At 35.5% G+C, this 72,089-nt stretch overlaps 1 protein-coding gene across 2 annotated transcripts; it reads right to left on the bottom strand.

Annotated features, from left to right (window-relative positions):
* Window positions 1-18,066: 18,066 nt before the first annotated feature.
* Window positions 18,067-49,306, bottom strand: PI15 (peptidase inhibitor 15). Of its 2 annotated transcripts, none has more exons than XM_038579564.1 (6): window positions 49,132-49,306; window positions 48,268-48,597; window positions 28,823-28,941; window positions 27,706-27,838; window positions 27,470-27,585; window positions 18,067-23,994 (listed from the first exon to the last, which is right to left on the bottom strand). In XM_038579564.1, exons 2-6 carry the CDS (start codon window positions 48,538-48,540, stop codon window positions 23,859-23,861), a joined length of 777 nt encoding a protein of 258 aa, XP_038435492.1. In that variant the 5' UTR covers window positions 48,541-48,597; window positions 49,132-49,306; the 3' UTR covers window positions 18,067-23,858. The 2 variants fall into 2 exon arrangements, with proteins under 2 accessions (XP_038435492.1, XP_038435493.1); XM_038579565.1 differs by having other exon boundaries at window positions 48,268-48,569.
* Window positions 49,307-72,089: the final 22,783 nt, after the last annotated feature.

Raw genomic sequence — 72,089 nt, 5'->3', positions numbered from 1 at the left:
ATGTTCTGTAGCTTTTAGGAAGGTAGTATGGAAATGAAATCAAACTTGCTTGGTTAGTAATGGGATGGACCAGAAGAGGATATGAAATGATGAAATAAAATCTACAAAGCAATCTCTCTCCCACACATTCCCCTTGCCTTCTCATTTTGCTCCAGGACAGAGAAGAAGAAAAAAAAAATCAAGCATCAGGCTTAGTCCATTAGTCCAAAGAATATAAATCTGAAAGGAATTCTAAAGCAGGAATAGCAATTAAAAGAGGAAAAGACATGTATACACACACTGTTAGTAAGTCATTTCATATTCTGGTGCCCCAAAGTTCATTTATCTAGCAGTGGTGGATTGAACCAAAAAGGCAGACAATCAAACTCAGGGTTTCAAGTTGTATGTGTTGTTTCATAGAATTTTTCTAATCGATAATAGTTATGTAATGAATGAGAAGATGAACTGGAGTTGAGAGATGGAACTTTATTCAGTGGGAGAATTAGAAGGACAAATTAGGAACCCAGTCAAAATTGAAAAGGGAGATCCTGGAGAAAAGATGAGTTCTAATACTAAAGAACTGGGATACCAAGACACTAGAACGACCAGTAGTATTATGGACGTTAACCTATTACTGATCTAAATTCCTTGATGGTCTTTCTGCTTAGGTAGAAGGTACCAGACCTTCAGTGTTAGTGTATGTGCCTCCTGATCCAGTCTGAGAGTCATGACACTTGAAGACGGAAGAGGCACTTGAGGTTACTGAGCAACAAAGCAGAGGCTATCCAGTCCACCCATCTGTTTTGAGACCCACCACATGCCCGCTAAAGGGCTGGTCCCTTTGTGGCTATCTCCCCTAGCAAGCCAGTGGAGAGACAAAGGCACCCTTGGACTCTCCTTGACTGCCTTCCCCAAGCTGGACCCTTACAAATAGGAGAATTAAGCACAGTAAATGCTATAATTAAAAATAAACTAAACAATCATGCACACAATGTGTACTTCTGCCAATTAGGTATTCTTGAATGGATCCCAGACAAAATTTTGGGAATACAGAGAAATAAAAGAAGCAAGCAGCCCAAGAGCATTAGAGACTGCTGGGGCAAGAGGATATTATGGTGTCTCACAATATCCTTCTCTTAACTCATCCCAACTCCCTTTCCAGAAATCTCCAGTCCACTCTTCCATTTCATTGCTCAGCTGTAGGTGTTAGATCTCTGTGGAATAAATGCAAAGTCTTTGACAACATAGCTTTTCCCAGCTATTCTCCTGGACAAAGTAAGTGTAGTAGACTCCACCAGAAAAATGTCTCCAGCTCTCTTCTTTATCTACAACTTCAAAGAGGTATTTTTTATGTTGCTATGAGCTGAGACAGCAGAAACTTCCCCCCAAAAGTCCCCACGACAGTTGTGTGTGCATAAAGACAGAATATTAAGACAAGGGTATTCTGGTGTGTGGAAGATTTCACGTACCTTAGAAACTGCCAGTACTCAACATACCAAAAAACAAAAGGCAGATGGGATAATTAAAACAATCCTGAGTGCCTGAGCAAGGCCTCAGCATCATGTATAAACTTAGAAACAGTACAAATCATTTAGTCACTGAAACACTTTTCCAATCACTGTTTCAATAAAGTAAATAGCTCCTTAAGAACACGAAGAGCTAATACAACTTTAGAGAACAAAGCCGGCCAGTTTTCCATTCAATGTGGTGGCTGGAGTGCAGAGAGGGGGACTAGTATATTAAAATCAGGTGAACCCATAGACGTGTCTGAAATTGGAAGGTTAAAGGCAAATCCACAGCTGTTTAAATCCTCAAAGAAATAATGGGCTAATATCCCAAATGCAGAGATGTGTTATATGTAGGTCAAAAAGAGTGTAAACTTTTTTCCCAAGGTTCCTCTAAGCCAGAAGCTGGTTTTCTACCTTTTGAAACATTATTGTGTACAAGCAGTCACTGAGATCTCTGCTCAAGAACCAGCCAAACTGCCGGCCGTGGTTAGTGGAAATGCTTATTTGTTCTGGGAAGCAAAACTAGTGGGAGAAAAAAAAAAAAGGCAACTTCTGAACAAAACACTAAAAAGAAACAGATCTGAGGAATCTGGTGAAATTGAAACTTTTAATCCAAGGAAGATAATAATGACTGAATGGAAAATAATCTTCGTACCCTCATATTTTCATTTCAAACATTGGAAATTATTTTATGGTCTAGAATTGCTGCCATCACAGTGGATAATTGTGCTCGATCGGCAGTTGCTTATTGGAGTTATTTCTTCACTTAACCTCAGTTAACTGATGGCAGCAAAAGAATTAGTTGGGGAAATTACTTTAAAGATAACTATTTCAAGTGAAAGCCTGACAACTGATCCTAGGCTCCTTTGGCTTCCACTGGAAGAGTGATCACATTGTAAATGAAGGGCGAGAGCTATACACAGTCATGGCTAGCTTCTAAGCTGAGTGGCTGAGCTATGCTCAGCAGGCTTGCTTCCAGAATTGCTTCCAGGTAGTCACATGATCTTACTAATGAACAAATTGGGTTACACTTTAGAGGAAATATCCATGTAGATATTTGTCCATTCATAGGCCATGTTGTTCTCCTTTTGGCAGATGCAGGTGGGGAAAAGACTGGTACCACTGGTACCACTGGGAAAATAGCTTTCCTACCTATTACTCATACTGAGCAAAGGGCTTCCTATGGTTTTAGTTTAATGGGTTCTTCTTCCCCTGTTGGATATAATTAGTTATTTATCTATTGTTAGCAGGAATTTTAATTGTCCTTTAATGTCTTCTCAATCCAATCCTCCAAGGAAACCCCGTATTAATTAATTAATTTTGTCTGTGTGAAGACTTGAAGTGGAAATGTGGTGAAAATTGTATCCACTTTTTTTAGTGAATTAATTTTTTATAACGTGAACTGATAGCAATAAAGATATCTTGTGTTCACTCCTTACCTTGTTTCTTAGATCATTTGATCTCTCAAAGTATTTGTGTGAATTATTCATCAATGTACAGTGTAGTGTCTTTAAGATCTCAGATTCAACTCTTTATGCAAGTAACTGTGAACTTGAGATAGACAGTAGAAAAGTTCTATTTCATGATGAAACAAACAGTAGTCGAGAAACAATGTGAATCTATCTGGCAGAGCAGGAGTTAACATTAGTTCCTTGTTATTATAAAAATGTTAACCTTGCATATTCTTTGACTTCTGTTTAATGAGCTTCAACTCTCAGTCTACCCTTTGTCCAATCCAGACATCCAATTAGTCTTCTGGAGTAACAATGTAGCACATAGTAAAAAATCTAGTCACCTAAATTTTATTGCATTGTGATTAAATTACATATTATTTCTATTCTTATATTCATGTTGGAATCTGGTTAGTTCTGGATTGGAAAACTATTCTTACTCTCTTGAAATTTAGAATGGAAAAAGGTATTCAAAACAACCAAAACCAAGTTTCAGTTAGGTGCTAAAGGTTTTTTAACTGTACATAAATGTGAATGCACTTTCATTATCATTAACATATTATATATTGGAATTGATTCTCAACAGTCTCTACATGAGAGTTCAAATTACTGAAACATATACTCTTTTAAGCTTGTAGGGAAAATCTCTGTTTGACAAGACTATTACAAATTTGAGGAGATCTCTAAAATTGAAAAATTTAAATATCAGAATACCTACCAATATTTCAGTGGATAATGTGGGCAAACTGGTAGTTTCATGCACATTTTATAAAATTAAAATTGCAAAAATGAAAGATTTGTTTTGATTTGGGAGGAGGAAAGTCAAAATGTAAAAAATGTTTTATTTTACAAATGATATGATTACACCAGAAGTTAAATTATGGAGAGCAAAACACCTAAATTCAGAAAAGGATCAAAAACACTAATGAAAAATTGATGATTTAGTGTCAAATAGTGGATCCAAAGGCTGGATCATTTCTCTTAATGTAATTATGGGTGAAAACGGCAACACATGAAGAATCTTTTTAAGACGTGGTTCCTTGTTTTTCTTCACTTTTATAATCACTTGAGTGTTATTACCTATGATAACAACAGTCATGATTTACAACCAGTTAACTAGAGGCAATGTCACTATTCAATATTTGTCAACTTTTCACTAATTCGCTACTCATTCTGTCAAGAAATCTACATATGAAATTGAATAAGGTTAACAACAGTCTGGACTTGAGTTGCTTGGGTTCAAATCCTGGCTCTAACACTTACTAGATGAAGACTCTCTTGCTTATATTATACAACTATTTTTTCAAGCCCTATTTGAAAAAGGAGGAATCCAAAGAATGTGATAACAAAAGAGGAAGGAGGTGGATAGTCTCATATGGGACAGTCATATAAAGCTGGTCCCCATCAGCCTGAGAGAAGATGAGAAATAAACCCACCACACAGGAGAGGACAGCTGGAAAATTTGCCTGACTTCATCTTGGCAGTAGGTGGTAAGAAAATAAAATCGTCCTTGAGAATTTGCAACCACAAGCTAGCCCTTACAGGACAAATGCTTTTAGTCCAACTCTGCTCTGTCTTTGTGGTCTGAAAAATCTGAATCAAGGAACTTAATTTAAAGTAGTTCCAGATTGGTAGCATCCCTATGAGACTAACTAAAGCAAAGGAAGCTCCTCTTAGAGGAACTTGGCTTTAACCCAGGCCTCATATAATCTACAGATAACATTCAAGTTGTGTGTGAGTAGAGAATAGAATTAGCAGATATAAAGCATAAAATAACTACATTTAATTTCTGCAAGAAATTAAAGAAGCCTATAAATATATAAAGGAAATAAGATGCTATAAATAATAGCCAAGAAATTTTCAGTTAAAGCCACTTGTACCATTGAAAATACAAAATCAAATGCTTTGTCATTTCTTAGAAATGTGTTTTTTTATATTGATTTTCTTAATAGTTTAGGATAAAAAACTTCTAGAAGTGCACTGTAGCCTGTTTCTCGCAGTTTGTGCTTTGCCTTTCCATTTTCTTGATGCCATCTTTTGATAAGCAGAAGGTATTAATTTTAATGAAGTTCAATTTATCAATCTATTCTTTTAGTTTTAATGTTTATTGTATCCTGTTTAAGAATGTTTGTCTACCCCAATGTTGTGAAGATAGTCTCCTAACCTTTCTTCTAAAAATGTGATTGTTTTACTTTTTGCTTATATGCCTATAAATCTATCTCAAGCTAAATTTTGTATGCAGTGTAAGGTAGGGCTCAATTTTTTTTTTGTGTATGCAGTGTAAGGTAGGGCTCAATTTTTTTTTTCTCAAACTTTCCCTAATGCACTGCAGTGGTGTCTATGTCATAAATCGGGAATTATATATGTATGTGCTTGTTTCTGGACACCCTATTCATTTTGATTTGTCTACTCTTGTGCTACCCTGACTTATCTACAGTAAGGTAAAAAGTAAGTTGTAAAAATAGTACTGAGAAACGGTGATGTACGTCCTCCAGTTTTACTCCTGCACTTCAAGATGTTCTAGGTTCCTCTAGGTTCTTTGCTTTTTCATATAAATTTTAGCTTCAAGTGATCAATTTTCATAAAAACACACTGGAACTTTAAGAGGGATTGAGTTGAATTTTTGGATTTATTTGGACCGTATTGTCATCTTAAAAATATTGAGTTTTCCAAAGCATTAAAAAGATATATACGTTGACAGTCTGTTACAATTTCCCTCAGACTTTTTCTGTACTTTTTAAATTGAAGTATAATTAACATACAGTGTTATATTAGTTTCACGGGTACAATGTAATGATTCAACAGTTCTATGCATTTCTCCGTGCTGATTAAGATAAGTGTACTCTTTTTTTTTAATAGATTTTATTTATTTATTCATGAGAGACACAGAGAAAGAGAGGCAGAGACACAGGCAGAGGGAGAAGCAGGCTCCACGCAGAGAGCCCGATGTGAGACTCGATCCCGGGACTCCAGGATCACGCCCTGGGCTGAAGGCGGTGCTAAACCCCTGAGCCACCCAGGCTGCCCCAAGATAAGTGTACTCTTAATCCCTTCTATCTATTTCGCTTATCTGCCCATTTTTTGTATTTTTTACTGGTAAAGCCTTTGCATATATTTCATTATATTTAAAACGAGGCATTTGGTATTTTGGTACTACTGTAATTGAATTTTTAAATTTTTATTTACTTTTGTTACTAATAAGAAATTCAAATAGACGTATATTCAGTGATATATTATTATTAATTTTAATTATTTGTAAGCTCCTTGGATTTTCTTTGCATGCAATTATATCTAGTGTTAATAATGACAGTCTTAATTTTTCTTTTGTATTCTTTGTATCTTTTATTTCCTTATCATTTTACCCAGGGTAAGACTTAAGTACAATGTTAAATAGATGTGATGGTAATGCACATCATTGTTTTATTCTTACCTCAGTAGAAAATTGTGCAATATTTAACCAGCTTACATATAATGGTAGCACAAAGACATTTGTCAGTAGCTTTTATCAAATTAAGGGAAGTTCCCCCCCAAAAAATAAAAATATAAAAAAAGGAAGTTCCCTTCTTTTCCAAAACAATGAGAAATGTTTTTTTATGATAGATAGTATGCTAATTTTTATCAAATGATTTTTCTGCTTCTATTCAGGTGATGTATGAATAATACATTTTATTCTTTAATTCTAATAATGATAAGAATTATATTGATTGATATCTGCATGGTAAATAAACTAGAGGTTGCAAAACCAAATTTCTATTGGTCATAAGATGCATAATATACTATCATATATATATATGATATATTATATTATTAGATTTGGATATTTTATTTAGGATTTTAGTATCTTGTTTCTCGAGAGGTATTGGCTAATAGGTATTCTTTCATGTAATGTCCTTGTCAGATTGATGTACCAAGGTTATACTGGCCGCACAAAACAAACAGGCAAGTGTCCCTTATTTTACAACTTTTTGAAAGAGTCTTTGGAATTTTCCTATTATTTCTTCCTCAAATGCTTAGCATAATTCACTTGAAAAATCATCTGGTCCTGAAGAGTTCTTTGAAAGAATATTTTTAATTACAAGCTATTCAACTTTTTCCTTTCTTCTTATGGTAGTTTTGATGACTTTTTCAAGTAATTTTCTATTTTATCAGAATATTCAAATGCATTGGCATAAAACCATTTATGTTTTATTATTATTTTTATTATTATTTATTATTTTCAATATTTGTGAGATCTATAATTGGTTCTAGTTTTTCATTCTTGGCATATCTTAAGGATGTATTACATTTATTAATCTTTACGAGGATTAATTTTTTGATTTATCCATGTTTTCTATCATACACCTGATTTCTCTCTTGAATTTACTTTTTTCCTTCTACAATCTTTGAGTTTACTTTGCTGTTTTTTGCTAGCTCTTTGCGATAGAAGTTTAAATCATTAAGGTTTCACTTTTCTTCTTTTCTGCTACATACATTGAGAGCTATACATTTAGAGTTAAAACACTACTTTTGTTGCAGCACCCAAGTGTTTATGTCATTGTTTCATTAATATTCATTTAAAAAAAATCTTAATGATTTCCATGTGATTTCATCTTTGACCCATTGACAAACTCTTTAATTTCCGAACATTAGGGATTATTTTCTTTATATTTATCTCTTTTGTTCCTAGTTTAGTTCCATTGGTATCAAAGAATATACTCTATTTCAGTCTTTCAAATTATATTTATCTCTTTTGTTCCTAGTTTAGTTCCATTGGTATCAAAGAATATACTCTATTTCAGTCTTTCAAAATTTGCTAAGTCTTGCTTTCTGGCCCAGCATATGGTCCCATTCAGTAAATGGTCCATTGTTAACACACAGAACATTTTTCTACAGTTGGATGAAATCCTCTATATGTATCAAATAAGTCATGTTGGCTGATCAGACCTTCTATGAGCTTCCTAATTTTTGTGTGTGCTGATTCTGTCACTGAGACATGTCTTAAACCCCCCCCCCTATGATTGTTGAATTGTCTACTTTTTCTCTTGATTCTATCATCTCTTGATATTGAAGCTATGTCATTTGGTACGTAAAATTTATAATTCTTATATCTTCCTGTAGAATCAAGGAATACTGAGTCTTTAATGTGATTAAAGACTGATATAGCTGGATTTTAAACTAACAGCCAGCTATTTATCTCCCATTTGTCCACCTCTTCTCTGTTTCTTAATTCTTCCTTTCTTGACTTATTTCAATTAATCAATTCCTTTTCATTTTCCTGTTCTATTAGACTCTTTTTCCTACATGTTTTATCATTCCTTAAATGACTGCTCTGGAGATTAAAATATGATTTCTTTATTTTAAAAAAAGATTTGTTTATTTATTTATTTATTTATTTATTTATTTATTTATTTGAGGGAGTGAGCATGCAAGGTGGGGATAGGGGCAAAAGGGGAGGGAGAAACTTCAGCTTACTCCAGACTCCACACTGAGTGCAGAGCCCAATGTGGGCTCAGTCTCAGGACCCTAAGATCAGGATCTGAGCTGAAACCTGAAACCAAGGATTGAACACTTCACCTGAGCCATCCAAGCATCCTAAGGTATGATTCCTTTTTTTTTTTTTTTAAGATTTATTTATTTATTTATGATAGACAGAGAGAGAGAGAGAGAGAGAGAGAGGCAGAGACACAGGCAGAGGGAGAAGCAGGCTCCATGCAGGGAGCCCGATGTGGGACTTGATTCCGGGTCTTCAGGATCACACCCTGGGCCGAAGCCCGCGCTAAACCACTGAGCCACCAGGGCTGCCCTAAGGTATGATTTCTTAAATCATTAAATTAATACTGCTACTATTCCTCATCAATGTAAGAAACAGTTTAATTCTATTTATCCCTGAAAGAGAGGAAGATATGCATATCCAAGTATATCGGCATATTGATTATTTTGAATTAAAGTTACTTGAGAAAAATCCAGGGCAAGAAGGACACTATGACCCTCCTTTTTCTTCCTGAAAGCAGTAAGTAAATCTCCCATGTAAAATGTATCTTCCCTCTACCAAGAGGAAGAGAGACACCCTTATAATTAGGGTAGGGAATTTAGGGCTAAGAAGGCTTTATAAACAAACCTTGTTACTTCTTCATTAACTTATTACCCTAAATCTCTTTGTCTTGTCAATTCTTCACAAATTTATTGTTTGTCCGAAAGGTATAAAAGCTGCCTGCTTTGGTCACTTTTTTGAGTTCCATATTTTTATGGACTCCCATATGTACAAAGTGAAATTTGTTTTTCTCTTGTCAATCTGTCTTATGTCAATTTAGTTATTAGACCAATCAAAGAACGTAGAATGAAAGAAAGGAAAACTTTTCCTTCCCTGGACTATTTGCATTATTGCATTATTGTTGCAGTATTTTTGCATGTGTATTATTGGATATTTTATAAACTGTAAGAAACATCATTATTATTGTTAAATAGCTAATATTCATTTATATTTAATCGTATATTCACCTTTCTGATGCTTTTCATTTCTTTCTATAGTTTTATTTTTCCAGCTAGGATCACTTTCTTGATCTGAATATATCCTATTAATATGAATTAATCCTATTAATATTTCTGACAACATAGGTACTTAGCAATAATTCTCTCAAATTAGTTTTCTTTTAATCTGCAGTTATGTTGATTTCGTCTTCATTTTTGTTTTTTTTTAATCTTATTTATTTATTCATGAGAGACATAGAGAGGCAGAGACAGAGGCAGAGATAGGAAAAGCAGGCTACATGCAAGGAGCCCAATGTGGGTCTTGATCCCGGGACTCTGGGATCATGCCTTGAGCCCAAGGCAGACGCTCAACCACTGAGCCACCCAGGCGTTCCTCATCTTCATTTTTGAAAGACTGTTTCTATTGGTATGGACTTCTAGGTTGGAGGTTTTCTACCTCTAATACAATACTTTAAAGACGTTATTCCTTTGCATTCCATCGTCTAGAATTTCTATTGAAAAGTCACCCATCAGTCATTGTTTTATTACTGACGCTGAGCTTTTAGTTCCTATTGCTTTTAAGATCTTTCTTTGACTTTTAGCAATTTGACTATGATGTACTTAGGGTAGTTTATTATATATATATATATATATATATATATATATATATATATATGATAATTGGGGTTATAGAACTTTTTAAATCCTTGGCAAATGTCTCACAACACTTGGAGGAAAATTTCAGTAAATCAGAGGAATGTAAAACTCGCACTATCATTATGGATCACGAAAAAGTGGCAAAGGGAGAGAGGACTTAGTTCAGATGGTAGATCCTTCAGAAAGTTTTTGAAGAGCCCATACCTATGCACAGACCCTAGGTTCTCCTAGGTGTCCTCTCCTAGAACATTGCATTATAGCACATTTAATGATATACTATAGCTGTTTATCTTTTTCACTAGTGGAATGAGTAGACCGCAAATAATATGGACTCTTTGTTCCCAATATGTGCAGATGTGTATATATGTGAAACATATGAAAAATAATTTTTATTAATTGTATGATCATATTAATAAAAATGACTTTATTATGTTATTATATATTTTTATTTTGTTTTTGCTCATTTAAAAATTAAGAAACTAGAAAATTGAATAAGTGCTTTAAAATTCTTTGAATAGTATTTGCTTCCTGCAGTCAATTAAGAAATAGTTATTTGAATTATAAAGTTATATTTTCCCCCAAATCAATAGATTTACTGAATAAAGGATCAACTCTTACATTGTAATTGATTCCTAAATTTTTATTAAATATAAAATACCTATAGTAGATTAACCTTTGAAAATACTTTTAATTAAGCATAAAGTATAACACTAAACAATTATTTAATATTTACAACCCTATATAAATTACTCAAACTCTTAAGTAGTCAATGTTTCTCTTCAACCACATTCTCAGATATCTTCAAGAAAATCACATCCACCTGCCTGTCTAACTAAAGGATGAATTATATTATTTTGTCAAAGGTTGGGGAACTTAAAATTATTTGCATATTCTTGACATAGATTTTGTTAACATGTATTGGTTATTGCTTCTATATTTAACATAAATAATGCAAAAGAAATACTAAATGTTCCTGTGATGAGATTGTTTTAAGTTCCTATGAGTTTTTTTAGCAGAAGCATGCTACTGCAGATAGTTACAAGAGTGGCATCTGTTGGTCACTCATGTATCTGCGAATACGTGACCATAGCACAAATAATGTGGTAGCTTGACCACATAGAAGCAATTATTTCAGCGGTGAAAGGCTATTCTGTAATAGCCTTTGTAATACAAAGATGACCCTGGCATAGACCTTGCAGCATAATGAAATAAGATTTTTGGAATATTTTTGAATATGCAATAAGGGAGGCTAAGAGGTAAATGCAATAATTTAGACACCGTTCAGTGTTATTGGTGCTTAAAGAAAAGCTTAAAGAACAAGCTTGAAGCCAAAGATTGCCAGAGGAGGTAAAATAAAGCCATGTGAAAAAGATGTACATTGAGGAGGACACACACATATGCATACACACATGTAAGCATCCGGACAATGTAAACTACACAAGAAGAGACAGAGATCTTGGGAAGTTTAGGTTAGTTCCTCTGCAGGAAATGTGTGTGAGGCATAGCCAGAAAAAGGCTATCAACAAAAACTCTTACCTCAGCATAGGGGAGGCTTAAATGTAAGGAAATGTTATTTGCACTTATTCTGTGCATACAAGAAGCAAAGGAAAGTATTTGAATAGGGAAGATACATGTCAGGGTTGGCCTCACAAAGACTGAATCAGGAGTGCCTTGGTGGCTCAGTTGGTCATGATCCTGGGGTCCTGGGATTGAGCCCCTTGGTCTGGCTCCATGCTCAGCAGGGAGTCTGCTTCTCTCTCTCTCTCTCTCTCTCTCTCTCTCCCTCTGTCTCTCTGCCTCTTTCCAGGCTTGTGTGCACTCTCTCTCAAATAAATAAATAAAATATTTTTTAAAAGAGACTAATTTAACAATTGGGTATACCATAAATAAAGTTTCACAATCATATTTAAGAACCCACTTGAACCACTGAAATGTCCCAGAGATAATAGACCTCAAGGAGAGTATAGAACCCAAGGAGAAGAATTAAAAACAAATGAACAAACAAAGCAGAATGAAGACTGCCTTGAAAGCAACAGAAAGACTGAAGAAAATAAGAAGTGCTACTAGTTTTCAGTAAATAGATCACAGAAATGCTCCCAGGCTGTTTCATTTGATGAAGAACAAACATCATTCTAGTATTTGCTCAAATTTCACCTCCTCAGTGAGCCCCTTTTTGACTACCACCATCGAAAGTACCCTTTATCCACTATCTCCTTTCCCTGCTTTATTTATTTATTTTTATAACAATTACCTCCCCTGGACATTTTTTTAGGTATTTATTTGTTTATTTCCTCCCTCTCCAGTGCAATGTAAGCTTCTGATAAGCAGTTACTTTGTCTAATTTTTATCTTGAATACTAGCTGATATGTAAATATGCTCAATGAATACTTATAGAATAAATGAATGAATTGAAAAGCATCAAAGACGAAAGGGGTAACCAGGATCTGAAATCAGTGAGTACAGATGGTATGAGTCGATAAACAGTAGGGAATTAAAAAGTGGATAAGCCAGTGTATAGACACGGTTCAAGGGCTATTGGTTCTCAAAAAGGAAAGAGAACAAGCTGAGTAATGAGAGATTGAAAAGCAGATAAGACAGTGACTTTTGTGCTATTCTGGGCTTGGAGGAAGAGTAAAAATATAAGAGAAAGAAAAAGTGATTGACAGAACAAAGTCTTAATAAAGACAGCCTCTAGACAAACCATAAGAGACTCTTAATCATAGGAAACAAACTGAGGGTCTCTGGAGAAGAGGGAGGTTGGGGACAGGGAAAAAAATTAAATGTCTGCATTTCTTTAAAAAAAAAAATTCAAAAAAAAAAAAATTCCAGCTGATTAAAATAGAAAAAAAAAAGTAGCAAGACCTCAAAAAAAAAAAAAAAAGCCTCCCTGACTCTATAGAGAGTAGATGGCCAGAGAGATCCTTCTAATGTGTCAGATTATGATGCTTTTCTGCTCAAAACTCTCAATTATTTTCCATTTCACTTAGAATAAAAGCCAAACACCTTAAATACTCTATATCCCCTACAACCTGGTCTGGAATCTCCGCGACTTCATTCTACCATTGTTTTCTTCCCTCATTTTGCCGCAAGTCTGACATAGCCAACCTCTGCCTGGAAACTTCTTCCCCAGAGATCCACATTGTATGTACCTTGGTATATTGTCCACATAGTTGTCTCTTTCAAATTTTTCATATCTTTGCTGATGTGTTACTCTAGTTAGGCCCTTTCCCGACCCTTCATGTAAAATTGAGTACACTTCCTTCTTATACTTCCCACTCTTCATCTACTTTATTTTTATTCCATCACATTTGTGACTCTGTGACATAATCCATGTCTTGCTTTCTTGCTTTGTTTATTGTCAATGTCCCCACCTCTAGAATGTAAATTCCATGGAAGCATGGATTTTTATGGTTTGTTCACTGCAGAGCTCCCAAACCTAGAATAGAATCTGACACATAGTTGGGACTCAAAAAATATGAGAAAAATGAGGGCCTATGTGCATAATTACAATGAAATATGGGAATAAGCACCCCAAAGAGGAATTTAAGGCATTCATCAGACTAATTTGGTTTTGATATGCTTACTTATGAATGCCTCTATCATGACTCTAAATCAAGGATATTATGCACCCTTCCCCCTCTAAGGGCACTTAAAAATGTATACAGGTAATTTTGGTTGTCATCATTCTGTAGAAACTGAAGACATTTCTATAGGCATTTAGCATTCAGAGGAGCCAGGGATGATAAATGCCTTTCAGGCCATGGCTAGTCCCCGGCAATAAAATATTTTCCTATCCCAAATGTCAACATCATTCTTATTGAGAAACACTACTAAAAAATAGTCCTTCCTTATCTGTAAAAACACAGAATGGCTACCTATAATGAGTCTGTTTATTAATAAACAGGAAAGTATTAAAAAGAAATGGACATTATTTTTTACTTCAGGAAAAATTTTTAATGTTTTGAAAACTTATTAATTATAATTTTAGATAGTTGTTCTATTATATAGCATGATTTATCATTTTATTTTCTATCTCTAAAAAGGTATTTCATGTTCTTAGACTTTGTTTTTTTTTTTCCTACTTGAATATGTTCCCCCTTCAATTTGGTTTGATGGTTTCAGTTCATGAATCCAGTCAAAATAGATTTCTCATCGTCTCAGTGTTCTGTGTACAAGAACTCACTAGATGCTATAGGGAAAGACCCAGGTTGTACACATGACAATTAATTATGTTATTTCCAGTTTGTCCTATTTGATTCACAAGGAATTACTGAGCAAATGCAAACCTTGACATACTTCGCTTTACTTATTTCTTCTTTCTTTGTGGCCTACTCTCATTTTTAAGTACAAATAGTGCAGGGAAAAGCTGAAGAATTTGGTGCTGTTCTCTCAGAACTAGCATTCTTTTCTTCATTCTTTCCCATATAAGGGTGAAATCAGGGGTCAATATAAAAATGTCTCTCTAGGCAATCTCTATCATAAGCTGACCATTCAGATTACATGGACCTGTTCCCAAGAGGATATTAATTTAATTCTGATTTCAGCTACAGATTAAAAAATAAAAGTAACTTAGATGAGAGATATTGGTTTTCTGGAAAAACAGGCTTGGTTAACTGCTTCTGTGGCAAATTGATTCTGTTACCAGAAACTCTCTAAGGCCTAGTTATTTTTTCAGAACATCATGAAAAAATAATAGTGATTGTAAAAATATTTTTATTTATTCCTTACTAATTGCTGTATGCAAGGAATTCTTTACATCATTACTCATTTAATCTTTGCATCTCCATTCATTTATTGATCTACCTCACAAATATTTACTGGGCACCTACAAAGTCCTAAGTATATTCTAGGGCCCTGGAAATACGGTAATAAATAAGATAAAGTGCCTGCCTTTATGAGGCTTACATTCTACTGGGAGAGATAGAGAGTAGACCAATACATGTGATGCAATTAGCAGCATGCACACAGCAGGTCTTAGCTCAGTTATCGTAGTGGTAGCTCTATGGAAGCAAAAAATGCAAAGAGAGAGAGTGATGAAGGCGGGAAAACTATCTATGGGGTGGGGAGCAGATTGAAGGGAGAGAGAGAGAAAAGTCACGTGACTGTCTAGGAGGAGGATATGCCAGTCAGAAGGAAGAACAAGTGCAAAAGCCCAAATACAGGGTGAATTTGGCAGAAAGCAAGCAAGAGCAGTCTGCGGGAGAGTAGAGTAGGATGGAAAATGAAGCAGAAGCTAGCCCAATAGAAGTTACATAATAAGTAATGATAGTGCACTGGATGCACTGAGTGCATTGGATGACGTTGGAAGATTTTGTGCAGAAAGTTATTGAATGTAGTTGACTTTCAAAAAGATCAATACAGAAACTGTGTAGTGGTGGACTATCAAAGAGCGAAAGTGGAAGCAGAGAAATCCATAGCAAACAGTCGCATGAGGAGCTGCCTTGGACAGCCCACCAATCCTTCAGGACACCCCACTTGCCTCTGGAGACATGCAGCCTCACATATGTGGATCTGGGAGGGGGAGGGGGTCAACCTTTTATCCTATAGAAAATCTTGGTAATCTTTTTTCTTTTTTTTTCCTTAGATGAAATTAAATAGAAGTAGGAGTTCTTGTGTTTTTTAAGCACTTTTCTAATGGTTCTTCTTGTGCATTCTGTGGGAGCACAAACGCCACATTGGACATCATTAATCTGTGAGAAACAATGGCGGCTTCGATTAGGCTGTTGGCAGCTGAGGTGATGTCAAGCATTACTTCGAGTGGTGAATGGTGTCAGAGATAACAATCTGGGCAATAAATGTACTTATTGGTATTGGACTGCCACAGACCCTGGGGCTTTTTACCATTCAAAGCTAAAAATATTAATTTTCAAAAAGAAGATCTCTTGAGGTAATAATTCATATTTAATATTTCAGGTTCATTTTAATATTTTAGTGTTACTTAACTTTTTTGGAAATTATGCTTCTTTTTTTCTTACATCAAAAAACTTTGATTCCTAAAAAGAGTACCCTAATTACTGAGTTGCAGTATTTTCCCTCCTCCTTTCTCTACTCATACTACTACAGAGAGCCAGTAAAGTGTTTCTTTGTAGCTCTGTCTTTACAATATATTCCACTAAGGATATATACTCATTATATTTCAAAGTTATTTGAAATATTGTGGTCTCCATCCTATTCCCTTCTTACTCTCATAGGTAATCATTTTTATGCTTTCAAATTTATGATTCTACTTTTTGCAAATAAAAACAAACATATATTATAACTGCATGTGTGTATATGTGTATTATTTCCACGAATATTTACCAGGAGAACATTCTAGTTATATACTTGTATATCATGCTTTTTCACTTAGTATGATATGCTGGGACACTACTCTCTACCAGGGTACAGAGGTTTTTCTCATTCTGTTTTCCATTTACATAGTATTTCCTTATGTGGACATACCATTCAGCCAATCCACTTTGTAACTTTCCAGACATGTGGATAGGAAACTAGAGGCTTGAAAGATGATGGAGTGACATGAAAAGAGAACTAGCAGGAGAAAGAGAAGCAATTAACAGAAAGACACAGGGCTCCGGGGGAGACCCTCTGAAAAGGCTCAGGTTAGTAAGGTTTTCTTATCTTGGGTGAAATATAGTAAACTGGCTGTGGTAGCAATTCCAGTGTTTGTGTGTGTGTGTGTGTGTGTGGGGGGGGGGGTAGGGGACTTCCCACACATCAAGCAATTCTTAGACACTGGCAGGATGTTCAGGAATTCAACTCAATTCTGACACTATCTACTTAGAGCTAGCATCAGATCTCACAAGTCAAGGTCCAGTCCTACAACACTGCTCCCCACCTCAGATGCCAGCCACATGCCCAGGTATTACCGATGCTTCCCAGCCACCAGCTATAGATTGGGGTTCATGTGATTCTTTCCTTAGAGTTAAGATGCAAGTCTAGGTTTTACCTGTACTTCTGACCAACTGGCTATAAATCAGAGGTTCCCAGCACTTCTTTCTTGGGCTCAAGTAATTTGTCAGAGTAGCTCAAAGAACTCAGAGAAACATTTTACTTACTAGATTACCAGTTTATTATAGAAGGATATAACTCAGGAACAGACAGATGGAAGAGATGCATAAAGCAAGGTATGTGGGAAGGGCAAGAACTTCCATGCCCTCTTCTGGTGCATCATTATCCTGCACCTCCAAGTGTTCACCAACCCAAAAGCTCTCAGAACCCTGTGGTTTTTGTGTTTTTATAGAGGCTGGCAATAGATAGGGTTGATTGATTATATCATTGACCACTGGCTATTGATTCAACCTCTAGCCCCTCTCCTCTATGAGATCAGTAGGTGGGATTGAAAACTCCAAGCCTCTGTTTACATGGTTGGCTCCCTTGCCAACCAGCCGCCATTCTTAAGTACTTTCCAAAAGTCACCTCATTAACACAACAAAACACACCTTTCTAACTCTGTCAAAACTTAGAAATTCCAAGTGTTTGGGGAGCTGTGAGCCAGAAACCAGAGGAGGACCAAATATGTATTTCTTATAATAAATCACGGTATCACATATGGTAAGGAGAAATTTAAAGTCCTAGATTCAGATCCTTGACTTAATCCTTTCTCCTTGGCCAGTTAGTGGCCTGAGGTGTGCCTCTCCCCCAGGAATATCAATGGTTTCTCTTTAGGCTCTCTATGTAGGGAAGCATAAAAACATTAATGTTCAAATGGCTGCAATTTTCCTCAGCCAGCACTTCTTGATGCATTGATCTTTTTCTCTTCCTCCATAGAAATGCCTTTTATATTTGCACTTCAACATATTTATTGGAATTGAGTAGAAAAAGAAGAGAAGAAGGAAAGGATGAGGCAAAGAAGGGAAGAAAAAAGGGGAAAAAAGGAAAATAGAAGATTTTTGGTGTGTTTCAGTGATGCATTAAAGATAGAATCGTTGTTTTGGAAAAGTAGTTCATCATAGCTTATCAAAATTATCATGCCATCTATTTTAAAACTATCTATTTTAAAACTATCAAAAAGAAAACAGACATACTTTTAAAACAAAACAATTATAATATTTTATTGAAAGAAAGAAAATACAGCAGAGCTCAAAAAGCTACACTTGCTATGCTTTATAAGGAGAGGTTTACACAGGTTTTATGTATATACACATTCATGACATATCACAACATCAAAGCACCTTTTACTGCCACAGTGTTAGGTAATGAATAAAACTTATCCAAGTTAATCTTTAAAAAAATCTAAAATGATATAGTGTATTTTAGGATTATGTACATATTTGAAATATTTAGATACTGTAAAAACGCATTATTTTCATATGTGCACCACAATGATCTCCAATTCTCAAACTACTATGGTACCAAAATTCTGTTTGTCAAATAACAAAACACAAGATCCTGCAATCTATCTCCAAGCACCAGTTAAAATCAGTATTTAATACTTCATCAAACCAGAAGCTTCTAACATATGTAAAGTGAAGTGGGTATTGAAATGATTTAGTGTCTCATTTTTTTCTTGCTTTAATTACCTGATTTAGAGAAAAATTGGGGGAATTAGATGTTTTAGATCAATGTTTTTCTGCTTGATAGAATCCTATGGCTCTCAGATGAAACTTCCCAGGCACTGGGGAAGGTTTGGGTTAGAAGCAGATCCATTTTGTGTGTAGTATACGTTAGAGCTTTTATATATAATTGAGATCATAAAAAGTGTTCTCTTGCTTTAAAATAAGTTTGAAAATACTAATGTGGAAAACTGCTTCAAAATATATTTCATTTGGTTATGCTAACATAGCTTAAGAAACATTTCTGTTAAAACAGATTATCACAATTATGTGATACATACACATAATGTCAATAACATACCTCAACTGGAAGTTTACCTAAAAATTTTGTTTTCATTAACTATATCCGGTGATATAATTCTAAGTTTGTATGTACATTTGTTAGGGTAGAAGGACTTTGAGTGGAATATGATTTTATCATTAGCTAAATAGTATGAGCAAAGAATATTATCAAATTTTAGACCAATGGATAATCCCTTTTTATGAAATTCATTTTTTGACATATCTCCTCTTAATCTTATGTATTATATTAAATAAAAATAATCACTTCTGAAAATGAGACACACTTATAATTCTGTTTGCTAATTTTAACTCTAATTATATTTATGATTTAAACCAAATGAGAATATACTTTATCAATATCTAGTTAAAAAAAACCCACTTCAATAAGCACCTTAGAACTAAAATATCATAAAAAAATATTATTTAGGAAAGTGGATGCCAAGATAAATTCTTATTCTCTTCAAAATTTATCTATATAGTGCCAAGCATCTTCAAATGTTGTCAGATTTAAAGAGTATTCAAGAATTCCAATACTGAAAATCTTAAATTTTTTTGAACCAAAGAAATGGCCTTTTTTGCAGGCCAAGCAGCCATCAAAAATGTATCTTCACAATCACCAGAGGGCGCCAGTGCCTGCAGCATGGTTGGTGTAGGTGCACTCTACCCTTCAGGTGATACTTGAATTTGGACATTGCCAAGCAAAAAATGCCTTAAAAAAGAAAATTGATGACTTCTAAAGAAGCATATTTACATTCTGTAACATCTAAATAATGTTGGGCAGTTAGACATAAAGAGAGTTCACTGGCCTCTTTCTGGGTAAGATTAATTTAACAGGATTTTATTAATATTTCTGAATCAGAAATTGAATGGATACCACTTTTAACAATGAATAAAAAGAGCATCACTAAAGCTATTAATGCTAATGATTCATTTAGCACCACGTGTATAGCACCAGAATCAATAATGATAGTTCACACTTAATAAAAACCTTAACTGAAAAGAAACCTCAAAATCGTAGCAAGGATATGGTCGTTGTAACACATTTTCAGCACCATTAATGAGTGAATTATTAAACTTTCTAAGTTTTTGATTGACCTGTCATAATTCAAAATTATATCATGGCATAAGTCTTAAAAATAATTTTGCATGTGTTTAAATATGCTTTCCCCCACACATATAATGACAATGTAAGTCATGTGTGTGTGTGTGTGTGTGTGTGTGTGTGTGTGTGTTTATGGCAGAAATCTAACTTCACTCTCCGTAAACACTTCAGTAGGTAAAAGCTTCCATTTATGTCAAAATTTGCATCCTGTGATACTGAGGAACAAGGGAATGTTGTTATATGAGAGGTGAACATTGACCATAGGCTGAGTTCCTGGACGCATTCAAATGATCTGTTTAGCTTATATATTCATTTAATAAGCAGGGTATGAACACAAAACACTTCAGCTGGTCTAAATGTATCAACTCTGCTTCCATCGATGTTATAAGTTGATTTAAAGCAAGCATTATTAAAGAGAAAAATGCATGCTGCTCCAATTTAAATAGTCTGAATGAATTGTATCAGGTGAACTTGCCTTAGTGTCTGGTCAGCTCTGTGCTGAAGCAGCACAGAGCTTTCAAATGCATGTTTCCACAAAGGTTTCAAGTGTACATGATGGTGCTGCCAAATGAAGCTGGTAGGGAAACCCTGACAGACCGCAGAAATCACACTGCTTAGGCTATCAAACAGTGGCAACAATGATCATAACAGAAATCATATCCATTACATTTTAAAAGCAAGCTTATCTGTCATAATCAGTAACACTAACAGTTGCCTCCACAACACCAGCACAATTCTATAAAGAAACCCATCAGTTTCATAGCTAAGACTGTAATTTTTCCAGTCTTCTGATGACACAGAAGCCAAAAAGAAAAACTATATTGCGATAGAAGTTTTCTTACTCTTTTTCTGAATCAGAGGGTGATTTGAAAAATCCATGCCATAGAGAGAATCAGTGCTGTAGAATGTAGAATATGTAAAATGCTCTTTTTTTTTTTTTTTTGAGTGATAGGTTTTGAAATGAAAGCCTCAACATTGACTATTGGAAGCAGCTCTTAAGAAATATCTGATGCCCACTCTTTCTGCCCCTGGAAATTACAGTGAGAAGTAGCTATCCTAGCACCATGGTTGAATGCTGTGAAAAACAGGACACACTGTTGACACCAGCAAATTTTCATTTGCCTTAGCCCGGAAAATAAAACATTTCACATGCCTACTTTATATTACTAACTTTAAGAAGTACACATAGCATAACAAAAATACCCGTTATATTTTCAGCTGAGTTGTTAAATTATAAATAAATCTATAGCTCTCGTTGTGATTTGGAAAGGGCTATGGTATAAGTCATACGCACCTTGACCCTAGTCTTAATCTGGTATGTTTGATGATTTATCTGGATTTTTGATGTGTTCAGAGCTTTATAGTTAAGAATTTTTTTGTCTTAATAAAACATAGAAAGGTGGGACTCCTCTGAATTGTTGCAATTCTAGACTTTTTAGTTAATTCTAAAAATATACCCATAGACACATCTATTAGATACTTATTACATTACAGCCAGTATATAAGAAACTGGGATGAATACAAAGAATCAGACAGAGTTTCTGCCAAAGAGAAGCTCATAAACTTAATTTGTCCCAAATAAGTTTCACACTCATGATGCTTTTAATATTCATAAATTACTACTAATAGCATAACTTTAGCCTCAGGGGAACCTCTGTGAAATATGTAGCAAATATCATTATCCTTTTTCAGAAGTGAGAAATCAAGCCACACAAGCAATCCAGTAACAGGACTGGAACTGAGAATAGTCATCTTTGTTTAATAGCACTTTTGCTCCTTCTGTAGAACAAGTATAGGAAAATGAAAGCTGAAAATACTTTCTAGATAAATCAAGTAAACATCCTACTAATTAGCCTCCTCTCCAATTGCCCATAGTTAGATAAAAGTTAGACTGGGGCCTGAATCTTACAACTATTCCTCTTCTCCATTCAGTCTCCAAAAATATTTGTTTTTAATAAAGTCTATATATGTGCCCACAAAAGCAGAGTAGTATAATATCAAAATATTTGGTCACCACATTCAATTTGTAAAAGAAATCAGGCCAATTGTTTGTCATCATGTAAACCTAAACTCCAGATGGTGGATTTTTCCCTCATTGACTGGATTTAATTAACTGCCATTTTTCAGTGCATCCGCCCTAAGAAATTGCAAATGTGTAGAGAATTTTAAACAAGTAGCTTCCTTCTGTTATTTGCACTCTGGAACTAACTTGTTTGCTTATCTGTAATTCTACAAAAGCTTTACATAACTTGAATCTCACTCACACAATTCTCCCTCTCTTTCATTCTCTCTCACTTCTTTCATTCACTACCCCCCCCCACACACACACACGCCACATAATGTAAGTGTCTTGACCCAGATGTTAAATTTTCTTCTCTAATAGTGATTTCCTGCATGAGGAAACATTGCAGTTCCAAAATCACATGAGTGAAAATTTTATTGTGACTTTGATTTAACTTCCACAATCAAACTCAGTGGGGAACTGAAAATTATTCTTCTACATAGACATGGAAATAAGATTTGCTAATTAATCCTTAAGAAATCCTCTGAAGAAGGCCACTTTGCCCATCCATAACTGCGGTGTGCCTGCAGGATCTTTAATGTGATATCCAGAGGCTCGTGGTTATTGGACTGATGCTGGCCAGCTAATGACACGAAAAGATGGAAATGTCCTTGGCCTCTAACATGTTTCTGGCACCCTTTACCCTCTGCTGACAGGCCTCAAGATATCTTGGACTCAGGAAAGACCCTTCTGAAGGTCTCGTCTATAACGAGTAACCCTACTTCTGTGACTTTTCATACCTATCTCCTAAATCTTAATTGTCCTGGGCCAAGTCAGATTTTTTAGTGTGTCCTTCCAAACTCACAACTATTTATTCTAATACAGTAATCCCTGGGCAATTAATTCTTCTCTGCCTCTCTTAGTTCCAAGTGGTGTAGCTACATTTTCATGCTAACCAAAAGCTGTACAGATTACACAGTGAGCCTCATCACCTAACCCATCTAGAGGTGACCATTGTGGCATCTACTTCCTCAAACATACACTAAAATCAATTTGTCAAAATAAATGTAATTTTGCAGCAAAATCTTAAACTGCATTATTTCCTGAATATCTTTGTGAGCTTCTTGAAGGCAGGAACCATATCTCATTCTCTTTACATTACCAGAAAATAACTAGCAGAGTGCCTTGCACTCAACACATGATTACTAATTCAGTAAAAGAGATTAAGCAAAAGGCATGACTTGAAACATATAAGTTGAGCATATCCTTTGGTGAACCAAAATAAGACAAAATACCTCCAGAATGAAATCCTTGGTGGCTCAATTAAATTATTTTGTCCAGAAAGCACAGAGTGTTATTTTGCAAATAACCCATTATAAAATGGGTGCTAAAGATGTCCCACCACCTCATATATATTTCAGAATTGTATATTTTTAAATTCACCATAATTTAAAATTTTAAATTTCCCATTGTTGCCTATGTTACATCATCTATTATATGTTTGTGCATGTATATATACACACACACATATGTGTACATGTATCTACATACACACATATAAACTACAGGTCAAATATATTTTTTTTCCTCACAAATCTAACATAATTCCTTCAGAAAGCAATTTTTAGAATTGGATGTATTGACAGTGTCAATACTACATATACAACATTTTAACTTGGTTTGAGAGGTCAGAAGATAGAAATGGATGTTTTGATTACCTCATAGATGAAACAAACATACTAGACAAACACTAATTTATACAATGAATAATAAAAGGGAAAAGATTATTATAAAATATGTATAATATGTGCAAAACTCAATATATATATATGCCTATGATTCTCAGAAACCATTCTATTTCCTGGAGGAAATACAAGCTTACTTAAACCAGTATAGGTAGTTTGACGTTACTCCCGGAAAACAAAGATTGTCAGTGCAAGAGCCTCCGTAACTTGGAGGGCAAGCTGAACATGGTACCCCTACTTTATATGGTGCTTCTCCAATCCAATTTCCCCTAGAGAGAAGAAAAGAAAGTACAAAGATAACATTAGTGCTACATTAGTGCCCATTAAAAAATATATGATTGTCCTTATGCACATGACCACGTGGCTTGATATGTAATGATCTTTTTGAGACATTTGTCAGTTTAGAAAGGCAATGAAAATTATATCCATTTCTTAAAAAAAAAAAGATTTTATTTATTTATTTGAGAGAGAGTGTGTGTATGCATGAGAGAGCACGAACTAGTGAGTGGGGAGGTAGAGGCAGAGGGAGAAGCAGAGTCCCCGTGGAGCAGAGACCAGGGAACCTAGGTTCAATCCCAGGACCCTGGGATCCTAGAACCCTGGGACAATGACCTGAGCCAAAGGCAGACACTTAATGCACCCAGGTGTGCCTCCATTTCTTATTTATACAGTAACTTATTATTCTAGATATCTTACTTTTTAAATATTTCTCTCTGGAACACCTAATACTATCTTAATTTGGAGATAAGAAGTGAAGCACTACAATGAATGGCGACATAACTAGTTGTCTGATGCCAGGCTCAAGGCTTATTCAGTCACTGGATCTGTCTCTGCCCTAAAACTGCCTTCTAGAGTACATTGGCAAGACATATTCCCATTTTTATTTATTTATTTATTTTTCATATTCCCATTTTTAAAACTCCTGCTAATGCTAAGGATGGTAATATATACATGCACTTAGTATGTTCTGGGAGGCTTAGAAATGATGAAATGAGCAGGTTGTCATAAGTTGTCATTGATAAGAGACTAAGGGCTCAGGGATGCAATTAAAGGTGATTTCAAAACCTTTACACATGTGTAAACTCAGTTTTTGTTTTTAGTGATACTATTTGTTTTTTGATAATGCTAAACACATGAAACTTAATTATTTTGTGTTGTCAGTATTGTTACCTGTATTTACGGCCCTGATCAAATTCATCATTTATGATAGTTGGAAACACCCACAATGCCTAACTGGTCAATTATGAAGGAAAAAATAATAAATGTATTTTCAGTGGCATGGTGATTAGTACCTGGAGTACTGAGAAATAGCAACAGCCAGCAATTTGAAGGCAACTGAATGGTCAGGAGGAGATTTCATAGTCAGTAGTAAAAATTCAGAGTTGAAGATAAGACAACAGTGGGTAAGAGGCTAAAATAAGAAGCAAGTGGTTCTCATCTTTAAGATCTGAGGAAACTCAAGTAGTGACTCTTATAGTATATCTACATAAAATATCTGCTTAAATCAACCAGTTAAAAATTGAGCCATTTAAAAAATCTATAAAATATTTATAGAGAAAAATTTATCTATCTATAAAAATAGTAAACATGCTGATTGGCGTTTCATATTTCAAGAGCACCCATCTCTATTTAGTTTATTCTATACTCTGCCCTCTGGATAAGCTTCCTTGAGCATAATTTGGATAATGATGCCTGCTTACTCCAAAACACTCAGGGAGGCCCATTCTCTTATGAGTGTAGCTCACTCCTTTATCCTAATCTCTTCTATTTTATATTCATAATCTTATTTCTCTCTGTATCTTTACCCAAAACTATAAGTGTATATGGGCCCAGCCAATGCTATTTTAATATTTTTCTATTTATTCTACACAACTTTCTGAAATTATATAGCACATATTTTTGGTAACATAAACTTAGAAATACAATTTTATTATACATAAAAAGTTTACATATTACATTACAAACTTTTACATAAATCACAGATTTTTACTCAATAGAGGATAATTATATTCAAAACTAAATCAGTCAACTAATAAACATATTATTCATACTTCTATTTTTTTGTTCTATTCCATCTAAATTCTCCTGTATTTCCTTCTGTCTCTCCACCTCTCTCTTTATTCCCCCTAAAAAACAGACTTGAGATAACTTTATACTGGCATTGGAAAATTCATACTCAAATATCAGGCAGGATTTTAAAACTTCTTTCATTGCCTAGGTTTCAAAATAATGGTTCTTTTTACAACAAATAAAGCATATTAAAACAGTATCTTAATCTCCTGTACTTATAAAAGAATCAAATATCTCATCAATAATATTAGAAAATTTGAATCAGTGTTTAAAAACAGAATAACTAAAGAAATGAAATAAAAATCTCTTTCACTATTTGAGTCCTACTTGGCCTATTTATGTCAGGAAGAAGGGTAAAGACTTAATAGGAAAATATAAAGTGTGAAACTGAAAATATCAAACAAATGCGCAATTTTAATGCTTTTTGTAATGCAGACACATTCTACTTTCCAAATCTTATTATTCTAATAATTGTGAAGGGGGACCATGGGGAAAATTGCTATTTTTCTAACTTTGCAAAAACACTGCCACTGGCATACTACCATAGAAATGAGTAATGTGGTTATTTGTGAAACATTTTCTCATTCCCTCCCCATATTGGCAAAGCTGGAGAAAATCTTTGTTTGGGACTTACTTTGGAAGACACCAAGAGTGTCATAAATCCTTTGCACATTTTGCTATTTACTCCAAATGGGAACAGACTCATGTATAAATACTGGAACATTTTATCATCTGAAGAGTTATTGTTATCAAGAAGGCATTTTATCAAATGTTAACAAATGCTTATTTATCTTTATCTTATAAAGAATATTTATAAATATGGCTATATTTTATAATCTTTGATCAATTTTCACAATACATTTAATGTTTTGTTTTTATTTTTTTAAAGATTTATTTATTTGAGAGAGAGATAGAAAGAGCGTGCACACATGCATGCACACTTGGGGGGGAGGGGCACAGGTAGAGGCACAGAGCTAATTTCAAGCAGACTCCCTGCGGAGCCCCACCCTGAGATCATGAAATCAAGAGTGGGACTCAATCATTTGAGCTACGCAGGCTCCCCTAATGAAAAATTTTTAAATTTTCAATACTGAAATTTAAATCATGGCAAAGCTTTAATTTAAAAAGAAGTCATAGCATTTTAATTTTCCTTTCTGGCAATGAATGACTCCTTAGCTGTAAAATTAGTAAACTATAACTTTAAGCTTTACTCTTAAAAGCAAGAAGAAAGGACTCTTGTTTTGCTTTTCCAGTGAAAAAAATATGCCAACATTCCAGTACTGATAGAAGAAAATATTGTCAGTGTTGATAAATTCCTACAAGATTCTTTTCTGATAACTTTTATAGAACAAGATTCTTTTCTGATAACTTTTATAGAACTATCAAAAGCCTGAGAGTACAGTGTTTGTTTTACAATGGTCATGACTAAAATAAGTTAGTGAAGAGAATTTAGTGAATCTCTGTATCTCAAATTGTTTTGCCTACAATTTTTTCCCCAAATCCCTGTCTCTGTGAAAAATAACTGCTCATCTCATTATTTTTATTGGGATGATAGGAGAATTGAGAATTGGAGGCTATTGTAATTAAATCTTATTCACATTAAAATAACTACCAGACTGGAGGTATTTAATATCATAAAAGGTTCCAGGAAGTAGAATCCAGCCTAGTACTTACTTTGGGGCATAGTTGCATACCAGGTAAACTGCACGTCGCCACACAGCTCCCCAGACATTCATGTTTTGGCAAGTATGAATTGCACAACCTATCCGATTGGAGGTGGCCCAAACCATCTGCAAAAATAAACCAATACATCATAATTGAAGTAAAAGCTAAGTAAATGCATGTTCCCCAAAATAGTAAGAGCATTTTTAAAACTATGAATCAAAAATTAACAAGACAATTGAAATAACCTGCGTATAATGTGTGCACATAGGACCGAAACATCTCATAGGACATCTGGGATTGCAATCCTGAGGATATGGAAAAGCATAATCTTTCACTTCATCATACCATGGCTTGACCAACTGGAGAATAGAGCGATATCTAGATACCAAGAAAAACAATGAGAACTTAGAGTGTAGCAGGGGTAATTTATAGTGGACTCAAGTTAAATTGTAAGTTAATAGTTCTTTTTTGCAGATTATTCATGATGAATCAAGAGCAAATCCAAGCCTCACAATTACCATCATCACCTATTCTTCCAAGTAGGGCCAAGCATGAAAATGCTCGGGACTAACATAAGTGAGCCTACATTTGTTTAAGTACATGTCTGGTTGTTTCAAAAAGAGAAATACAAATATTTCAGGAATCTTCATATTTTTCTTGTTTTATCAATGTCAAAATCTCTCCCACCAGAATCATATATGCAACTAAAAATTAGATATATAAAAGTAGTTGTGATACTAGAACTCAGTGTGTTTTTTCCTTAAACTTGAATCACTTTAATTTTAACAATAGCACAACTGATTTTTCTCCTGTATATGGAAGAGAATAGGTCTTTGGAATGTTGGATGATGACATTCCACAGTGGTGGAAAAATTATCCTATTACTGGGTACGGCCTTTCTCATAGTTGCACATACTTGCCTATACATGTGTGTGTGTGTAAGTGCGTGTATTCATATATATGTAAATATATAACACACACAGACATACAGATAGATGTAACCACGGGAAAGCTGAATAAACACAAGAATGGCCTCTGCTACATTCAAAATTTTTTCCTTACGTGGGAAAATCAGGGTGCAGTATATAGCATCGCTTGATCCTTTCAAAGATTCTGGGAGGACATGGACTAAGAAAGGGTGTTCCAAAAGTGAAAGGGGAGATTGGTCTTTTTAGGTCTTTTTAACAAATTAAATACTCCTTGAAACTATCTGAAACAGTCACAGGCCAAGTATCATTGCCTGACACAGAGTGAGCACTCAATATATATCTGCTGATATTACTTGAAAGTGGTGTCACTCCCCTTGGGATCCATAAGTAACAAAGTGTGTGGATGAACAGTATCAATGAAACTGATTCCTACCTTCCAGTTCGTACAGATAGATTTTGGCCCAAAAATCTCAGTAAGTAAGAAGGTCCATGATCCCAAATGCAAGTAGCTGCCCAAGCCTCTGCAGATTTTGCAAGATTTTCATCCCAAACCTGTGAAGGGGAAAAAAAAAAACCTTCAGCTTTACAAGTTTTGCTAGTAACTGACAAAAAGATAGAAGAAATGGTATTACTATTTCCTAAAGTTCTTTCACTTCTGGTTCCTTAGACTATTTTCATTAAAGAAAGCAAGTTCAGACCATTGATATAAAAAATTCCATAATACAATATGATTATATCACAGAAAACATTATTTTTACAGTGTCATTGAAATCTGAAGTCCAGACATCAGTTTTATAAAGGATAGGCTAACAAAAATACGACATCTAGATGTAGCCAGGGGAACACCTCATACTGACCACTGAATTTTGAATCCACTAAAGTCCATTGATGTTCCTAGAGGTCATCTTCATAGCAATGAGGAGGCATGCTATTAACATATCTTAGACATTAATATCATCAAATTATTTATTCAAATCAATTTACCAAAATTAATAATGCTTAATATTATATTGCAATTTTTAAAGGTCAAACTATATTGTAGTAAAATAATTCCCAAGGAGCCTTCATATTTTATAGCATTTGAATCTTTAGTAATAATAATAATAATAATAATAATAAAATTTTAGTTGGTATAAATTAGAAAAAATTATAATAAAAAATTGTGCTACATAAAACTGCTATGAAAATGTAGCATATTACTGTTAAATTATTTTTTTTAAGATTTTATTTATTTATTCATGAGAGACACAGAGAGAGAGGCAGAGACACAGGCAGAGGGAGAAGCAGGCTCCATGCAGGGAGCCCGACGTGGGACTCGAACCTGGGTATCCAGGATCATGCCCTGGGCCATAGGCAGGCGCTAAACCACTGAGCCACCCAGGCATCCCTGCAGTTCAATTAAATAAAGAAAAATAGTAATTGTTCTAAAAAAAAGAAGGTGTTTAAATTGATTGTCCATATAAAAAGGTACATCACTTAAGGAGCTATAGAAAGACATACTTTCCTTAGTTATCCAGAATATCATCTGCCAACTTTGAGGATTAAATTTTTAAAAGATTTTATTTATTCAGTCATGAGAAACACACAGAGAGAGTCAGAGACATAGAGAGAGAAGCAGAATCCTGGTGGGCAGCCTGATATGGGACTCAATCCCAGGACCCTGATAGCACGACCTCAGTCAAAGGCAGACTCTTAACCACTGAGCCACCGAGGTGCCCCGAGGATTAAATTAAATATACAAAACATTACACAATGCCTTTTTAATCAGTAAGTAATCAATGTTAAATATAGTATCAAAAATGGAAAATACTCTATCATAGTAGATTTTGTAATATGGCTTTCTCAGTTGCTTAGGTCAGACATAAATTTTATGAATTATTGCTTCATACTTGTCCTTTGTTTTATCTATAAAAATCTAGACAAAGTGTATCAAACAGTACAAAATAAGTTTATAATGAAAGGCATAGTATCCTAGGATTGGAATTAACTTTTAAAAGCATTCGGGTGCCTGGGTAGCTCAGTCAGTTGAGCACGGGACTCTAGATTTCAACTCAGATCATGATCTCAGGGTCCTGAAATCCCTAAATCAGGTTCTGCACTCAGTGAGGAGTTTGCTTGTCCCTCTCCCTCCCCCTCTACCCCTCCCTCTCTCATAAATAAATAAATAAATAAATAAATAAATAAACAAACAAAATATTAAAAAAAAAACGTTTGTTTGGCTGATAATAGATTTATCTGGTATTTACTCTTTTTACATTTTTAATGAAATATGGATTTATGAAATATGGATTACACTTCACTGAGGGACAAAATAGCACAATTGATTCACAAAGGAATTCTAGATGGAATGGCATCAAAAATTATGTCCACTGATGGGTTCCAAATTAATTGTGATCACTTGGGGGAAAAATGCATCTAAGTATTATTTAAATATTGAACTACAATATACACTCAGATCGACAACTGCTAAAAACACTTCATTATAGTCTTTCCTAAAGTATCAGCACAGCATGGCACAGATAACATTGACCTGAAAATAAAAATTTTGTGTTCTAACCCTAGTTCTACTGCTGAGATTGTCTATAATTCAAGACATTATTCAAGTCAATTATTCTTTCTCCCATTTAACTTATCTGTAAAATAAGATTGGATGAGGTCATTTCTAGGGTATCTTTCATCTTCACTTCTCATGATTTAATATACCTGACCAGCACCAGCATCCAAGCCAGTACAGTGTATGTAATATTGGCCTACAACTTGCTCAATTCTAGCCCTTTCCATTCCATCAAGAGAATAAAACTAGATTCTTTTCAAAATAATTAATAATATTTAAATCTGTTAAGAATTTACAAATAATTTAGCATATATAATTCTATCTTTATACTCATTCTTATATTTTACAACCTAATTTTGTATATGTCAAAAAGATAAGGCACAAAGTTCATGCCTGAAAAATATCTTACGTGAGCATATTTTGTTAACCATAAGGGATTTTGATAAGAAGACAATGTATTTAGCATTACTAGTGTCTACATTTTTAAGCATGAGTTTCTATGTACAAATATTACAATAAAAGTTTTGGAGATGGTTAGGGAGGAGAAGGGATAATCAATTTCTCTCTCTATGATTATTTTTAGGGAACTGATGGGAGGGATTTCTGTGTCCCTGTGTTCCTGGAAGAAGATATGAGAGAGCTTAATGGGCATGGGCTAGATCCTCCAAGGAAAGCTAATCATTTTGACTTCCTGTAGGACACATGGTCTACTATACTTTGATACTCACTGCAGGGGAAGTCAAAGGTGCTATACTCTTTCTTGACTCTTTGACCTCAAGCAAGACTCACACTTATCCTGTAGACAGGGGGAGATCCAGCTTGAGTAGGTGGCTCTGAAATTTAGGAATTATGTCAATCACATCTACAAATAAAGTTAAGATCTACATTTGCTATCTTTCTCCATTGGTTATAACTTTCAGGAGAAAATGGGTATATTATTTATCCCCTAATATCCAGTGGTATTTAAATTCTCTAATATGATGAGAAATCTTTGAGGTTTGAAAATAGCAAGAAATGATAACTTTATTTAATAACAACAGAAAATTTTTTTTAAAAAATGGGGACTGTAGGGAGTGGTCCAATATGATCTATATTTTCCTATCCAGAAGCTCTAAACTGAAATGAATGTGGCTAGTACAACTATGTAAAATAATTTTAGCAACTTACAAAGTTCATGAAATGAAGATATAAATTGCTTAAGCATTTAACTTAGCATATACATTTCTGGATGCTTGATGAGCAATCTGCTGAATTTTTCTGAGTATGTGTAGCATTTATTTGAAATAATTTTATATTGGATCCTACAAATACAGCAACATAAAAGGGCACACATGTGCACTTATTTAACATCCTATGGAATGCCTAGTAAATATGCAACATAGTATTTATTACCTTTTGTTGGAAATACTAAATACCTGACACTTACTTAGCTTTTATTCAACCAGCTTGAACATTCTTATTTTTAGGTTTTGCCCTTCTAAATAGGTAATACGAGTTCACAAAAAAATTTAGTTATAAGCACTTAAAATTTGATCTTGCCTCCTAAAACGGAGGCAAAAATTAGAAATATTATGAATGGATACCCAAAAACATTTATCAGACCCACTAGAACTTAGGTATTATGATTAAATTAGATAGTGCACAAAATAAAGATGGTTTAAAACAGTGTCAGAGCAATCCTATGCTTGTAGGTATGCCCTACTGCTCCAAAGTTTTCTTCCATTCCTTGTTGTTAGAGACATTTAGTTGGTCAGCTTATAAAATTATTGATTTATCTTTGGACTAAAATGTTCACCATGAACTATTCTACTTATAAATAAAGTTAGCATCTTGTCTGTAGAAACCACATTGCTGCACTAAGCCATGAGCAATATCCAAAATTTAAACTGATGTCATTTGAATATCTAGAAGAGTTGTAGCTCCAAGAAATAGGAAGGGTATGAAAAGAATGTAGATTCTCATCAAGTTTAGTAGTCTTTAGAGCTTGAGCCAAAGAAATACCAAATCAAATCAAAGAATGTTGCAGTATGGGAGAAGTTCGCTGACTTTCATAAGCAGACAGAAGAATTGGATAGTGATATGATCCAGCCCAGGGATGAGGTTGTTTTGCCAGCCATCTGTAAGTTTTGGTATCCACAACACAGTGACAGCCAGAATCACGAAGCACATTGACATCTGAAGCGCCCATCTTAAATCCCAGTCAACATCTTGGACAAGAAATGTAGTCAGACTGGAAGGCAACCCTAAAAATTACTTGGAAATACATCCTCAACATTGTCTGAAATGAAATAGTGTTCCTTTAAAAATGGTATCATATTTTAATTCTACACATAAGATTTAAATGTAGGAATGTTTGAAAGAATCAAATTTGAGGTATTAGCAAAGAATTCCTGGCTAAGGAACCTCTGTGCACTTGATATTAAAATTCGTAATAATTAGTAAAAGTTAAGAAAATGTGCCCATTAAAGCAACAGGTTACCCTTGTAATTACATAAGTAAATCACTGAGTAATTATTTAGCTTGTGATTTTAAGCTGAAAATCACAAGAAAATCTTAAATTTTAAAAATAGTATTTCAAAATTTAGAACTTAAGAGTCACTGTATTTCTTAGACTTTTAAGACACTTCAACATATGAAAATTATTTTCAATGAATCAATTGAAATACTTTTAGAACTCAAATATATTAAGTGTATAAATGGCAGTTTAGGAAATTTAGTTAAATCTGCTGGTAATAAATATCAAACAAATGTGTTTGTCAGAATCCTAGATTTATGAATAGACCAAGATACAAGAATTGCATCTAAATTAAGGAAGAACCAGGAATATCAATTTGACCTCTTGGGAAATCTGTTCTGCTGGTGAATACCATCTTCAAAGACATAAAATGCTAAAAAGAGACACATTTCTAAATCAGTTATTGTCATAGACGCTATGGTAACAATGCCATTGGAGCCATGTTTTTTGTGTGTTTTGACATTTATGTTGTCATTTCTTGTATATTCTGATAAAAACTAAGTCAATTTAGATAGACAAGCTTTGAGGTTTTAAAGAAATAAGTCTTCTAAGACTGATCTTTTCCTGGGTTAGTCAAATTGGAAAAAGAATACTGATTTATAAAAGTGAGAAAGAACGATTACAAAGAAATTAAGTGATGACAAAATTATTTCCTCTGAGGGCAGCCAAAAAACTTTTAAAATGCTTCACAGGCATGATTGTGGTTCTAATTTGAAATAGATTCATTTGTCCCCATTAGGTAGAAATGCCTGTGCCATGATCGGTAAAGGACACTAAGAGCTGAATACACCAGACCCAGTGTTAAACAAGACAGGAGGGTAGGAAGGAGCTTTGGTAAGGCTAGACAGATAGAGGGTGATGTCAGGTGGGGTAGGGAAGAGGAAAAGAAAGGGCTTTCATATGGGAAATTCTGGACATTGATTAGACTCATGAAACCGATTCTACTTTATAGAAGTAGATAGTTAAAGGAACTTGATTAAAAAAAATTTCCTCAAGCCTCAAAAATAACTACAAAATATGAGAACACATTATATCATAAAAATACCAATGTAGGGTCCTAAGCATTTTTTAAATGCTTAAAAGAAGATAATGACTGTCCTCAGGTACGATGAGTACTACTTTTCATGTAGGTGGGAAAGAAAAATTTCTATAAAGAGATGATGTGAAGTAGACTTTTCTTTAGAGGGGATCATTGCTAATGACATAAATTTCTTAACAACAAACAAACAAAAAAAGGCCTCTCTTGATCCCTTTTCATCTTCCAATTACTGCATCATTCTCTCCTTTCTCTTACAATGAAATTCCCTGAGAGTTGTCTTAACTGAGAGTTTCCAGTTTTTCTTCTTCTCTTCTCTATTGAGTCCACACTGGCAGACTCCCCACCCCACCTCCACTCCACCCAAACAGCTCTTATCAATGCCATCAGTGGCCATTTCCTGGTCACCATCTCAGTTGTTCTATTGGCAATGTGTGGCATGCCTGTCCACCTGCTCTTTCTGGACACCCCCTGCCCCCATCTCTTGGTTTCATAACCCTACACTTGCCTTGATTTCTTCTGGTTGCTGCTTCTCCATATGCTTGCTGATTCTTCCTCATTGTTCCAACTTCCATGTGCTAGGGGGTTCTCAGGACACAGGCCACATCCATATTTCCCTTCCCCCCCACCGTTGTTTCATCCATATTCACTGCCTAGGTAATCTCATCCAGTCTCATAGACTGAAATAGCATTTATATGCTGGTGGTTTTGTTCCCAATTTTATCTCCAGCCCACTCAGTCGAATTCCAGACTAATTTACCTACCTACCTACCTACCTACCTACCTACCTACCTACCTATCTACTTTAAGCCTCCATTTAGCATACCCAAATTGAGCTCCAGATATTCACAGTCCCATCCCACTCTTTATCCCCTCACCAGCTACTCCTTAGTGTTTCGTCCACCAGTCAATGGCATTTCCCATCTTCTCATTCAGTCCCTGTGCCTGTTAAATATTGTCTATGGCTGCTGCTGTGCTACAAAAGCAGAATTGAGTAGGTACAACATATGCCATACTTATATTTGATCCTTTACAGAAGAAATTTACCAAATGCTGTTATAGTTGCTCAGGCCAAAAATATAAATGGTCCTCTTTATGCTTTCTTTGCTTCATAATCTTGGTCTGCTCCATCACATACCTTGTTGATCCTACCTTCAAAATACTGTACCTTCAGAATACAACCACTGATCAACACCACTATTGCTACCACCTTGGTCAAAACCATCATTATCTGTCATCTAGGTCATTGCAAGAGACACCTAACTGAGGGAGTGCTTCATATATATGAGGCCTTAATATATGTTAATGAGGGCATGGATAAAAGATAATACATTCAGAATTTGAAATAAGAGTATTTAAATACAATTAGTGTTTAGGAAAGAAAGTTCCAGCTCTTTAAATCTATGCATGACTAAATTTGCACTAAGAAACTGTATTTGACTCAAGTGCTTTGAAAATATTAGAGTACTATATAAATATAGTTGCACTCAAATCACTATGCTGGGGGGACGGTTTGTAAGGAAAATGAATAAAGTAGGATTGGGTGTAAGATGGCAAAGTGCAACTGCTGCTTGACCTATGGACAGTTACATAGAGAAAAAAAAAAGAGAACCAGAAATGAGCAAATTTTCCCCATCCAAAGAAGCTACTCCTCTCTAACAATTGGTTTTTTTTAAAGATTTTATTTATTTATTCATGAGAGACACAGAGAGAGAGAGAGGCAGAGACACAGGCAGAGGACCCTAGGATCATGACCTTGAGCCACAGGCAGACACTCAACCACTGAGCCACCCAGGTGCCCCTCTAACCAATTGTTAACAAGTAGGAAGTAGGCTCAATGTCTCTAGAACTTTCCTCTCTTCAGGATAATCTGGAAATCCTGATGAATATATGAAATGTATCAACTTTAACATTTGGCAAATAAATTTAAAAAATGCAAAATTCCTACCATTCAATATCCTGCAGAGAAAATTAAACATGCTCACTAATCAGAATGTTTGATGGACCTACAGTTTATGAACTCTGATGTAAGATATCATTATCACCAATATGCTGACATAGATGTGACATCTTCCCTCCTAATATCCATGGGTGGTGGCAGGAAAGAGTGTCCCTGGAGCCACCTTTGCCCCAAACCTCCTACAACAGACTTACCACGCACGGACTGCTGTTTTGTCCTCAACAGTGGAAAATGCAAGAAATACACATTTCCAGATTAACCAATGGGACCTTAGGTAATGCATTCATCTACACAGCCAGTAAATGAATATTCACTGGGAGGCAATGGATACTCTGAATTCAACAGCCAGCAGGTGGACACAGACTCTATCTCAAAGTTTAGGGAAGAGACAGATAACAAAAACATACCAAACGAATAAATGAACTGCAAACTGTAAATATCATATAAATGTATTATTATACAACACGTTATACATAATGTATATAATGCATTACATTAAAAAACTCCAAAAGAATCATGTGCTACTTAAATCATGTGCTACTTAAAGTTTGCTTATTTTAAAGTTTCCTTCGTCAGTCAAGTATATTCCTAAATGAGCAGCATTTCATGTTGCAGACCCACAGTGCCCACATGATATTTTGTAAAAGGAGGTGCTGAATAATTTCAAGTGAAATTTTTTGATAATATAGAATTATCACTGAGACAATTCTTCCTTTGGCTTAGCCAATTAATTCTTTCAATATATAGTCTCTTAACAAACAAGTGGATATTTAAACCACATAATATTTTCCTCAGCTCAGTTTTGTATCCTAAACCATGATTTAAGAAATTTCTCACCTGAGAAATTACTCCAAGATCTCCTGGGGAACTTTCAAGAAGATAGATGCCTAGCCCAATCCTGGACCTATCAAATCAAAATGTTAAGATTGGGGATTTTGAATATGTGTTTACAAAGTAGTTCCATTTTCTTCTGGTTAGAAATTATTGTCTAAAGCTTTATTTGGTGGAGAGTCATTTTGGTTGCAGAGAACTTTGGGCCTCTTCTCTCTTCTTCCAACCCTACTCGCCCCCTGCCACACCACAGGGGATGCTTAAGAAGAAGGGGACATTTCTAAAGGTTAACATGTGGTAGTTTTCACATATAAGCACTAACATTGGTATCCTCCTCTAAACTCTAGTATGTTATTGCTTGAAGTTTAAATAAAAATTAAAAATAGCTTTTTATCACAAAAATGTCTCACTGTCGGGATGCCTGGTTGGCTCAGTGGTTGAGTGTCTGCCTTTAGCTCAGGGCATGATCCTGGAGTCCCGGGATCGAGCCCCACATAGGGCTTCCTGCATGGAGCCTGCTTCTCCCTCTGCCTATGTCTTTGCCTTTCTCTCTCTGTGTCTCTCATGAATAAATAAATAAAATCTAAAAAAAAAAGTCTCACTGTCACAAATGCTGGGTGCTAAACTCTATGATGATATTTGTTCTGTGTATTCTTGGAAGACAGAATTATTGGTGAAAGAGGTAGAGAGATCGTTGTATTTGTTGCTATATAAATCAGCCAACATCATTCACTCTGACACTGACAATTTCAGTAGAAAGGAACATGTATTCTGTGCTCACACAGATATGAATATAGAAATAACAGATGGATTTACAGTGTTTATTTAGATATCATGGGAATTGTACATGACTTTATTAACTAAGATATTACAAATAACACATGGGAGAAACATACAAAGCATTCTGAAAATCCAGTCTTGAAAAAAAGATACAAAATTTAAGAAGCATTTTTCACTCTAATGACACTGAACTTGCATTTAAAGTATACATTTGACCAATATGCAACTCATAAGAATACAAGAATATGATCCAAATCAGCAGGAGAAGGTGCCCACTGATTCTGAAAACCTAACTATAGGATGCAGCCATAGAAGTAGAATTAACGGAGAATGAGCTGGTCATTGTTACTCTGCACTTGTCAGATCATATATATTTTAGGCACCTTCCTGTAAGAAGAGCACACACATATCGGAATGCAACTAGAGATGACAACAGGACAAAAGGCATTCCTTGATCAGAGCCACCCTGCTTCCATTTCCCACAATAATGCGCACCATTCATGTGTGTATGTGTGGTAAAAAGTGTGGGGTAGTACACTGATTTCCTATTTACTTAATAATACAACTTCTTACCTTTCCAGTATTTGCAGAAGGCAAATATTTTGTGCGACTTTTCCTGATAGGTTATGTTGGCCATACTCTGCAAGATGTGCTTAATATAGATACTTAACACAAAAGGGCTGAACGCTAAGAAGGTCAGGGGTCAGGGGTCCAAGCATCAATGTTTACACCTTTCAAAGACTTGAAGCAGGGCAGCCTGGGTGGCTCAGAGGGTTAGCGCCACCTGTGGCCCAGGGCGTGATCCTGGAGACCTGGGATCAAGTCCCACGTTGGGCTCCCTGCATGGAGCCTGCTTCTCCCTCTACCTGTGTCTCTGCCTCTCTCTCTCTCTCTCTGTGTGTGTGTGTGTGTGTGTGTCTTTCATGCATAAATAAATTAAAAAATTTAAAAAAAAGACTTGAAGCACTATCACAATGCAGAGTTTTCCTGTATGGTTATGAAGAGTAGAAAGAATACTGGGAGCAAGATTTGATTCCATGTGAAGAAATACTTTCTAATATTCAATGAGGTCTTCAGAGAAAATGCTTATAGAGAAATACCTTAGCCAGTGGTCTCAAGAGCAGGAGATGCACACATGAAGGGGAGCGTGTAGTATGCGGTCTTTCAAGGCAGGGGCTTTGTTGTCATTTAGAACTATATTCTCATCATTTTGATTTACCTGCTGTGTGACCTTGGGGAAGTTATTTATGCTCTCCAAGCCCCGAGTTTCCTGTTTCTAAATGAGAAAAATTGTCCTCATCTCTCAAGACTTTTCTGAGAGTTAGACCAGATTGTGACTGAAGAGTATTTCGCACAGCCCTAAGAAGACAAGGGTATACTTAATGGTAGAAATTATTATAAGAGTGAATGCAGGCACTGGAATGGTGGTGATGACAAGTGAACTAGAAAGCCACCTAAAATGGGAAGCAGTGTGAGGTGCACTTTTGATCATGTTATCTGGCAGCCTAAAGTCTAAGAGACATCAAGCTTTAATCTCAACAAAGCAGGCAATCAGATAAAGTAAAAACAGATAAACCCTGAAGCAACTAAATAATCAAAACCAGAATTGTATATAGATAATAAGGAGCTTGCTTCCAGGGGAAATAACATCAGACAGTGAAAGATAAAAATTAGAGAACATTTTAGATGTCTTAAAACATCAATTCCCCTCCTTAAATCCCTCTTTAATATAGGTTTTATCTTTAAATTTTAAGATCATTTGTTGATGGATTCTAGCAAGAATTCTCCTTCCAGGGAAATATAATACCCTTCACCTACCATTTAATACTGGAATCATGAGCCAGGAAGACATTTTCATTTGTGGTTAAGTTTTTTCACCAACTCAGTGTTCTAATAATCTAAAAACTGATTTCTTGACTGTTAAACTATCCTATGATACACATGCAAACCCTAAACCTTACCATTGCCCACGTGGTCAGAGGAATTCAAATGCCTTTCCGCCTACCTACTGCCTGCTGAAAACATGATCTCTCTGGAATGCAGAGAGACCGATTTGGTAGAATGTTCATATTTAATGAAATTATAAAACATGAATATGATGCACTTTTTAGGAGAAGAAAACATTGTGTCCTTAAGCAACATTCCCCAACTGTTTCAGTTTGGAGTATGTGGTGTGAAATTTTAAGAGTCATGAAAAATTTAGTATAAAGACACAACTTGTTGGGCATTGTTCCATATTCATGTCAAAAAAAATGCTTGGTACCTGATTTAGACACTATGGGTAATACAGATTGGAAAAATTTGAATCTCATCCCTCCAAACCTCAGTCTATGATGCATTTTATGCCAAACATTTTCCTTGACCAGTTTAAGCTGTTAGTCTTGATTTTCTCTAACCCCTTCGCACACCATTCTTCAGAAATTCTCATAGACTATTAAACATCTCAAGTTCATAACTATTTAATGGCCACTGACTAGTACATGCTTTCCATGTGCTAAGTTCAGGACACCATACCAGAATAGTCAACTTCTATTATTCTGAAGTCCTTTGATTAGTTTCCAAGAAAACTTTATCCTGAGCATGTTAAAAGAACTAGGTGGGCCTGGTACTACCTAGGCCCCTGAAACAGATTTGGATTTGTGTTGATTTAAGCCTCAGCACTCTTTTTTTTTTTTAAAAAAAAAAAAAAAAAAAAAAAAGATACACGAAACTTCCTTGCAAAAATTCTTGAGTAGATTCCCAGACATAAAATCATCCATCCATGCTGTCTCCATGACACTACCATACTCCTATTATGCAGAGCGGTACACGTTGATTACAAAAGCATACTCCTATCCAAAAATTTTTATAGTTGAAGAATGTTCCCTCCCACATACTAGCTACTTTTTTCAACCTTTGTAGATGTGTACCCTGGATAATAAACCTACAGCCACTCAATGACTACCTGAAACCTGCCCTTGATTTTTTGTTCTCTAACTCTGAGAAACCCAGCAGTCCTAGTCAAAAGCAGAGGTGTCCTCCTTGACTGCTTCATCATATAAATCTTTATTTAATAATGTAGCTCACTCACTTCTATTTTTTAAATATTTATTTATTTATTTTAGAGAGTGAGCCATGTAGGTGAGGCAGAGGGAAAGGGAGAGAGAACCTCAAGCAGATTCCATGCTCAGCACAGAGCCGGACATGAGGCTCCATCTCACAACCCTGAGATCATGACCTGAGTCATATGCTTAACCAACTATGCCACCTAGGTGCCTTCAAATCACTTATTCTTACTGATTTGATCCCTAACTTCACTTTGTTACAAAGCAATGGGCTTCAGTGTTAGAGTATTCAGTTGTCTCACCTACACCAGTAGAACAGCCTCTAGGGTGCACATCCGGCCTTTATTTCTGCCCTATCAAATCCCTTCCTCTTCCCCTTGTAGCCAGAATGACCTTTCTGAAATGCAAATTATTTTTTTCTGAAATGCAAATTAATCATATAACTTCCCTGCTTAAAACCTTATCTTGATTTTATAATAAAACTAAACAAGTTTTGATTTTATAATAAAACTAAACAAGTTTTGCATGCCTTTTCCAGTCTCATCAAGCACCACTTTTTCTTTTATATACTATCCGAGTCATATTGAACTTTTATCCTTGCTTCCAGTGTACCACTTACCTTCTAAGAGCACCCTAGCACACCTACTACACCTTCCCTCCCTCTATACCTTGAGTCCACGTCTGGCCTAAGTATGTCTCATGTAATCCCAAAGCACCCTGTATTTTTTCTACTTTAGCACTCAACTCACTGTTTTTGCACTTACTTGTCTGCTCACAGTTCTTTCTATAAGAGTGCCTCTTTGCTCCCCATTGAATACCCCAGCACAAGTCATTGGAGTCATTGGAGTTGTGCCAAGCACATGAGTAAATATTATGAGATGAGTGACTGAACAATGCATTTATTGACTCTTGCCCATTGACTCTTGCCCATCAGACCATTAGAGCCTCAGTTCTTTACATCAAAGTTCTTTACATTAAAAGACTTCATTCAGGTGTTCCACAAATATTTATTGAGTCTTCTCTGTGGAACAGATATAATGCTAGGTTCTACAAATACTTAGCAGGAAATACAATAGACTTATTTTTCTACACTGTTGTATGTGGTCAAATATCATTTGCCATCAAAAAAGCAGTGTTGTAATACTAGGAAATATAGTCACCATATATATATGGCTTGCATGTGATTCACAGCTTTTCTGCCTACCACCTCATGGTGAGGTTCTGAATCATACTGTGTTAACATTTCCATTTGCGCTTTAGAGCCTGTATTCAAAATGGTCACAAAGAAAATGTTCTCAACCTTCAGCTGGCTCCATACATGAAGAGTTGAACATTCATATATAAGTAACACTAAGTAATATTAAGCAACGTGCACCTTGGAAGAAAATTCCTACAAAATGTGCCCAGTCTCTAATGGAAGCCAAGACACTTAAAAGGCTCTACATCTATGAGAACAGGAATGTGGAGTTCCAAAAGCACTGGAGAAATGCCTTCCTGTCAGCAGTCTTTCTCAGTTCACCGCTGGCTGGCAACGGGTCTCACGAGGCTTTCTAGTAGTCATAAAAGCATTCATTGAAAAGATTTAGGTTAGACACATCAAATTTCTCTTGTTTATAACAAGAAAATTGAGTTATCCTTCCCAAATGAGAGGAAATGTGCCATCTGGGACAATATATGGTTTCATTAAAAAAAAAAAAAAAAAGACAACGATAGACATCACAAGAGTTTGGTCAACTACTGAATAAAGAAAAAAAGGAGTTTAACACCATCTACATCCTCTTCCACATGAAGCCCAAATGAACAAAATCAGCTTTTTCATCCTTTCTGAGCCATAAATTACCGTAGGCAAATAGTTTATTGGCTATTTCCAAGGATGCATTAATCTATTCTCCACTCATTCATTGGAGTCATGATTTCTGTTACTTTACTACCTGCTGTGACTGGTAACTAGTATTTTTCTCTTTTCCAAAGAAGTCTAGGAAGCCTTATCCTCTTAGTTCTGTATAGAATTTTTGCAGACACCAAACCAATGAAATGGGCCATATTATCAACATACTGAAATTATATTACAGTCTCTTAGCTTTAAGTTGTTCAGCTCATCTCCACATTATATTTTCACTGTCCTTCACCTGCCTTTCCATCACTGTATACTGACTACAAAGACTGGTATCTCATGCATCATGCTTTAGGTAGTTCTTCACACCTGCTGCTGTGTAGGCACAGGTGTCCAACACCTTCTTACCTTGCTTAGGACTGGCACTACCAACTCAGTGATTGCCACTTCCCAGCCAACTCCACCAGGAATCTAAACTGCATCAATTGTTAGGGCCATCTTTCTAAAATGCAGTTTTGATGCTGTTCTAAAACTTCTACAGTCTCCCTAGTTACTTTTGTATGAAGTGATCCTCAGTACTTTTTCAAACTCCTCGAAAACATGGCTAAAGCATTATGCTCTTTCTTTCCTGGTGTTTTTGCATTATTTTATCTGCTCTAACAGCCAACCCTGCCCCTCTTGAACATCTACCTCAAATGTCCTTCCTCCAAAGAGCCTTTCATGATACTGCCAACAAAAGATTATCACTTCTTTCTTTGATTTCTCCATGATTTATCTGTACATCATTGATTACATCAAACCTATGCAGCAGTGTATTATGCTGAATTATATGCTAAGGGTTTTCTTTCTTATTTGTTTTGTATTTTTTTAGTTTTGTTTATACTCTAAAGACAAAGATTACTGTTATAATGGATCTCATTCTCTTATAGAGAGTACTAAACATTTTTAAAATCAATTTATTCAATTGACTTGAATTCAAGGAATATCTTAAAAATTTTACTCCATGTGTGAGTCTTGCAATTTCATTCTTTTGGGGATAATTCTTATTCTAAGAAACTAGTGTGGTTTGTGGTTTAGAGTCATGGTTTAAGCTGCCCTTAGAAGAATGAAAAACAGCTGGTGTCCAAGGAGCTCTGGAAATTTGTCAATAAACTAATTGTGGAACAGAGGCCAAGAGTGAAGAAGTTTGACTTGCGTATCTTAAGCCCTATCTATACTATTATTATTTTAAAATGGTACTGTGTTTAGAAAGTTAAATATTTCAAATATGTATTTTTTACTAAAATCATGAACAAAATATCCAAAGAAAATATTATACAACTATAACATGGATGTCAACAGTCTGTGTCCAAAGTGCTTCTACTTTATTTAGTCAAGAGTACACTGACATAACCAAGTACTTAAAATAAGATAAAATCACTTAATTTTAAGGGGTTTTTTTAGAATTTAGGAAAAATTTTTGTTTAAACCTTAGGTGCATGTGATAAAATATCATACATGATAATAAAAATTTCCATTAAAATATATATTAAAATTTATGGTACTTATAAACATATAACAATTTATAGAGACTTCAACTAAATCATCAAATAAAGGTTGATTATTGTCTATACTCAAGAATTGTCTCAAAAAATAGAGATACAAAGGTGACTACACATAGATTTAGCATCCTGAAAGCTTAAAATTAGAAGGCTTGCAAGAACTATACAAATAAGTATAGATTGAGTTTGATATTGATTGATGAGAGCAGAATAGCAGATATGAAGGGTTATTTTGTAGCAGTTAAAAGAAGGAGCAATTAATGGGGTGCCTGTGTGGCTCAGTCAGTTAAGCGACACTCCTGATTTTGGCTCAGGTCGTGATCTCAGGCTTCTGAGATTGAGCTGTGATTGGGGCTGTGCTTGGGGGTGTGGAGCCTGCTTAAGATTCTCTCTCTCCCTCTGCCTTCTCCCTCCCCCCAAAAAGAAGAAATCGAATATGCTTGTAAGGATAAAAAATATATATCAACAAATAGCATTCGGATACAAAACTTGATTTACAAGGTTTGCCTTGTAAATCATGGAATAAGCTAAGGAAGAGACTGATGGAGAGAGACAGCAAGGGAAAAAGGGTTAGAGAGAAAATTGTGGGTGAAAGGGACCCAAATCAGGCCAGCATGGTCAACAAAAGCCCTGAACTAAAGACCATCTTCAATGAGGCTCCTGTGGCTGCTATCACTCACTGATAAGGATTTGCACATGCAGCTAGTGGTCCTAGTGAGGCAAGGGTCCTCAGGGTTTGAGGTACAGAGTAAAGGTTAGGGATGGAGTTCACTTGTAGACTGCTCACAATCCAAATCAACATTGAACAAGTCAAAATAAAGATGAGCGGTAAGGTGAGATCTATATTTTTCACCTGGCCCAAAGATTAGTCATTTACAGTTTCTACTCCAACCTCCAAGCAGTCTATTATGCTTACTTCCCTCAGTGTTTCTCTGAGTCTTCATGAGGGATCCATGTGAATTATTTCAATGGCTCCACTGATTCAGTCCTTCAGACTTACAATTTCATTAAATTGACCATGTTTTTCTAATTGAACTAATCACTTTTGTCACTTCTCATGGCCTTTCCTTTGCTCTTCCCTCCATCTAGGAAGTTCTTACCTCATCTATCAATGTGGTAGACTGCCTCACCTCCCTCCAGGACACTGCTAGTGAGGCCTTTCCTGACCACCCTATCAAATTGCACAATCTAACCACAACCTACTTAATTTTTCTCACCACAACCTTACACCTTCTAAAGTACTATGTACTTTATTTATCTTATTTATTGTGAGGTTTCCCACCAGGGGGTCAAGGATTCTATTTTATTCATGAATATATCCCCAGTGTTTAGAATAGTGCCTGACATATAGTAAATGCTCAACAAATATTAAATAAATAAATACATGTGCAAATGAATTATATGCAGTATTTGTATATACATGACAACTTGAGATAGTCATATTTTATTTTATAGAACTTACTGATCTAATTACTGCTTCTCATTAACTTTACTGAATGAAGGAGGATCTATTAAGCATCTACTGACATAACCAGCACTGTATCTGGTTCTTACAAAAGAAATCATATCATAGATCCTATATTTGAGAAATAAGAATAGAATAGAATATGAATACTATAGGGTTTTAGCCGGCATTTTAAAGGAGGAAACAAAGATATCCTGACACCTCCAGGGGTTTCCCCCAATGGAGCATTTAATAAACCTAGCAAATGGAAAGATGCTTCCCAACACAAACATTGGCTTTGAAATTACATAGACTTAAATTCTAGCTCCATTAATACCATTCACTGTTCATACCACCTTGGCCTAGTCATTAGCTTTTCTAGGTCTAAGTGATTTTACTTGTAAAATGAAGATCACAATCTTAACCTTGTAGGAAGAATATGAGCTATCAAATGAGATCATCTATGGAAACAATTAGCCAAGTCATTGGCACATAGAAAAAATTAAATAAATGCATGCAAAATGAATGAATTCTTGATCAGTGGGGAAAAAAATAACCAGAAAAGTGTGGGCTTTTTTTCAACCATTTCTATTGTGTTTTACCCCACCTTTACTCATGATGATCCCTCTGCCTTCAATATCATTAAAATAGTGGATTGTATTCTATATTGGCTGGTTATTATCTATATTATTATTCCCATTTTGCAGATAAGGAAATTGCACACAATTTCACACAATTGCAAACAATTTCACACACATGAAGTAACTTGCATGAAGTCACAAAGTAACCAGCAGTCTAAGGTTTGAACTCAGAGGAGCTCGCTTCTAAAACACTTTCGCTATCTTAACCTTACTTTTGTCTGCATACCGATGTGATTAGAGCCAGGAAGTATTTCCTAACCCCATAGTCTATACACTATACTTTTCTGATCTCACATGGAATCTTATGCATAAAAAAAAGAAACCTTATTTGTTTTTCTTTCTACATCGATATATCACCTTCTAGAAAGTGCTAATGTTTATTGAAGGTCTATTTTGATCTAGGCTCTGGTCTAATTGCTCAACCCCTCAACTCATACTTTCCTGATTACAACCCTATGTGGTAGGTTAGACATTTATCCTCATATAAGAAATGATGAAAATGAAATAAGAAATTCATGCAGGTTATATTTCAGGACTGAGGTTTGAATACAAGCATTTAGATTCCAAAGCCCATATTCTTAATCATAAGACTATATTGATATTCCTACACCAGGACTGATTATATCTCCTTTTCCTCTTTCTTTAGAAAAATCCTGGGAAAGTGCATTTTCATAGAGTCTAAATTGTACTTCTATGAACTATGACTCTCTTATATTTGGCAAGTCTTTATTTTTCCTGTAACTCTGACATCTGCAATTAGTCAAACTTAAAAAGCTTATTTAAATAAAAGAGATGAATTTAGAATCTGATAGAAATACCAAATTTTAGGCCAGCACTTGTAAGAAGTTGTTAGTGGCACCACCTCCCTCCCCCAACTTAGAAAAACCATACTGGTGATCTTCATTGCCTTAAACAGGCTCCAAGCTGTGCTCTTAGAAGATGCTGTACTCTAAGCCATAAACTTGCATAAATATAAAACAGAAAATAGAATAACTTTAAAAACACAGCTATCCTTTCAATACCAAACCAAGGATTTTGTTTTGTTTTTTACTTCCTAAGTAGACTGATTTAAACACAGAGTGCCTATTTTTAAAAGAGCAAAAGAATGTGTTCATGGCAAGTTGGAACAGTGTGCAAGTGTGCTGGCCTCACTGTTATCTGAACGACAAAGCAGTAAATCACAAAGAGGAAAAAGTCAGCATGTTCTCTGAGAACACAAATAGATTAGCATTAGGAAGAGTTTTGTCCAAGAAAGGGAAGAGACACCTACCCAGAGAACAAATCATGTACACAAAACCTATAAATTAAAAAAAATATTTTCAAGAAATGCTTTAGTTGATAAATATGACTATTAGGTAAACAGAGCACAGAGAAAGTTCCATGTGAATATTTTTTAAAAACATGTACCTTTCAAATGTGGTCAGTCAACACACCCCGTTCTTTATGTCTGTTTCTTATATAAGACCTGATTCATCAGTGGTTATGGAAGTCCCAAAAGAAAATGAGAACCTGCCCCTCTCTTTTAATCCCAGGATGGAACAAAATTTAAGCTTACTAGACACATAAAGAACCTTTCCTTAGCTCAAATGTGTCCAGAGCCCCATACCCCTTAACATAGAAACACTCTTTAGGTTCTTCGACGAACAATTTAAATCCAGCATCCTCGCTCAGAACTCAAAGAAAACAAATTCCTCTTACCATATATTCCATGTTTGCTGCTGGTGGGAACACTTTGCCGCGAACTTGATTATGATAATCAAGAATGGCGATCATGTCATTCTGCGAAATGTAGCGCTTCCGCCTGGCTTTGGGGAGATCCGCAGAATCTGGTTGTGCTTTTAGTGCTGCTTCAATATCAGTGAAATTATTGGTTGGCGGGGATGAGTCAGTGGAATTGAGTAAGACGACGGCACTTGCTTCACAGAGAAGGGAGAACAGGAGTGCACTGCTGACTGCAGAGATTGCTATCATTTTGAGGTTTGAAGGCAGGGTTTACTTTGCTTTAAAGCAGAAAGGTAGAGTTAGGGTCTATGAGAAAAGAAAAAGGGGGGGGCAGTGGGTATGAATTTACAAAGTCATCATTTGGGAGCATCACCTGATTTGATTTTCTCTGAAAAATTCAAACAGATGTTGAACTCAAGCCTAGGAAACAACCTATTGGTAGTTGTTACACATTTTACTTGGTGTTATGAGGCAGATTCCTGAAGGAAACTTCCTATAGCTAGAGAAAAATAAACAACATGAGTACTAACCCTAAAATGAATGTGAACCACTTGCCCCAAATGCCTGCACCACATAATGCATTGCTGCATATTTTCAGAGGGAAATCTTTAGGAATTGAAATTAATTTTGAGAGTGAGAAGGAAAAATGCATCACAGGTAACAACAGAGAATGTGCTGAAAATGTGTCCTAGACATATATGGACACCAAGTGATAAAATACACACAAAAAATAGTTATAATAAGTCAATCTCATTTTTTAAAAATATAAAATAAAATAAAAATGTGAGCTAGTATAAAACGAATGCATGCAAAATAAACTTGTTGAGCTAAAGAGCTTACCTCTGCAGAATGCCAAAATGAATATATTGTTCTTCCAAAAACTTAAAGTTCTTTGCTAGGTTGTAGCATGAACTCTTTTAAGAGTGTGTCTTATTACAAGCTCTCAGAGAGCAAAACTCTGCAAGGTTTGAATGCTGCTGGCTGCAGGAGCAGCTAACAGCTTTTATATGTCACAGGCTGCAACTTCCAGAAAGGGCAGTCTTTCTTAGGGTCTCTCCTAGCCAAAATCAAAGGGGAGGGGTTTTGGATAGAAAAAAACAGTGATTGGGTGGCAACCTTTTTATGTGGGTGGTGAGGAAATTGAGTCACACCCACAGCTTACAAAATATAAACCATAAAAGACAAACCCCTTTTCTCTGGGCTTTCACCTTTTCTGTGAGTGGTTAATTTTCCTCATTTAATGCTTTCTAGTTCCTGGTTCCCATACAAAAAGGAGGAAAAAAAAAAAAAAGACTGAGTTCTTGAAAACACAGACGGCTGAGTAACAAGCAGTACATTTTTTTTAAGACAGTAAATGACATGGGAGCTGAAAAGAGCAAGCTGATATTAAATCAAGAGATCAGCTCACATCATTAATCTGGGTGGCCACAAATATGATTCAAGAGGGATGCCAGGCAAATCAGTAGTAGCCAAACTATAGCATATGATATTAGGATAATAGATGTTCAAGTGGTTGTACTCTCTGTCTCCATGTGGCTTAATTCTTCTAGTTTCTGTGTCTATTCTCTCCCTCTGTCCTGTTTCACCCTCTCTCCCTTTCTTCTTTCTCCACAGAGTGAGGCAGCAAATCACCTGCCTTTTACCTGCCTTGTATACAATGCAAATAGAGAAGCTCAGGACAAATGACAGCAGCCAAGATAACATCTGTTTCAGGTTTAAAGGCGTATAGTTGAAATCTCAGCAGAGAGTGGTTCAGCCTCTCAGGAAGCTTATTGGAGGGCATGGTACACATGCAACACAGCCACAGCCAGTTGCCAACCGTTAGGAGTGCCTTTTCAGAAAGACGGAGGAAAATCCTGTGACCAGAAAGATAAGGAGCCAAGAATATTAGGAATATTAGGGCGATCTATAATGAAAGGACCCTCAAAAATGCCGTGTGTCATGATATCACTAGTAAAATGTGGACCATTCACAGTCAATGACAACAGGAATCCTGGAGAATACACACTATTCAGTTAACGGACTTCCTTAGCATGCATTGACGTGTCCAGTTTACCAACCTGACTGTCTCCTGCATATCTCAGCAGGAAGAGTACTATGTGAATTTACAGTCTTCAGAAATGATGGTCATGTGGTTAGAAACACACCAGACTGGGAGCCAAGTTTCCTGGGCTATATTCCCAGTTGGGTCTTCAGCACTATGTGTGGCCTAATGCATATTGTTTAATTCTTCAATGGTGCGGCCAAAACTGGGAGGAAAAAGGTACGTATCCTATGGTTAGATCGACATCATCAAATTCCTTAAGAGAGCGGTAAGGCATTTGAAACCAGAAGTTTCTCTGAATTTCAAAGTACAGTGATGAGATGTAGTCTTAGATGTTAACGTGTCAAAGTTCAGGTTTCACTATATTTTAACGAAAACTAAGCTCCTAACTAAAGTGATTTTAGGAGCACTTATGGTACATTACTGAAAGCTGTAAGCAGGAATTAATTAACACTATAGAACTGAAAAGGCAAGAACATAAAAGCCCAGGAGGTGAGCAGGACTAGTATAAAACCTGAGAGCAGCTGGAGAGAATGCATGTGGCTGCTCACAGTTACAGATGTTTAACAACTGGAGCTGTCCAGCTAGGGTCTCAGCCCTTCAGAAGGTACTCATGGCACCTTGAATGAATTTCAAGGACACAGTGTTAAGGATTCTTGAATCGAATAAGAAGTTAGGCAACATACTCTTTGTGGCCACCCTATTCAAGGATCCCAAGACCCTTGAGAGTTTAGTGCTTGCCCTGATTAGCCTGTACCTTTCAACGTATCTCATGTATTCAGCATAAATGGGACTAAAGACTTTTTGCCTAACCATCAGGGATGAGCCTTTCTCTCTCCAGACTGGCTGAGCTCTTAGAGTCTCATAAAAATCAACCATTGCTTTCAAGATTACCTCTTTGTATACTAAGAGTTAGTGTCCATTTTTTGAGGTTTGAATTAAGGGACTTCCCTGGGGATAAAAATACATTAAGGGAGAAATGTATCTGAACCATAAATGGGTTTCCTCTAAGAGGAAATATAGGGATAGAGGAGAAGAAAGAAAAAGAAGGAACGTGTAAGCTGGATGTAAATGGGAGATTACCTCTTTGAGTTCAATTACATGAGGACAGAGCTGATAGTTGCTTAATCCTGAGACCCTGAGGCATGTCAATGATTTCAGATGTCTTTCAACACACATGGTTTATATTGTGGAATTTCAAACTATTAAGGAAACCCACAAGGCTATGGAATCATAAAAGAAAAGACCTGTGGGAGGAGAATTAAAAATTCTGCTTCCAAGTGGACCTTTTTGCCAGGAGTATTTGAAATGCTTTGGAAGTAATTTTAATTTTAAAATACTTGCAATATTAAGAGGCATACATCCAAGTTGCCAGTAAGAGAACTATTAATGAACAACTAACAATGAGGTAGTTATGAGTTGTCTTCTTGAAAAAGACCACTAACATGCTTAGAAACCTTAGGGGAATGCTTACCAAGAGTGACAGAAATGGAATGTAGCTATATTACTGAAGAAAAACAAAAACCCACATATTACATATACATTTGGTAGCAGCTATTGTCTACTTTGAAATCTGTGAGGAAATGGTTGTGATGTTTAAAATGAAATAAGATATAAATATCCCAGAATGACACACCTGCTTAACCAGGTGTGTGTGTGTGTGTGTGTGTGTGTGTGTGTATTCAAATGTATGTGTAGCTTTGGTATAAATCCTTTCTAATCAAAATTTGTTCTATGAACTACTAACACTGACATGGCCAGGCAGCCTGTTAAAAATTCAGTTTCAGGCCCTACCACTGAATTAGTGTGCATTTTATTAGGATTCTCTGATTATTCTCATTCTTTTTTAAGGTTTGAGAAATACTAACTAAATCACTTTTTTTGGAGACAGAGACACAACCATATGACCATTAAATAAACTATTGTAAAAATCCATTTATCTGGTAACATGGGGAGAAGCAAAGACAATATAGCTGTATAGGTATTTTTGATATAGGGAACACAAGTTGACTGTGCTTTATAAGGAAGAAAGGTCACTGGAGAAAGTACCTACATATAGTATCTCTCAAAGAAATTACTTGGTAGCAGTCCGAGCCTTATTAAGATTGTTATTTAATTCATAAGATTCATAACATAAGATTGTTATTTAATTCATACTAATTTATCACAGGTTATTGAAACAATGGAATGCAGTATACATGAAAGTGCTTTGTAAATTGTGACATGTTATAGTAATAGAAACTATAATTGTATTCTCTTATGCCCAGGACAGAAGCCCCAATCATTCTTTGTTCCTCACTTTCTCCCCTTGTTTCAGGCATCCACAAGGTCTATAAAACATGTGGATTTATTTTTATTTATTTTTATTTGAGCATTGTTGACACACAATGTTACATTAGTTTCATGTGTACAACCTAGTGATTTGATGAATTTATACATTTTGCTACATTCACCACAAGTGTAGCTACCATCTGCCCCATTATATCATCACTCTTACAATATCACTTACTGTATTCATTATGCTGTAGCTTTTATTCCGATGATTTATTCATTCCATAACTGGAAGCCTATATCTCTCACTCCCTTTGCTTTATTTTACCCAAACTCTCACACCATCTCCCCTGGCAACCAACAGTTATGGATTTTATCTCTGAAAAGTCTCAGAATCTACCCTCTTTTTTAATAACATTGTTATGTCTTCTTTTTTTAATTTCTCTATTTTTCACTTATTTAATTTATTTATTCAGCTAGTTTTAAGTTTAATTCCAATTAGTTAACATACAATACTATAGTGGTTTCAGGTGTACAGTAGAGCGATCCAGCAATTCCATACATTACCTGGTGCTCATCATGACAAGTGCATTCCTTAATTCTCATCACCTATTTCATGCATCCCCCACCCATCTCCCCTCTGGCAGCCATCAGTTTGTGCTCTACAACTAAGAGTCTGTTTCTTGGTTTCTCTTCCTCTCTCTCTCTAAATCATTATTCTGACTTCTCAAGTTAATCTCATTATTTTTTTCTAGGATTACTCTAGTGTCTCTCATTCATTTGTCTGTCACATTGCTTTTGGTTACCTTTTTTAAACAAACAGAATCATCTCACTGACCAACATGTGACACTCTTGGCTGCCCATTGTCTATAGGATCAAGTTCAAGTGCCTGGACCTCCTCACAAGGGCCTTGAGAATATAAATCAACTTACTTATTTGAGCCTTATTTGCTGCAATTATCCCTTTCTATTTCTATACCCCAGCTATGACTTATACCCCAACTACACTTAACCGCTTTCTTTTTCCTGTTAGCTTCAGTAAGATTGCAAACCTATGTGTGTTGTTAATCATTTTTGTATCTGATAATGAAATTATTACATATAATTTTATATGTTATAAAAAAAGTTCAGTAAACTCTAACAGTCCATAAAGTGTATTAAATTCTCTTTTATAACATTTTTTCTTACTTAATTACAAGTCTCAGTAGCATTCTAGACTCATCAACATTTACAGATGTCTAAGTGAACTTTGCAAGCTTTTTCACCAATTTAACCATTAATAATTACTAATCCATCTAAAATATATTTAGAAGATAACTGATGAAGAGTGGGGGTTGTGTAAGAATGATAGAGTTTTGGTGTCTAGTCTGTATTTCCATTTATAATGTTATAGAGAATCATGAATTTATTGGATTCAGAAAATGTGCAGCATAAATGTACAATAAACGTACAAAATATGCTCAAATTTTGAGCTCCCTGTCTAATTAATACTATATATAGATATATAAAGTTTATAGTTTATATATTATGTAATAAATATATATAATTATGATACCAAAATACCACATTTTAAAAATATTTGAGAAATTATATAAAAAATATATATACTACCTATATATAGTATAATTTATTTTACTATATTATGCAGTATTGTGAAACTAGATTCAAGTATCTGCATTTTAATTCATCATTATATCTTTTTAAAATCATTTTTACAAGAAAATGATTAGGAACTAAATGTCACATTGAGTGATTATTCTAACTTCTGTGTTTATTTTTCTTTAACTAAAAAAAACAAACAAAACTTTTCGGTTTTCTGTATTTTAAAAGCATAAAAATTAAGTGTGACCAAATAAGCTTTCTCATTGGAAATAGTAGTGAAAATCATAGTTCCAAAGCAGCCTTTAAGTACTTGACAAATCTTGATTTTAAAATAGACACAAAACAATAAAGAACAATTGTTAAATAAATATTTAATGTAAGAGTAGAAAAAATTGTTTTATATTCATATAAGATTTTTAGAACTTACCCTTCATCCAAAAAAGGGGAAGCTATTGAAGAATTTCCTCCAACTAGACAAAGCAATAAATATAGATAAGTAATCCAAAAAACAAATTCTATAGAATTTTTATTTATTTTATTTTTTAATTTATTTTATCTTTTTTATTTTTTTAAAGATTTTATTTATTAATTCATGAGAGACACAGAGAGACAGGAAGAGACACAAGCAGAGGAAGAAGCAGGCAGGGAGCCTTGTGGGGAGCCCGATGCAGGACTTGATCCCAGATCCCAGGATCATGATCTGAGCCAAGGCAGATGCTCAACCGCTGAGCCACCCAGGGGTCCCTACATGCGAATTTTTAAAGAGAATTTCAATGATGATGGTTGTGAAGGGAATTATTAGAATAAAAGCTTTGTGTAGCTTGGAGAGCAGCCAGTCTAGATTGGCAAAGAAGCAGAAAGAGTCCCAATATAAAGTGTTTCTAGAGGAAAAAAATTACTGAAATTGATGGACTTTATAATACTTTTTAGATATGCTGAGAGTATATTTATAAAACACTGTAGGAGGAAAGAAGTATAATTACAGAATACTACATGATTATGCTGTGAATATTTATAAATGCATAATAATATAAACAATGAATAGTGCTATAACCCCAAAATATGAAATTACTCTATGGTAAGATGAAAACAGGAGAAGTGTGAATTTGTATATTAATTGGGAAGGGGGTGGGCTTGAAAGAGAGCTTAATACTCACCTTCTATTATAGGCAATGTTTAACTTAACAATTATTGCAGAACAAATTGTCCCAAAAATTATAGGTTAAAACAACAATAAATATTTATTATCTCACATAGTTTCTGTGGGTTAAGAATTAGGGAATAGCTTAGGGTCTCTTGTAAGGTTGTAGTCAAGATGTTGGCTGTGACTCAGATGGGGCTAGAGAATTCGCTTTCACGATGGCTCATTCACTTGGCTGGCAAGTTGGGCTATTAGCAAGAAGTCAGTACATATAGATTTCACCACATGGACCTCTCCAAAGAGCTGCTTGGGCATCCTCACAACACTATAACTGACGTCTCCAGTGAATGAGCCAAGTGGAAGATTCAATGTGTCTTATGCCCTGCATGTGGAAGTGGCATATCAGCATTTCCACAGTATCTTGTTGGTTGGCTATGTGAGCTGCTCAAACCTACTCAATACAGAAGGAGACTACACAAGGACATAAACCAGTAGAAGGGAGTCACTAAGTGTCATCTTGAAGACTGGCTACCACAGAGTGTTTTGGGAAGATAACTAATTCTTTTAAAATCAAAGTTTGAATATTATTCAGAAATACGGTGTTGACTATCAAAAGAAACCATTAAAAAAGGTGAAAGCGAATGCTTCTAGGGAGGTGAAATGTAGGTGGAAAGGAGGACATGGTACTAATGTATTTTCTAGTTTAATTTTATTAAATTAGAATAAAAGTAAATTACTTTATTGATAAAATTAATTTGGCAAATTAAAGTATGTTAATTGAACTAATAAACAGATGACAAAACCAGAGATGTAGATAAAAGTGAAACCACACTGGAGTTTGCTTAGGATCTCTCTCTTTGGGTTTGATTCTGTTACAGGAGCTTCTAACAGACTAGAACCTCTTATCTTAATAATTCAATAGCCACACTCCTAAAATAACCCTACCTTTTCGAAGGGTCCTTGTTTACCTTTTTCATCCTATTGAATTTGAGGCTATGCTTTTATCTTTCTGTAATTCACAGAGGAAATGGGGGCCTAAATAAACATGGATATAGTAGGGTGCTACTGTGGATATTTCATAGCCCTGAATAAGAGGGTTAGCTTTAACTCATCTCAGGGTTTGTCTTAATGCTTTAAAATAAAGCGTATTGTCTATGTTTTCTTTAAGGTCAGTAAAAGAAAAAGGTACTCTTTCAGTTTTCTAATCAATCCTTAATACAGGCACATACTTTTCTCTGCCTCTCCTAGACATCCTTCAAAAATCTTGGGTAATAATCTCAAGGCTCTTAAGACCAATGGGTCTGGTGGATAAAGAAGAATCTCATAGCTTAACTAGATTTCATAAATTTATGGACTTTGACAGCCCTGAAGGAGGACAAGCATGAAGGAACTCTTCAAACAGCCAGTGTGTTTGTGTTGGTGTCTGCAAATTAGCCAGCTGGAGAGCTATGTTATTCTCCACTAAGAGGCTTGTAGATACATTAGACCATTAGACTTTAATGGGTATGAAAGATTGCATAATTGAATTTGTAACTATCTGGCTCCAGGAGGTATACAAAATCACATTCATGGTGAATAGATAAAAGATATAGCGGCAAATTCTGGCATGAAATGTTAGTTATATCTGGTAAAACACATGAAGAATCCAAAGTACTTTAAAGGCAGATGGAGTTAGGATATACATGTTGGTCATTTAGTGAAGAGAAAAAGAACTCAGATGTTAGGATCATACAGAAATTGTATGGTTATCCTACAGAGATGAAAAGTCCTAAAGTTCTATTCTAGTCAATTACATATACGTATATACAATTGGAATATATATATATATATGAATATATATATTCTTGGAATATATGTATAATTGGAATATATATAAGAATATATATAATTCTTAACGTTTAGGAAGTTGATGCTAGAAAAGAACAACAGCACAATGACCCAAAGATAAGATATTTATTTTCCATGTGCCAAGAATATATCAAAATAAAATCCAAGAGGTTCATGTTGTGGTCAAGTAGACTGAGAGATTTTAATGCACTTATTCATGGCATAATTTCAGACTTTGCCTATAGTGGGCATCCAAAAGATGTTTGTTAAATTTGATAAATAAACAAATGCTATATCAGTATGGCCTTTTCCTAATCCAAGACCTCAGCACACAGCCAGAAAAAACTTGGGCTTTCCAAAAGCCATCTGCACTCCAGCCAGAGTCATCAATTCTCCTTGGTCCTTTCACTCACCATGAAGAAGGTCTGGATAAACTTTGTGGGAAAGTCTTGTTAGCTGCCCAGTAAAAATTTAGAAATGAACATATGGGATGATTACATTAGGCTGTGTGGAGCCGTTTATCAGATTATATATCACAAAGTCCATCATTTATCATTCACATAGACCATGATTAGAGGTGTGTAATCAGGCAGCTCGAGTGAAGGGTGATGGAAAGAAAATTAAATATGTGTCATTCCAGACATTTGATTGTAACCTTAGACTATCTGGTAATCCACAATTATGACAGATCTTCTGAGTAAAATGATACATAATGGGTTAATATTCCAAAAATAATCAGCTGAAAGAATTATTATTCTTCCCTTCAATAACGTTCCCACAAAGTCTGCCTGCCACTATGGCCCCAAGGAAGAGAACGGGTTAATGATATCTCAAGGATGAGGAAGCGATCACATAAAAGAAGTCTTTTCTAGACAGAAGAAGAATAAAAAGAAAGCATTTCTTGTTCCGGGGAACATAAGAAGAAAAACAAGAAGATAAATGCTGTAGCTATAACTCCAGGTTCCATTCCTGGAAGATGAAGTGTGGATGGCAAAAAGGTAGACACTTGATATACACAGAGCAGAAGACCAGCAGTAGAAAAACTTTGACTCACTCAAATTTGAGCTTTTAGGAGGAAAGCACATTGAAGAGTGCCCCATACCAGTATGCAATTCCCACTGAATGGAGTAGTGGCATTGATAGCATGGCATATTTGAGCAGAGAGAAGAGCAAATGTGGTATATGCCAAATCTCCCTCTGATCACAAGTATCACAGAGAGCAATTTTCAGTATGCTCTAGCGGTGGAGAGAATGAAGCACAGAAGAAGGACAACAGTGAAGAATGAGGTAACCTTGTAACAAGAGGCTGCCGGCGAAAATGAAGAACCCAAACCAAGAGTGGGAAAGAACAACCTGATTGAAATCCTGAGGAGCTGTAGTGCCAGTGTGGGCAAATCGGCAAGGAAGGACCACTGGACTCTGTCCTAAGTGATAGACTCAAGTTTTGTCTACTACAATTTTAATAGTAGATATTAATGTAATGTGCTCAACCTCCAGGGAACTTTGACACTTAAACTTATTAGCATCCAAGGGACGTAAAGACTGATGCAGAATTTAAAAATTCTATCATCGAGGCTCGTGGGTGGCTCAGTCAGTTGTCTCTGCCTTCAGCTCAGATCATGATCCTGGAGGTCCTTGTATTGCCCCCAGTTGGGCTCCCTGCTCAGCAGGGAGTCTGCTTCTCCCTCTCCCTCTGTGCCTCCCCTGGTTTGTGCTTTCTCTTTCTCTCAAATAAATAAATAAGTAAATAAATAAATAAATAAAATCTTTAAAAAAAAAAAGTCCTATCATCATGAAATTATCTCAGAGTTCCTCTATCCCTAGTGTCTTCATGGGTAGGACGGAGGAGAAACCCTGAACTACTGAGTATTTACTCAAAAGAGATTGAGTTAATCTGTGAGAGTCTGAAATTCCTTTTTTTGGCAAACTGAGGGATATATTTGTCCCCAAATACAACTACCTAGCAGTGAGGGCTTTCAGAAAAGATTAGGGAAAAGAAAAGAGCTAAACCGTTTTTACAACAATCTTGAGTTGTGACACGTAAACTCTGAAACATTCTGCAGATGTTTACATAGGACTGTTTGGAGGACCCATCTAGACTGTCTAGATGTTATCTCTGGACTAAGCCAAATGTTAACAGAGAGCCACACTTTTGGAGCACATTTCTTTCAACCTGCTGCAATAATGCTTTATCTGACTTGAGCATTGATACTATGACTCAGGTGTAAGAGTGCTAACTGAAAGGGGAATGGTGATCTCAATAATTCCAGGGATATTGTCAAGTGTGCTGTCAACCACATCATCTAGTGTTTCCATCAGAAGTCTCAGTATGAAAAGCTTATTTCTTATAGATAATAGGAAAAACACTTTATTTCTCTACCAGAATTTGTATATTTTTACTTTATGACCATTTCAAACCTTGTAATTCATTGTGTTTCCTTTCCTATTTTGGTTAACAGAACCTGACAGTCTATTTCAGTGTCTGCCGTTGACTCTAGGTTTGCATATCTACATACCCATCTGGCTTTTTATTCCTGGTCTATTTATATTTTTTCCAGCCATGATTTAAAATTTTTACCTTTATTTTAATATTATTATTATTTATTTTTTAAATAAATTCCTTATTAGGGGGAGCCCTGGTGGCTCAGAGGTTTAGCGCCGCCTTTAGCCCAGGGTGTGATCATGGAGATCAGGGATCGAGTCCAACGTCAGACTCCCTGCATGGAGCTTGCTTCTCCCTCTGCCTGTGTCTCTGCTTCTCTCTCTCTCTCTCTCTCTCTCTCTCTCTGTGTGTGTGTTTCTGATGAACAAATAAATAAAACCTTTAAAAAATTCCTTATCAGTATGCCTTAATAATAGCAAATATTCCTTAATAATATTCATTAATAATAGCAAATAATAATTTCCACGACATATTGAGACTTCTGATAATAGGAACTCTTATAAGTTTAATCCTCACAACAATCTGTAACCTATAAGGTAGTTTCTATGCATCTTTATTTTACTGCTAAGAAAACGAGTTTAATGAGATTAGGCAATTTACTTATGTTCAGAGACCTATAAATTGCTTGAGCTGGTTCCATTAAAAAAAGAAAAGAAAATGTTCAAGCTAGGATACAAACCTATATTTTTCTGAGAGCAGAGTCTGATCTCTTAGTTGTTATAGTATGCCATCATTTTGGAACAAAGTGAGGTTTACATAAATAAGCCATCAATTATTAAACAACTACGAATTGTTTACTCAACTTTCAAGCCTCTGTTAAGTACTAAAGATCACAACAGAAATAATAATAAAGAAATCAGTCATCATGCATTCTTAGAGTCTTATATATAAGTTTTGGAAAAAGATATAGAAGAGAATTTGTAATTAAATGTGTTCATGTACTAAGTAATAGAAGAAAGTCATCTGGAAATGTTTAAATAGAGGAAAACCAGCCAATATTAAGTTAATTGGGGATTTCTTATCAAGAAATGGAAAATTAAGCTAAATATAGAAGATGGTTAAGAATAAAATTGATGGAGGTGAAGACAGAGCCTTCACATAAGGGAAGTAGGTAGAAATTAGGCAGAGGGGGCATTCCGGGTGGCTCAGCGGTTTAGCACCGCTTTTCCGCCCGGGGCCTGATCCTGGGGACCCTGGATCGAGTCCCGTGTAGGGCTCCCTGAGTGGGGCCTGCTTCTCCCTCTGCCTGTGTCTCTGCCTCTTTCTCTCTCTCTCTCTGTGTGTCTCATGAATAAATAAATAAAATTTAAAAAAAAAGAAAGAAAAAAAAGAGAGAAATTAGGCAGAGGGACAAAATACAACAGCAATTTTATGAGACAAAGTGATTAGATGCAGTCAAGGAATACAGTTTCATTAATAAGTCTTCATTATTAAGTTTTAAATGTCTCAAAAAGTTCTAAGCCTCAAAGGTTGGGGAAAAAATATGACTAACAATTTGGGAAGTAAATCCCATTTGAGAAATAAAATGGGAAGCTTACTTTACATGTGCTGAGTTTGAAATGATATCCACTTGGAAATATCAAGTTGTGGGGAAATCAGGTAATGGTCAGGATTTATCACACTGGGACAGATGAGCACAGGACACAGAAAATACTGCAGGTCAGGTTCTGTTCAGAAATCTATCAACACTAGAGAATTAGTTAATATGTGAATAAGTATCTTATCTTAGTCCAAGCAAGGGAGGGGTATAAGGTTTGAGAAGGTTATATAAATAAGAAAAAGAGGTGGAAAAATCTAGAGGTTGGGGGGAGTAAAACCAGAATATACAGTCTCTCATTTGAGGCCTAAACTATATGTTGCTAGGTATGGATGGGTGGTTAGACAAGATCGTGTGCATCTGGAAGTAAACAAAGACTAAATTCGATAAAATTTAGTAGACCATCATTACAAAAAACTGCACTAGACTTTCAAAAATATTCTAAGACTAGAAGTAAATATCATCTTCAAAATAGAGATGCAACCGAAATCCTTGAAATTGTACTAGTTACTTAAAGTAGTGTTGGTAGACAGAGAAGTCAGAGAACAGTCCTTGGAAAATGATACGTGTTAGAAGCAAAAAGAAGAAAATAGAAGGAGAGACATGATGGAATGATTAAGACAAGGAGGAGAAGCAGGAATTGTGCTGGCTTTCTTTCAACTATGATCATACACCATGTTTCACCCTGGTTCATCTTCATTTAAAGATTATTTAAAAATAGATAAGTATAAGCTCTATGACCTAGTATTATAGAAAATAAAAGCTTTGATATATTTGAAGGTGTCATTTTGTAGAGCTGGTGTTCCATGCACATGTAAGTTACTGATAATAATGTGTTTTGAAGAAATTTGAGGACTCTACTTATCACTGAATATTTACCACTATTTACTATGGCAGAGCCCCATATCCCTTTTCTTTTAAAAGATTTTATTTATTTATTTATTTATTTATTTATTTATTTATTTATTTATTTATTTATGAGAGAGAGAGAGAGAGAGAGAGAGAGGCAGAGACACAGGCAGAGGGAGAAGCAGGCTCCATGCAGGGAGCCTGACTTAGGACTCGATCCCAGGTCTCCAGGATCACGCCCTGGGCTGAAGGCGGCGCTAACTGCTAAGCCACCCAGGCCGCCCCCCCCAAATCCCTTTTCTGATGTGAATGCCCACATTAGAGTCTCTAATGAACTGGGCAACAAATACAAGGCAAATGTATACAAAAGGTATTTATGATACCTAAAAGCAACTTTTAATCTTTAATCCCTATCAGCACACTGATATCATAGCTGATTTTGCCATATATCCCTTGAAAGTCAGAGGTGACCTGCCCAAGGACCTCCCAAACCCCACCCAACCCACTCCCAGCTTGTAATTCACCTTACCTTCCTAATCCTCTTAGAGTGGAAGCTCTCAAACCTTAGCATGATAGAATCATGTGGAGGGCAGATTAAAACATAGATTGCTGGTCCGTGATCAAAGCAGGCTCAAGAATTTGTTTTTCTAATATAGTCTCAGGTCATGGTAATACTGCTGGTCTGGGAACTCTGAAGGCTATAACTTAGAAGAAGATTGTAATTACTTGTGTTGTTAAAGAGTTGGTGGTTAATTTCATACTTATCTCCTTCAGAAAGTAATAAGGTAAGAGATGACCTTCTCTTGTTGCCCCCATTTCTATCTCTCAAGGCGTTTTCCTATGTGTATGCTTAACCTCTAATTTAGTATCCCCTACTGTACCTCCTACTTAGAATTAAGAACTACCTCCTCTCTTGAAAGTTAAATCTTCAAACTTGTGACCTTAATTTCCTCCATTTCTGGGAGGGATAATTGTAGAAGTGAGACATTTCTGCAATTATTCCTTCCCTTTCCAGGATTTTAGTATTTTGTCTCTACTTGTTTACCATTCCCTGACTCTAAATTTATACATATCCTGCTTATTCTAGAACAGTTTTTGAATACTGTTTTCCAACACTTTAGCCCACTCATCTTCCCTCCACATTTACCTCATAACTTTGGCATACTTTTAGTCCCCCAGTCCTTTACCACTGCACAGTACCTCATCAAGAAGGCTGTCTTGAGGTCTTTACCTTCAGACTGCACCTCTCACCCAAGTCACAGCTTAATGCTCCACACTGCTTTCTATTAGATAACTCCAAACTCAACAATAGTAGAATGATTATTATATACTTAACAGAATGATTTCTGTCAACTTTTCTGTCTCCATTCATGTCACTATTGGTTGCCTATTCCTAGTACATAATGTAGTCCAAACTGCATATCCATTTTTCATTCTCCATTTGAACTTTGATCACCCTGTCTTAGGCAACCATGAGATGAGATGCTCAAACACATGCTCAACTGACTACTTGGCTTTAGTTTTTTCCTAATGCCTACATAACTAACCTATTATTTACCGGAATTTCATAAATATCCTACATCTTATTATTCCTCTGTTTGAAGTTCCAAAAGATTTACTCCACAAATATAAATTCTTCTTTCTCTGTAATACTATCTCTCCCTATTCCCAATTAATTCTAGGCTTATAAGGTCAGTGGCCTCCGTATGAGACAATGCCTATCATGACATTGGTGGGTTTGCTTAGGGTGTGTCCTCAGTTCCTCTTTACCTCTGCATATCTTCTCTATAGGCTTTCTAGATCACTTCTACAAATTGTCTCAAATCCTTTATCTCAAATCCTTTACTCACTTTGGAGTTCAGACCAACACGTACTCACCTGTTACTGATACCATTTTATTCTGTATATGATTATATGATTTATTACTCCTTCTCTGTCATGTGTAGAATTAATCTATCACATAATCATAAATTCCCTTTGGATAAGAACTGTATCATCTATAGCCTCACACTACCTATAGAAGTTAGAAAAGTAGTTAGTACATAATATGAACTCAAAACTACTTTTTGGCTACTATTTACATACCTAAAAGTTTAAAAGAACACATCTTACCTTAATGAAAAGTACAGATCATACTATGAATGGAAGAAAACTAAAAAAAAAAAAAAAAAAAAAAAACAACTAAAAGGTTTGAATTGTGATTCGTATAAACCTTTAAACACTTAAAAGTTACCTTTATAAAAATGCCCTTTAACATTTGAAGTGAAATTGTCTTACACAAACCACCACATGCAATCTTTATCTCTGACTAATAGTAACTAAAGCAAAAAGAACAATTTCCCAACATTGTGGTGGGAAATTATCCTGTAATACCCACTATTCTTGCAATTTTCAGTTGTTTATTAAACAATGTTTTGATGTGTAGATACTCCCACTATGGTGTAACGTCAGCCATGTAGTCTTTTAACTCCTCCAAGTTTGTGTTCTTGGCAGAAAGCCACATCTTCCAGCCAACTTCTCAAGGACCTGAAAAGTAACAAAGTGGTACCAAAAAGTTGAAAAACCCTGTAAACACAAAAAACTATGGTTTTCTTTTCCAGAAAATAGTGAGTATTAATTCCATCAGACATGCAGGGAGTCTTCTTTCTTTTCTCTTCCTAGCTCTAAAATACCCCATGTTTGTATAAGCACAAGCCACACATTTACCATAAGATTTTCATACACTGCAGGGATTAAAGTGAGAAATTATATAGCAAGGTAGCTGAGAGCACCTACTCTGGAAATACACAGCCACCCTCCGGTACACATACTACGCTACTACCCAGCACTCAGATTGTCAGCAAATTACCCAACCTTTCTTAAGCCCAAACTTTTTTCTCATTAAAAAAGGGATAATCACCTACCTCACACAGTTGTGAGAATTAAAAGAAGTAACATACGCAAAATATTTAATACACAGATTCATACACACATACATACACTTTCCACAGACATTTAGGGTGTCTCTGCCTATGTCCAAAAACCCTGGGAAATGGAAGGAAATTATGGGTCTGGGGAGGTAGACAACAGAGAAAAGGAAAGAGAATATCTAGATTGTTGATAAAAGGGAAAACACATTCTTACAATATTCTAATTTTCTATAAGTGGTACACAGTTGAGAAGATAATCATAAAGAGAGTAATAGAATTTAAATTTTAACTGAATATATATGTATTTATTTATTTTAAATATTTTACTTATTTATTCATGAGAGACAGAGAGAGAGAGAGAGAGAGGCAGAGACACAGGCAGAGACACAGGCAGAGGAAGAAGCAGGCTCCATGCAGGGAGCCAGACGAGGGACTCGATCCCAGGTCTCCAGGATCAGGCCCTGGGCTGAAGGTGGCACTAAACTGCTGAGCCACCCGGGCTGCCCAATATATATGAATTTAAAGTGTGAATTTAATGTTAATGAAAGACAGAAGAAAGAGGGTTAAAGGAAACAAGTATAACTTAGGGACACAGTTTCCCACACTGCTTGTGTCATTCTCAGTCTCAGTGTGAGGCGCTCAGACTAGCTGCTATAGAAGCATATGCCAAACCCTGAAGAAGGTTCACATGGAGAAAAGTGGAGGAAGGAACTGAGGAAGAGGGCAGACAGGAATGTGTAGAACACATGGACTGTAACCAGCAGCAAAGTGATTCAGCCAGAATGTCTGGGAAAACCCAGATGGCTGGACCACCAATAAGGTCTTGGTGTCACACCGTCCTAGCACATTGAGTAACGTTTAGAATGGAACAGATTCACATGTCCGTTGGTCTTTCTCCTTGTTCCATTTTCCCACCAATACTGATGACCTCTGTGCTCACAGAATATCTGTGCATCATCTGAACTACATGAGTCCATTGAATGATGCACTTGTTCAGAAAGAGATACATATGACTATCCAAATGTTCGAGCCAACTCCAGAGGGTGCCAAGCAAGATCCACTTCAACAGATCATAATTTATACTGGCAGCTGGACAAACAAAAGCAGAGTGACGCATGAACCAGCTTAAGAAAATTGCCAATCCTCCACCAACTGCTTGTTATATTACTCTTAAGTGTTTCTAAATAGGTCAGTTAGAATAACATCATGTGGGCCATAGTAAGTCAGAAGAAAATAAATGTCACTTTTAGCAAGCTGAATTCTTCCTTTAAGTGCCTTCTCTTTGGTCCTTTCAGTTAACCATCATCTGGTGAAGGATAAAAAATAAAATTGTCATAGTTTTGTAGTGATCAGCAGTTTCAATGATTCACATTTCAATGTGGCCCTGTGACAACTGTGGGTCTTTTCCAGGTGGTTTTTGGCATTACCTACATAGCTGGTCATACGATGTATTTTGCCTTGGAGACTGGAAGAATAATAACAATGACCCCATCTCTCAAAGAACCACAACTTCACTCTGGCAGAGGTTCTGAGCCAAAAACTCTGAGATCGTGAGCTCTAGGATGGTAAGGAGTTCCAGAGTCTTGGGTCACCCAGCCTCTCCTTCCTCAATATTCAAATGACAAGATAATCCCTGGAAGTATCCCAAATCAGTTCTTCTGGCTGAGGTTGGATCGCATGGCAAAGTGATCTCTAATAAGATTTTAGCCAGATGAGGTTGTGTTCATGGTTATGCACATCTGGAAATGCAACCAGAGAAACTTTGTCAGCAATGATAACTATAAAATGCTGTTGACTTCTTTTTGCTTGTATATACTGTTCTATCTATAATGGTTTTGAGGGAGGAAGTTGTCAAGGTCTAGTTTTGAAGAAAGGAAATAGCAAAACTAAAGAGGAGAGGGGACTTAAAGTGGTATTTTTTTCTTTTAGTATAATAAGATGATATGTGATAGTCATACTCTTTTCAATGTGAGAAAACAGAATCTTTAACCATTCCTATATACCACTATTTTGGAAGTTTTACTAACAATTATTGTGTCCAATTCTTAGAGTGTAAATATTTTTATTCTGCATTTTACATTTTTGTAATAGAAAGTATTAGGAAAATGTATGAGGTTAGACAAAAAAGAAAGCAAGAGATAAAATTAGTCCAGACAATAATGAGTTTAGAAAGACAGTGATCTCAAAACAATGACTGCTTAGCTGATGGTATTGAGTTTACTCGCACTGAAATAAAAATATTAAATTTCTATACTTTCAGAGAAAAAGAGAGGAAACCTGCTTTACAGTCACCTTAAACAATTATATGTGAAAGCTGGAAATTGTCTTAGAAATTATTCCATCTCATTTCACTTAGCAAAACAGACAAATGAACATCTCTACTCAATTAAGTTTAAACCTGTCTCTATAATATAAAAAAAGCTGCATGAAATGCTTCTTAATAATGTGAATAAATGGGGAAAAATCAACAACATGACATTTGTTCCATTTTTATCTATGGATGGAGCATGAATAAGAATAAGGGCACATGTTGGATGATAAAGAGATAGAAGACAACTTCAAGTCATGCATGCTAAAGAAATAGTAGCTTTAGGCAAAACAGTGTGACCTGAGAAAATGGGAGACCAAGGTGCTAAGACGAAACTAGATGAATTCGAGTGATCAGAATTTGTTTGATGTCATATGATGCTGAAGTTTAGTCCCCAAATATTTTAGGAAGGATGTTAATTTGCATATAATTAAGGTTAAAGAATTAGAGAAGATTTAGTGATAATTAAGGAAAATATATTTATGACCCAGATGGATGGAAAAGAAATGATGACTAGTGGACAATAAATTGCTAATAATTCTAGTTTAGAGTGTAGAATGGGATTCTATCAGATGAAAAGAAATGGTTGTTAAGTGTCAGTGTATAGAAAGTACTAAGCAGATTCCTGGGTTAGAATTGGATATGAATGTCACACATAAATTCTCAGCAGATCCATGCTATTTAATGTGAAATCATATTAAAATTGCATCTCTGCTAAGTATAGAAGACAAGGGAATCACTATAGGACAAAGGAAATGGCCTACAGAAGGAGGCAAAAATACGAGAGTAGATCACTCTCAAAGGATTTCCAAGAAATACTTTGAATAAATCAATTAATAAAGAAGTTGTTGAAAACTAGTGATAAAAGTCTTTTTGATTCAAAAAACAAAAAAGTACTTGGCTTATCCCTTCATCACTGTCGTGTTCTGACCTCTTGGTAACTCACCCTCAGTCATTGAGAATTTGCTACTTGATGTATTGCCTTTCTTTCTGTTCAAATTTCTGATATCATCCTAGGGGAGTTTATCATTTCACAGAAGAGTTTTCCTAGAGTTTTTACTTTGTAAAGTATCTTCACTAAATTTAGTATCTCTACTCTGGGACCTTAGCAGCTTTCACCTTCATTCCGTATCTTACAACCCCCTATTCCCAGAGTCACATTTTGAGTCTGGTTAATTGCATGTCAAAAATCTTAATCTACAACATCCCATTTTGTGGCAACGGTTTATATAGTAAAGACTTCAAAATGTGTGAAGCAAAAGTGTTGCTGGGAAAATAAAGCTAATAACCTTGGATTGGGTTGTGAATGGCATGGTGTCCAGCCTAAGAAATATTAAGTCCTACCTATTCAGTAACTTAAAATTATTATTAGTTTCATTGTCACTATTATTTGTTGATATGAAGCTAGTTTTGTGGCTAATTCTTGAATACATTTTTCAACTAACAACACCCTACTGATTATCCAAAGGAGGCAACCCAAATGGTGAGAATGTGAACTTGAACTTCAGCCTCAAAGGACCCCTAGAAAGATCACTATAAAGAGAACCACACATAGTCACACCATTAACTGATGAAAACCAAAGACAGAGAGATGAATCTTAAAAGCAGCCAGGGAGGAAAAAAAGACATTACTTAAAGGGGAAAACAACAATATTAACAGACTGAAAGAAAATAAATGACATCTTTAAAGTGCTGGAAATAAAAGCTTATCAACCTAGAATTTTACATCTAATATAATCATCCTTCAAATATAAAAGAGGAAATAAATATGCTTCAGATCAAAGAAAGATGAGAAAAATCTAACACTAGTGAACCCATGCTATGAGCAATACTAAACGAAGTTCTGTAAGATAAAGAGAAATGTACCAAATGGAATCTTGGATCCACACGAAGGGATTAAAAAGCACTGGATATGTTTGATACAGTTCTGGAGTTAAAATTTTGTAACAAACAAGCATTTTCAAGTAATTTTCCTTGTAGTTCCTGGAGGTGGGAAGATTTCTGTTATGAATATATATGTAACCAGTAAATCTGATACGCAGATGTTCCACAAAATAAGTGTGAAGTTTTAAAATAGAGATTACAAAGTGGATGAACATAAAGCTGACCAAAATGATTCAGAAGCCAAAGGGATCTGACTGCCTTCTTAAGTTTAGTATAGATGATATTCAAAGTTTCCAGGATTCAGGCAACCAAAGGAAATAATTCATGCATTATGTAGATATTAAAAATAGTAAGATATTTTTTTTTTGCTTTTGTTTCTTTTGCCTTCGTGGATGTATCTTGCAAGAAGTTACTGTGGCCGAGTTCAAAAAGGGTGTTGCCTGTGTTCTTCTCTAGGATTTTGATGGAATCTTGTCTCACATTTAGATCTTTCATCCATTTTGAGTTTATCTTTGTGTATGGTGCAAGAGAGTGGTCTAGTTTCATTCTTCTGCATGTGGATGTCCAATTTTCCCAGCACCATTTATTGAAGAGACTGTCTTTCTTCCAATGGATAGTCTTTCCTCCTTTATCGAATATTAGTTGCCCATAAAGTTGAGGGTCCACTTCTGGGTTCTCTATTCTGTTCCATTGATCTATGTGTCTGTTTTTGTGCCAGTACCACACTGTCTTGATGACCACAGCTTTGTAGTACAACCTGAAATCTGGCATTGTGATGCCCCCAGATATGGTTTTCTTTTTAAAATTCCCCTGGCTATTCGGGGTCTTTTCTGATTCCACACAAATCTTAAAATAATTTGTTCTAACTCTCTGAAGAAAGTCCATGGTATTTTGATAGGGATCGCATTAAACGTGTATATTGCCCTGGGTAACATTGACATTTTCACAATATTAATTCTGCCAATCCATGAGCTTGGAATAATTTTCCATCTCTTTGTGTCACTTTGCAATTTGGAGGTAATAAGATTAACCTAAATGCCTGTCAAGAGTCTATAGGAAAAGCCCAGGCCTTTTACAAGGACAACAGCAACTATTTCTACTTTGAAGTGAGTACAAAAGATGCCAGCAATGTTACAGTGACCATTAAGGAAGCAATTCAAACAGCTCTTGATACTTAGAATATATACGTCATGCCACTTATTTACTGTTAATCTCTACTCAATCCAAACCTACTACATTTTACTGATGACTACAATCTATTCTAAACTCATACCTACCCACCACATAATTACAAAGAAGGATTGTATGTTCTATGTATGTCCTTGTACTGATGCAGAAATGTAATTTATATCACTGCTTCATTAATGGGTGGGAAAAGGAAAATCTGTGCACTGAATAGTCTATTTACTAAATCACAGAACCTTATATTTATAAATTTTGAAGGGTGTCTAATGACAATAGTTCCTTAATTATCAAACTAGAGACCTAATAGTAATAGAGATAACCAAAAATATTGTTTTTTTACGATTTCATTTATTATTTATTTATTTATTTATTTATTTATTTATTTATTTAGATCCTGAGTGGGGAGAGGGGTAAGGGATGGGGGAGAGAGAGAATTTCAAGCACACTCTGCGCCAAGTGTGGAGCCAGACTCGAGGCCCATTGCACGACCCTGCGATCATGACCTGAGCCAAAATCAAAAGTTGGATGCTTAACTGACGAAGCTACCCAGGCACCCCGATATTAATTATTATTAAAACAAAAGAATATCCTACAAAAAAAACTTTAATAAGCCACAACACACACTTTTAACAGAGAAAGGTTATGTTTGAATATGTGTAGATGGCTTAGTAGAAAGGTCTTTGTTTAGTGCAAAGGCCCATCTAGATTTCAGCAAGCCTAACAAGGCAGGTGGTTTTCATGATGCAGTAATTGCCCAAGCAACTCAAGTTCACTTGCTAATTATCTTCTTCAAATTAAATGGGAAATCTCAGCCTAGCCTCACAAGCCTAATCAGTAGTGGGATTTCATGGTCATTTTTTCTGCATTGTTTATACTTTTGATTCATCTTATAAAACTGTTTATTTAGAAAAGTTTTAGGATATAATACATAGGATACGCATTTCTGATGTCTCCCATCAGTTAGGAATATGTATATCATATAGTACTCTATTTCATCTGGACACCCTGGAGAGAAAGCAGAATGTATAAGGTATGCAGTTGTTTTTCCCACCTTTCTTCTCTCTTTCATTTACTAACTAAATCCCAGATGTGGATATTTAGTCTTGCTCTCCCTCCACTGGGAAATTACCTCATGCCTTCCCTGACTCATGAGCTATATACACAGATACTGTAGGTCATTTCCCGCTAAAGTATTATATTTTGGGAGCAGAATACTAAAAAGTTTAAAATAACACAAGTACCACAGTCCAAAAGTCTGAAATTATCTTTGGAAAAAGTCTGTGATATTTCATATTGAAAAAGTAGAGTGAGCATTTTTACCAGTTAATCAAGACTTTTATTAAATATTTATGTGTATTATTAAGTATAATACATAAACACTGCATTTGAGAGAGGCAAAGCTAACAAACGTGAAATAATAATGTACTAATACATAAGAATATGTGACCAAGTGCTAAGTATACACACACACACACACACACACACACACACAAACATACTATTGGTTTTGTTTCTCTGAAGAATCCTAACAAATACACGTGGTTATTTGGGCATATGTCTCAATTTCCTATCAACTAAACAAATTGATAAAACTACATATTCTTAATCTTGTTGTCTCTGACACTGCCTAGCATGGTAGTAATAGCAAATGATTCAGTCAGTTTTGGGAAAAGACTAAACCAGTGAAGATACAAAGTTGATTGACCTTACAGAATAGACATAAATGAAAATAAGAGAGAATATGAAAGAAGCATAATCTGTAAAAGTCAGTGCAGTGTAGAAAGTTCTGGGCATTACT

This window comes from Canis lupus, chromosome 29 (genome assembly GCF_011100685.1).
Source record: "Canis lupus familiaris isolate Mischka breed German Shepherd chromosome 29, alternate assembly UU_Cfam_GSD_1.0, whole genome shotgun sequence".
NCBI lineage: Eukaryota > Metazoa > Chordata > Mammalia > Carnivora > Canidae > Canis > Canis lupus.
The sequence above is the reverse complement of the archived record's forward strand: the minus strand, read 5'-3'. Positions and strand labels throughout refer to the sequence as shown.

Coding starts and splice junctions, on each gene's coding strand:
- PI15 (XM_038579564.1), bottom strand. CDS start 48,540: ATGATAGCAATCTCTGCAGTCAGCAGTGCACTCCTGTTCTCCCTTCTC. Junction 27,586..27,705: donor TGTGCACACATTATACGCAG/GTTATTTCAATT, acceptor TTATTTTTGCAG/ATGGTTTGGGCCACCTCCAA. Junction 23,995..27,469: donor GTATGCAACTATGCCCCAAA/GTAAGTACTAGG, acceptor TCTTCTCTCTAG/GGGAAATTGGATTGGAGAAG.